General features: G+C 44.4%; 2 protein-coding genes and 1 long non-coding RNA gene across 16 annotated transcripts; 2 read left to right on the top strand and 1 right to left on the bottom strand.

Annotated features, from left to right (window-relative positions):
- Positions 1–463: 463 nt before the first annotated feature.
- On the top strand, positions 464–10,010 carry LOC120384337. 2 transcript variants are annotated; one of them, XR_005588757.1, is made up of 4 exons: positions 464–630; positions 7,788–8,025; positions 9,209–9,293; positions 9,753–10,010. It is a non-coding gene; the product is annotated as an uncharacterized LOC120384337 (long non-coding RNA). The 2 variants fall into 2 exon arrangements; XR_005588756.1 differs by lacking the exon at positions 9,209–9,293 and having other exon boundaries at positions 468–630.
- Positions 6,105–11,985, bottom strand: GINS3 (GINS complex subunit 3). The gene is made up of 3 exons (XM_039502893.1): positions 11,683–11,985; positions 9,841–10,074; positions 6,105–7,970 (listed from the first exon to the last, which is right to left on the bottom strand). Exons 1-3 carry the CDS (start codon positions 11,860–11,862, stop codon positions 7,740–7,742), a joined length of 645 nt encoding a protein of 214 aa, XP_039358827.1. The 5' UTR covers positions 11,863–11,985; the 3' UTR covers positions 6,105–7,739.
- Positions 11,986–12,225: 240 nt separating this feature from the next.
- LOC120384334 (diacylglycerol O-acyltransferase 1-like) lies at positions 12,226–53,925 on the top strand. Of its 13 annotated transcripts, none has more exons than XM_039502881.1 (18): positions 12,226–12,353; positions 16,969–17,089; positions 22,444–22,531; positions 23,620–23,660; positions 25,450–25,535; positions 29,460–29,512; positions 30,021–30,126; positions 32,830–32,955; positions 34,599–34,682; positions 37,139–37,242; positions 38,303–38,341; positions 40,068–40,109; positions 40,207–40,251; positions 43,967–44,079; positions 48,677–48,742; positions 50,747–50,834; positions 52,280–52,342; positions 53,333–53,925. In XM_039502881.1, exons 1-18 carry the CDS (start codon positions 12,272–12,274, stop codon positions 53,498–53,500), a joined length of 1,515 nt encoding a protein of 504 aa, XP_039358815.1. In that variant the 5' UTR covers positions 12,226–12,271; the 3' UTR covers positions 53,501–53,925. The 13 variants fall into 13 exon arrangements, with proteins under 13 accessions (XP_039358815.1, XP_039358813.1, XP_039358814.1 ...); XM_039502879.1 differs by having other exon boundaries at positions 12,233–12,359; XM_039502880.1 differs by having other exon boundaries at positions 12,233–12,359; positions 34,602–34,682.
- The last annotated feature ends 210 nt before the right edge of the window (positions 53,926–54,135 follow it).

The following is a 54,135-nucleotide window of genomic DNA, read 5'->3' on the forward strand; positions in this document are numbered from 1 at the left end:
TCCTGTTACAGTATCTACAAGTTCAAAGAGATAGTCTCAAGTATTTAGGCTCTAACTTTGACCTCAGCTGCTAGAGAATAGCACCTGGATTCATACTAGCCTAGATTTAAAAAAAAAAAAAAAAGTTAAGGTAGGACTCATACAAAAACAGCATCTTCGGCTCAGTGCTCCCTCTGCTGACTCTGACAAGGTGGTTCACAAAGAGCACAAAGAAGGTGAGTGCACAGACAGGGTCACTTCAAACTCCTCTCGGAACTAGTGGGAAAAATTCAGTAATTAACCGATAAATGTGTCTGATTCCGCAAGCAAGAGGTTAATACAAACACTGCCATAAAAAGAAGGGCAACGCAGTGTGTCTCTTACTTTGAATAATGTTGGCAGCAGACGATACAGCTTGAGTTCGTGACACGATTGGTCTAAATGACTGGCTGAGATCACAATGGCTTGATCACAGTAGTCAGACATCACCAAGCCTTCCTCCCTCTTCCACTGAAACTGAATCTGTGGATCAGCAGCAAGGAATCAGAGCATTTCCAGGGTCAGATTTAACTGTGGGGGAAGGTGTTGGGCCAGTAACGTACATGTCAAAATCCAACCCAGCCCCAGCAGGTCTGTCCTCTCCCCAGGCATGTGAGTAGTTGCTGGTGATGGGAATTGGGGGTGGGGGTGCATGGAGAGGTGGTTAAGATGCCTACGGTACGTCTACACTTCAGTGGGGAGCTAACCTCCCAGCCTGGGTAGACAGACTCATGAGAGCTTGGCTCGAGCTAGCACACTACAAAGAGCTGTGTGGACATGGTGGCTCAGGGTACAGCTTGGGCTCTCAAGCACACCCGGGCTCCTAGGCGCGAGAGGCCAAGGTGCAGCCCAAGCTGCAGCACCCACACTGCTATGTTTAGCATGCTAGGTCAAGGCGCTGGCTTCCAGCCTTCAATGCCGACATACCCCTAAGGTCGTGCTGATGCGAGGAAACAGAACGCATCACCTTGGAGCAAAAGTCTGTGGCTTCTTACAGCTTCCCCAAGAGTCAATGGGCTTGGAGTAAGACTCACAGTTCATTCTGCAGGGATCTACACCCAGCTCCATTCCCCAACTGAAAGCTCTGCTGTGAGGTGACTCTTCCCCCAGGAGGTATTTCCACTGGAAGCCTGTGTTAAGATGAACAATAATGACCTGCCCTAGGGAAGAGACCATGCTGTCGTACAGGCTGAATGTGCAGAGTGTAAAAAAGATGAAAATGGCTGAGAACTGGACAAGTAACAGAATGCGAATCCCAGTGATGAGTCAGTCTGGTGATACCCTAAACAAAAAGAGCTCTCAGCCCTGATTGTAGCTCTGTTCCCATCTCTTCTCCCTGATTCAACAGCCGCTCTAGGCATCACACTGACACCGAGAGGGACAATCCTGGAATCTTATTATATAGGTTACTGTAGCATAGGAGCCCCAGTCCCACACCAATACCCCCTCCTGTTATCTTAGAGCCTTTAGAAATGGACTCTGCCCACCACAGGTTTAAATCGTGTTGCCTGTTCACAGGGAAGCATGGAAGCCACGTCAAACCCATCACAGAGATCCCTTTCTAAGGCTAGTCTTGGGAAAAAAAACCCACTGGTCACGCAGAATGCTAGCGTAGGCCAGAATCTCCAAATACTCACCATTCGTTCCATCCCTGAATAGTTCCAGCACTGTGAGCAATTGGTGACATTATTAGCAGCTTCGTACAGAATCTCACTGAAGACGATTTGCAATATTAAGTGCTTGGGACTCCGCTTGCTCCAGTGGAAATACTGCCACTCGGGGAAAACCACCCAAAAGAGAAGAAAATCCAAGCTCAGCCCTGCTTCTATGGCCACTTTGCAGCAGTGCCAAGGTGCTGTTTAGGCAGGATAGAAGGGTGGAGGGTGTAAAAAAGACGGTCCTCATGGTGATCAGGTGGGTCCCGCCCCTAGAAGAGTTCAACAATTCAATTTGAGACGGGGCTGATCAAAGAACCAGAATGATTTCTAAAAAGGGATAACATTTAGATACTCCGTCGAGTCCTCCCTAAGTGAGGAGCTGCAGTTCGGCAGACACAGGGGCCTTTCCCTATTGTAAACTCTGAGGTATGGATTTATTGCAACAAATTAATACTTTGCACTGATGTTTATAAAATACCGCAGGCATTCAAACGTAAGTTAAACCTCACACGACGTCCAACCCCTTTAGGTTGCTATTATCCTCATTTTACTGAGGCACAAAAAGGCCCAGATATTTAAAGGTATTTAGGCACTTAGGAGCCCAAATCCCATTGACAGGCAAAGTGCCTCATCCCTTTTGAAAATGAGACTTGGGCTCCTAAATTGGTTAGGTCTTGCAATGCTGAGTGCAGCAACGCCTAAATACCTTTAAATATCCAGATCTTCATGACTTGTCCATTGTCACAGAAGGAGACTGGTGAGGCTAAGAACAGACCCCAGATCTCCTGACTCCCAGTGCTGTGCTTTAACCACTACACAATGCATCCTCTGAGCACATGGGGCTGGGGGCACTTTATAGCTAGAAAAGGTTTACCCTGCGCCATTCCTGGATTGCCTCAGACCTGAACTGCGCTAGAGCAAGTTGGATTGTGCCACTGGCTCAATTAGAATGTTGAGTACAGCATATCTGACACATCACTGCTTAACAACAAAAACCCAAACCTACAGACAAAGGGAGGTGCTTTCTCGGGTACTTCCAGCCAATGATCCACTGGCCATTCACAGATTTGCTGCTTCCAAAGACGCAATACATGCCAACTTAACAGTTCCACTTCAGATCACTCCTCTGCTTGCCACATGACACTTACACTGAAAACAAGTAAAAGTTTATTGAACAAAGTGTAGAAATTCATGTGATCGCAAGAAGTACTAAAAACATATGGTTACATATAAAATAAAATCATGTTCTAGAACCTAGACACTTTCATGTCTTACAGAGCAATGCTCACCCAAAGTCCTTGCACCATTTTATAGCCAGGTTTGGCTGTGATCTTTCATTCATGAGACAAGTCTCACCATCAGCTTGCCTCCTCAGTGGACGATCTAGGGTGTCTGTTTGCACCCACAGATATATCAGAATTATTGACTGTCCTTATTCATAAGCCAGATGCCCCCCTGCTGGTTGCTTTTTCCTGTATATTCCTTTCTTGTAGATTTCACAATCTCAATCAGCATTTTACTTTGTCTGTAAATCAGCATCCATTGTGAGGCACACAATACACAATAACCATACAAGTGTCCGGCGAGAAGCCCTGCCTTAAAAGAACCTGTCCACAGCATGTCATCTCCTGGTTACCTGTCTTAACTTTAAGATTTTAAGAACACAATTTCCAGTATGGCTAATTAACTCCTTAAATATTATCTGTGAAAACATTTTGAAATGATTTTGGAGACCTGTGGGCTACTGCCTCTCAGTAGAGACCTTTCATGTCACCCTTTGGTGAACTAATATGCCTATATCTGACCCAGGGGATCCCTGTGCAACCCTATGCATCCCTTGTGCTCTCTGTTAGTTGGCACCAAGAAGGCCCTGGGTCACACCTCACTCCGCAAATTGATGCAGTAGGGCTCAGCCACTGGCTAATCTGTAGGTGTTGGCTCAGAACCCCCCTTGCCAGGACAGTGGTGGGATTTTCAAAAGACTTACAAGCAGACACCTCATTGATTTGCAATAGGATTTGTGCTCCAAACTCACTTTGGTACTTTCAAAAATCCCACCCTAAAATGTCTTCCTGTTAAATAGATTCCTTCATGCCAAAGGATGTGCTAAAAGGTCTGGGGCCACTTTTTGCTTTATCTTTTCCTGGTTGCTATTTCTTGACCTAGCTTGACCTCTCTGCTATGGAGATTGGTGTCCAATACTGAAGTCAGAATGCCCCTGCCAGACTGGAAGTAGTAGGTGTAATCAATCAATAGCTTCTCTTTGCCAACCAAAAATAACCCAAGCCCAGAGGACAGACTGAGACACTGATTAGAGCACAAAGCAGCTGGCGAAGAAGCTGCAACAGAAGTAAAAAAGGAGGAAAGAACTGGGATGGTTGGTTTTGCATGTAGGTTGAAAAGCTATTTATATTTAATTGGGCATCATGCCTCAGTTGCTGCCTCTGCTGTAAAGAAAAGTACCTGAGAAGCAATAAATAAAAAGTTTAAAGAGAATCTAGGTGCAAAGGTAGACTCAGGAGGAGTTTTCCAACTCATTACTTCTGTCAGGGATTCGCTGCCAGTATTCTAGAGCGACCTTCCACTTTGCTGGTTTGTTAGCCAAATGACAGGGATTGTTTCTGTTTTACAAGTATGCAAATCCAAACTCTTCTCACTTTAGTTTGCTGCTGTGTGATTACAAAGTACAGTTTGTGTTTATCAGTAGGCTTAGACAGACACCTTACAAGGCTTCTCAATGGCATCTAGTCCCTGGAACAGCCATGAAGTATTTCTGCATAGAATAAGGCATACAAGACAGCAACAAAATCAATGGCACATAAAATCTGCTGTTAGCTGCAATTTCAGAGGACACTGTCATGTTAAATATCATGTTTTCTTTTTAAAAGTACTATCGTGCTTATTAGTAACACCTGAAAGTATCAAAGGAACATTTATCTACGGAAAAAACAACCAACCACTACATTTATGTGAAAATTTTGTACTTTCACAAGTACACCTAAGATTACTGAAAGAGGTTAGAGAAAAAAAATCCTCTATTTTTTAATTTGTTCACTTTGTGTGTGACAGCATTTTGTGCAGAGTCGTTTCAATGTCTTTGCTGCTTGAGAGAAAACATTTTTTTTTAAAAACATGCCATGAAAATTGGTAAAAGAATTTAGGGAGCACGTGTTGTTTGGCAATCAGACTAGATTTCATGTCAATGATGCCCCCTTTAAAACTGGGTTTTTAAAACCTAAATTATTTTTAAATCATATATGCTGATTGGTCTGTTTTCACTTCACTCAGCTTGGACAATGAAAACAGATTGTGTCTGTTTTGCTCTTATTTTGGAGCACCTGCATTCTAGTAGTTAGAGCACTGAATAGGAGTCAGGACACAGATCCTATGTCTGGCTCTGCCATCATGTTGCTGTGTGACCGTTGGTGTGTCATGTATGTCCGTGCCTCAGTTTCCCCCTCTGGGATTGTGAGAATTCATTAGCTAATATTTGGAAAGTGTTTGAATATAAGCACTATATACAGTGAATGCTGTACAGTATTATCATCAGTCAATTTTACTTTCTGGTTTTTGAGTATTACCACAATGCTTCAATGTTTGGGCTGCACATACTGCAAGAGAATGGTTACATCAAAAATATCAATTAAAAACAAAAACTCCAAAATCTAAGCATAAACACTGACACATTTTCTGTCACTTGGGTTTTATACTTGTTTTTTAAAAAACAAGATCAAAGGTTGGAGCCTTGTATCAACCTAGCAGTCATAGGCGCCGACTCCACGGGTGCTCCGGGGCTGGCAAACCCACAGGGAAAAATTAGTGGGTGCTCTGCACCCACTGGCAGCCAAACTCCTCTTTACCCCGCCCCCTCCGAACGCGCCATCCCTGCTCCTCTGCCTACCTCCCAACGCTTCCCGCCCAGCTGCTGCCGAACAGCTGTTTGGCTGCTCTGGGAAGGGGGGAGAGGGGAGTGGGAACGCGGCACACTAAGAGGAGGAAGCAGGGAAGAGGTGGGGTCGGGGATTTGGGGAAGGAGTTGCAATAGGGGCAGGGAGGGGGCGGAGTTGGGGTGGGGACTTTGGGGAAAGGGTTGGAATGGGGGAAGGACCTTGTGGAAGGGGTGGAGCTGGCCACCCACCAGCGGGAGCAGAAGTCGGCGCCTATGCTAACAGGGTCTCTAATGTGACTCGTGGCAAATGCTAGGATTGTCTCAGTGGAGCTGGGAGTCAAACAGAAGATGTTGCTTGCCAGCGGAAGTGTATAAACATAACACTCCTATGTTTGGGAGCGGTGTGAAGAACATGGTGGGTTCTAGCAACAAGACTTCACTAACCCTGTGGCTAAGGTTTCTGAGTGGCCATTCTTCTCCTGGCCATGACTGATTCTCAGCAGCAGGGCAATTACAGAGAGACACTCTGTGTGAAGAACTTATTTCATGTGAAACACTCATTTATTCAGCACAGAAATCCCAAAATAGAAAATATACAAATCCAGGCTAAAATTAGTTTCTTATAAAAAATGCATCATTTTCATAGCATGCTGTCATTTAGCACAGTGGCATTTAATAATGTGCATGCTTGAACTCCCTCTTCATATTCCACTAGCTGCTACTTCGTCTCCTGCAGTGGGATAGTTGCCCTGTGCACTTCAGAGACCATGGCACGCTGAAGATGCTGCCGTATCCAGCAGTCAGTATCCTTTTTGATTAACTGCAGAGGCAGAGCTTTCACTCCTGAGGCCCAAAGAATGGCCACTCACCCATTCTGGGGGATCCCTTAGCCAACAGTTACATTAAGTATTCGTGGACAAGAACAAGTTGCCCATACAAAATTTAGCTCTCCATGGGCCTGATCCCAGGAGATGCTGAAAGTCTGATTAACATCCACAGCTATTAATGAAGTCAACAGGCACTGTGAATGCTCAGCACCTCTCAGGAAAAGGCCCCTCTTGGTAGTTACTTTTTAAAGGGCTTCCTCCCAAGGAAGGCTAAGAAACACTCAGATGGTATTCTTGGGACAGGTCATTAGAAACTAATTCCAATGGTCCCATAAGCAGCTTTCTAGAGAGGGAACCATGTGTTTCTGGGTGTTCTCGTGCCCTCCAACGTGACTCACAAGCAGAGCTACGTTTTGAGGACATCTCCATAGAGCAACTCTTGTGCTGTTTAATGAGCTCTAATTCCATTCGCTCCCAATGGCAAGAATGGCATTTCCAGAGAGGAAACAACAATAGATCAGAAGGAAAGAAACAACTCATTAGCTCTGCCCCTTCACCATTAGCCAAAACTAGCAATTAGAACTTCTTCCTCAGTGTCCACATCAGAAAAACCACCATGCATCTATCCACATCAGAAAAACCACCATGCATCTAGGAGTGAATGGGCATTCCATTCCCACCTGCTGCCTAGAAGTGGGCTTTCTGGGTATGAGGCATAGTAGTGGCAGTGGGAGGTGGAGGCAGGGTGCATAAAGCTTGCAACACCACTTCAACTGCTGTGTGGACAAACAGAAAGCAGTCTCCACTGTTCCAATGACAAGCATTAAAATCACATACGAAACTAAAGCAGCAACAGAATCAGCTAACAGCAGATGCTTACCCCTAACAAAGACACTTCTGGAATCATGAAGCTGGAAACAACTGTTCCCATGTCAACACACTGGGGTATGTGTGGGGAAGGTGGGATTTGAGGTGAGGGTGAAAGAGTTGAAACTACATTTTCATTATATTTACAATTCCAGATCTATTTATATGATAAAAACAGTAAATATTAAAATGATCCTCTTTCAGAAGAGCCTTTTATATCCACTCAGCTATGAAGCCCAAAACTATTACCGTAAATCCATGGGAGAAAGATGTGTGTGCTATAAAATAATTTTGTGATGTATTCTTATTATACTCGTCCTCTAGTCTTTGGTGCTTTGGTCTAATCTGAAGATGCTGCGCAGAAGAACTTCAGTTAAACTGGGAGGAGAGTCTGTCCTTTCCCAAGGTTGGCTGGTCTCTCTTCTCTCTGACACAGAGAACCTCAGTGTCCGCTGTAGCAGTTTTATGTCCTTCATGCTTTCAACCATCCATGTCTGTGAATTTTCTCTTCCTGTAATTCTGCACCAGGCTGGATGCTGTGATCTGAGAAGCCTGCCCCTTCTCCCAGCACTGAAAGTCATTCAGCCCTTTCTGACCAGCTCGAAACAACGCCCGTTCCAGCTCATCCAGCCGTGCCACCAGTGCAGAGGTGTCCTCATTGTAGGCATTCTGGGAGGAGTCCATGATGCGACGGAAACGGCCAATAAATGTCTAAGGGAGAGAAGCAGAATTACCAATGGCTAAGGGAGATTCTTCTTGAACTCAGGTACTAGAGGCCTTTGCTTACGGAGCTGAAAGATCCAGGGTTCTAGTTCCTATGCTGTCTGTATGTACGCAGCCAAGGATTTGTTCTGGGCTAGCACCTGAGTGCTGGTACTGAGCTCGACGTACTCAAGGATAAGCTTTACCTAACTGGGGTGGATGGATGAGTATACAAAATCCTGGCTAGAAAGTATGTGCATCACTGGGTGGAATTAGATTTGGTCAAGTGTGATTGTTGCTTTCTAGTGGCTGGCCAAGAGAGGCTACTAAAACATAATACAACTATAATTCCACCTCCATTCAAGGGGAGAAGTCACTGGTTTTGGAGCAAGGGGCCTTGCTCGACTGCAGGCCATTAATCTGTGGTCATGCATTTGTTACAATGCTGCTTAATGTTCTTCTTCTCAAAATTGAGCCAAATGAGACCCCCCCCCATTAAAGGCAATATAACTACTCCTGATTGCATTTACCAAACACAAACCTCTCTCTGCCTCCGAAGCACTTGGGATGCTGCTCAAACACTTTCACATTCAGTACAATTCAAAAACATACAATAAAACACAATACATTTTAAAAGCTAAACAAAGAGGGGATAATTGAAAAGATTTTTTTTCCCTTACCATGGGGTAAAAAAAAAAAAAAAAAAAGTATGTAATAAGTTAAAAGAAAGGAAAAAGGGTTAAACTCTTGATAATCTCTGGAAATTGGGTTTAAGATTCCTTGGGAAACCATGCTTTTAGAAGCACCAGTCTCAAAATATGACTGGGTTTTATTTATTATTTTTAGTATATGCATTTATTTGGCATCTAAAACTTTGGTATTTGGGTGCTCTACAACCACCAAATAGAGACTTTCAAGCTCTCAGTGAGGTCTCTGAAATGTAGTCACACATTTCATTTATACTTCTTTGAACGTTAGTTTATTTATGCCATGATATACAAGACTCATTAACAGGGAGGAGGGACACTGTGGTGGGGCCGATCCTCACTCCAGTCAGGAAGGGGTTAATCAGCACCCAGCCCAGGACACCAGCGAAGCCTGTGAGGAGCAGGTCCTTACAGGGGAGTATCCCTGCTCAGGGCAATGTGGCACTGAGAGGAAAGCTGAGCCCCTGAGGCTCACAGCGCAGGGGCTGCTTATGAATCTCTGCCAAGGACCATCTTTACGTTGTGTTCTTTCTATTACAGTCCCAGGCATTCAGCCTGAGCCCCTCAGAGACACAGACAGTTAAGACTCTAGACTCCCCCCACTCTCTTCACAGAGAACAATGGGGTAAGCCTGTACTGCAGGATTATTTTGTTTGCCTTTTTTGTTTTGGATGCTGTTATACCAAGTGAGCATGTGGGTGGGGGAGCAGCATCCCTCAGATATACGACGAGAGGACTAAACCCTGCACTCTGAACCAGCAAAATAGTGATGCATACAGCCAGAGAAGGGTATCTGGGACAAAAGAGGCGCATACTCTCACCCCAGTGGGATGCTCCAGAGATACAATCTCTGACAGATACTTTGCATATTCTGTTACTAAGAAGTGATGCATCAAAGTGTTTCTTCTTCTAGGTGACATCATGTTCCTTGTACAAAACTCACAGGACCAAATTCGGCTCCTGGATGAATACATGTGAATCTTACTGAATTTTCTGGGATCTGAATATGCACATTTGAGGCCAGAGGGCCTGATCTTGCAGTCCTTACTCAAGCTAAAATCATGTTTTTACATGTTCTTTACAGCAAAGTTGCAGAAAATATGGAGGAGGCAGCAGCAAAGAAAAAGGAAACCAAATCTACCAAAGGAACTAGACTTGGTTCGAATACTTGCCTGCAGTATAGTCTGAGCTATCTCTGGATTCTCTGGATTGTCAAAATTCAGGAGCTGGGAGCCAAAGCCATAGTAGTATGGCCCCATTTTATGCAGGTCAACCACATTGGCATCAGCACTGAACACTGTCCGCCAGCCTTCCTTGTAAATCTTGGGCAGTTCCACTGAAAGTATCCTCCGTTTGTTGTCATACAACCCTTTTGCTAGCCACAGGGGTATTTCCACCTTTGAACCCTGCATGCACACAACAGAAACCCCACCCCACACACCCCAAAAAATAGGTAAATGAACTCTGATCAGGATAACAAACAAACATGAGACTCAGATGAATACTGAAGTGTCACAAGAGAGTGATTTTATTTCAGTCTACAATAGTGGAAATTAATGTAAATCATAGATTTTTGGTTGTCACTGGCAAAGTCCGTAGGCATGAATTTTTTGTTAGAATGGGTGCCAAAGTATGAGGCACAGAAAGACAGCTGCATGTGTAACATGTATATATAAATAAAAACAATCTTGCAGTGTAAGGAAATTTACAAGCAGAGTCCCTAATCCTGCTGACACTTTCACATATGTGCAACTTTGCTCATGTGATTCCCCCCAATAGAATTACTTCAGGAAGTAATTTTACACATACAATTTACTTGCAGGGCACGGTCCCTAGATCAGGAGTTATCAAACCAGTAGTTGGAACCCCTCAGGGGGGCACGAGGTTATTACATGGGGGGGTCCACGAACTGTCAGCCTCCACCCCAACCCCTGCTTTACCTCCAGCATTTATAATGGTGTTAAATATATAAAAAAGTGTTTTTAATTTATAAGGGGGGGGGTCACACTCAGAGGCCTGCTGTGTGAAAGGGGTCACCAGTAAAAAAAAAAAAAAAAAGTTTGAGAGCCACTACCCTAGACAATAACCAGAATTTAAACTAAACAGCTAACCAACAGTAACTACATTCTCTACCAAGTATCAGAGGGGAGCCGTGTTAGTCTGGATCTGTAAAAGCAGCAAAGAGTCCTGTGGCATCTTATAGACTAACTGACGTATTGGAGCATGAGCTTTCGGGGGTGAATACCCACTTCGCCAGATGCAAGTAGTGGAAATTTCCAGGGGCAGGTATATATATGCAAGCAAGAAGCAAGCTAGAGATAACGAGGTTAGTTCAATCAGGGAGGATGAGGCCCTAGCAGTTGAGGTGTGAAAACCAAGGGAGGAGAATTCTCTACCAAGAATTCTCACCTCACTACAATATTTAGTGGGCATAACACTTACAGGTCCTTAAAAAAAATACCCCAGCCACAGTAATTACATTAGTAAATGGGTTCTACAGGCTGAGGATATGCTACATAAACAAGTATTTTCTGATACTGGTGCGAAGAGCTATTACCCTTTAATTGCACTAAATATCCCACAGATCTCAGATTAGAATGTGGGGGGGGGCACAATGTGCCCACACAGAACAGTTTGCAGCCCCCCCCCCCCCCTTAATACAAAAGCGCATAGCGCCTACTGCGATTGATTGCACCCAAGGCCAAACCTGCCCACCACAGAGGGTGAAATCCCGCCTCAGCAGACAACTCCCCTAGCAACCCCGCACGGCACCACCCTCACGGTGGAGACTGCACTTCCCAGCATGCCCCGCTCCACCCCCGAGCTCAGACCAGGCGGAGCCCTCAGGTCTCCTCAGGCCCTAGCCCCGGCGGGCAGATACAAAGCGCAGCTCCCGCCCGGCCGGCCCACGTCAGCGCCGACCCCAGCCCCCACTCTTGCCCGCCCGCCCACCGGTCTGTCACGTGGCCAGGCCCGGTGGCTGCCGGGAGCTGTAGTCCCCGGCGGCGGGTTACCTCCGGGATGCCGTCGTTCTGGCCGGCCGCCGCGCCCTTGCCCAGCACGGCAGCCAGGCGGGGCAGGGCAGCCTCCACGCACCCCGGGAGCTTCTCCTGGGACATCAGGATGTCTTCCAGCGAGAGGAAATTCTCCTCGGGCCCCAGCCCGGGCCCCACTGGGAAATAGGCTTCGGCCATGGCGGGGCGGCGGCGCGCTCCAACCCCGCTGCTCCCGCTCAGGCGCTGCCAGGCAGAAGCAGCCGCTAGGAACGGACAACGCGCATGCGCCACCCCGGAAGCCGGCAGCAGCGCCAGGCGAGAGCAATCGAGGGAAGACCCGGCGGGGAGTGGGTGTGCGCGTGCGCGCGCGCACGTGCCCTCACTCACACGCTGCAAATAGCCACGCTGGGTGCCCGTGCAGCTGAGCGTTGCAACCTGCGAGGCCAACGGTGTTGCACCCGGGCCCCGCCCGATGGGGGCGGGGTGCTGCTTCCCGACCACGCCCGATGGGGGGGGTCTCCTCCCCCGCGGGGGGTGCACCCCCCGCCCTGCCCGATGGATCGTTGCGGGCGGCGCGAGCAGGGGCTGGCGGGGCGCGAGCTGCCTCATGACTCTAGCGGGGGCGGCCGGTAACCGACAGCGCCGCGGCGTCGAAGCGCGGGGCCGGGGGCCAACGGGAGGCGGAGCATGTGAGGGTGAGGCCCCCTGCTGTCAGGAGGGGGCGCTCCCCTCGGACGGGGGGACCCCCCAGTACTCAGTGCTGCGCCTGGGGGACCCCCCCAGTACTCAGTGCTACGCCTGGGGGATCCCCCAATACAGTACTATGCCTGGGGCACCCCCCCCAGTACTCACTGGTGTGCCTGGGGCACCCCCCCCAGTACTCACTGGTGTGCCTGGGGGACCCCCCCCAGTACTCAGTGCCTTGTCTGGGACCCCCCCAGTACTCAGTGCCTTGTCTGGGGGACCCCCCAGTACTTAGTGCTGCGCCTGGAGGATCACCCCCCCAATACTCAGTGGTGTGCTGCAAAGACACAGCATGTAACAGCTTTGATTCTAAACCAAACGGACCCATTGCTCCCCGATCCCCCCCATCACCAGCTCTGCCCCTCCCATTGCACCCAGCCCGGCCCCTGGGGGCACCAGCCGCCCTCCGGGGATACCAGGCCCCTGGCTCCTCCCAGTGCCCACATCCCTTTCGCCACCGGTGCAGACGGGCAGTTTGCATTCTGCTTGAATCCAGGCTGGGTCTGGGACAGGTTGAGTCGTGATGTCATGAAATGCCCTCATGAGACAACGCCGCTCCCTTGCTGTGGCGTCATAACATTGCACTGGCAGGCTAACCTTCACTCAGGACCACACGGTGAAATCAGGACAGTCACGTAAAAGCCCGGCCTCTTGGGAACCTCTCACCCCACAACAAAGGTGTGAAGAAAGGACCTGGGAATTACATGTTGCATCAAAGAGTTCATCGTGCTGTACAGACACGTAGGAAGACAGTCCCTGCCCCAAAGGAGTTACAGTTTGTTTAGATTTTTAAAATCTAGGGAGAAATTCTGGCAAAATTCTCATTCACTTTAATGAGGCCATTTTTTCATCGCTAGTGAATTTAAATTAAAACTAAAAACATATACAGGTCAGTCTCATCTTACGCTGGGGTTACGTTCCGCAGTCAGTGTGTATAGCGAAAACCACATATAGTCAAAATTACATTGAGTGTAATGGCGGGCGGAATTGCCCGCACTACAGGAACAGTATTTAAATTATTATTTTTCTCTTTTTTTTGTTTTGTTTTTGCCAACCGCGTAAAGCTGAATTCGCGTATGTTAAATGTGCATAAGATGTGACAGACCTGTAATTCAGAAGCTTTAAACTGCTCTGTCTAATTTGATGGCCGGTCTGTTCAGTGGAGCTGGTTGGCACGAGAACATACCTCCATCCCATAAACTGTACTGGCTTCCCTGATGCAAGTTATTTTTAATTTAACTTAAAGCCCTCTAGCCTAGAATGTCAAAGGTATTTAGGTGCCTCACTCCCATGGTAGTGAAGTGTCTCAGTACCTTTGAGGACGTAGGCCTATGTGATTTGGCATTTGTCTGTTTTAGAGTGTGGCCATCTCTTTGTGATGGCTGAAATCAGCTGGAGTGTTTTTGCTGACTGTCTAAGATCTTGATGCAGGCAGTTCTTCGTTGGAAGGTCCCTGTCTGTGGAACTTCCTCATTCTGGCAGGTGTCAGATCTTGAATTTGTTAACCTTCAGCATGTTATGCTAGGCTCATCTTTTCAGCTAAGCCTTTGCCGACGGGATCTAACCAGAAGAACTGGGACAGGTTCACACGGATGCAACCCAGATAGTGGGTCGCTGACAGCAGTAAGTCAGCCTGGAGAAGGGGCATGGTGGTACAAACCATCCTTGCCTCTCTTTCCTTCCCTATCAGAATGCTAGGGGAGAGCATCTGTGATATCACAACTGCCTGCATTTGAGGTTTGAATCTTTTCTTCAGTGCAGCCACTCTGCCAGGCACAGGGGAGCTGCAAATTGCACCCCATTATGCCCAAGGGGTGAATCTGGCCCTATCCACAAACTCTATGAAGACCACAGTGAGTATGAATTGGATCTATGTGGTTAGGCATTCCTTTTTTTTCTTTGGAGTGGGAACATGGGTCATCTTGCTTAATAAGGAACATAGTGAAAATCTGGACAAATTAATTCTGTGCTAAGTAGGTTTAAGTAGATCTTAATGATCTCTGAATGCCAATGATTTAATTATTAAATTGTTTTCATGCGGAGGCAGAATATTGGATTTGAATTCAAATGCCACATTCACTTCAGTGCTATAACTCAATAGACCAGAGATAATGCTGCTAGGTTAAAATCACAGTCTTTGGGCCAGAGTTTGATCTTGGGTAAACAAGTATAACTCCAGAGTAACTGCACTAATTTAACCGGAGTCACTCCAGACTTACACTGGTATAAATGAAAGCAGAATTTGACTTCTTTTGTCCTTGTCTTGCTTGTTTAGAAATTTTAAAATGTTTTACATTTTATTTGGGAATTCATTTTTTTCTCTTTGCTTAATTAAACCTTGTTTGTCCTGCCTTTAATTGTGCACGTTAAGAAATAAAACATCAAAACCCCTGTACTATTACTAAGCACAGTAATCTATACAATAACAGAACTTTTGTATCATTGGTAACGATTTTATTTTTCTTGTATCAGGGTTTATAGCTATGTTTGTCAATCTCTGCTCATACAAAGCTTTGAGTAGGTTTGGAAGAAACATGAGCATCGGTACACCCAGGGGAAATGGCAATTTGGGTTGTTCCCACTGTATTTGATTACTTAAGCAGAATGATATTTTTGAAACTCGTTCTGTTTCCTTCCAACCAAAGATATACTGGCAAACGGACGAGGAATGAATCAAAGGTGTGGGGTGGGATTTTGAAAAATACTAAGCTGCTTTCAGCAGGAGTCAGGGGCCTAATTGTCATCAACATTCTTGAAAATTCCATCCTGGTTTTAGTGTGTTCAGTATTAAAGTTGAAGGGTGGTAATTAATGTAGCCAAAACCAGACTAATCTGAAAAAAAGTCTGAATAGAAGAACAACCTAGGGAATACTGCGATCATGAGACTTTTTTCAATACATGTTAGTGAACAGTGGCTCATGATGATTTATCCATGAATTGCAACATTTCTCCCTAGTGGTTTAAAAATTGACAGCCTCAGATTCAGTGTGAAAGAATGGCAGCTCTCATCCTCTCTTTGAAATGTAGCTTTAAGTTTAGGTCCATATTTAGTCCCCCATTGAATTTGTCAGAGATTGACTTTTCATTGATTTTGAGCCTCTCCAATTGTACCTCTCTTACAATTGAACACAGCCAAAGTTTTAGAGTAAACTTGGTTTGAAGCCATGCAAAATATATGGTCCCAAATAGATTCATATATTTGTGGGATCAGATTAGCAAAATTTGGGGAGGTTTTGAAACATGGGTCCTAGCCTGTCACACCTCCCCCCAACCTCCACCTTTGATTCTGGTTTAATCTGTCACGGCTTGTTGCAAGAGTGAGCGAGGAAGTTGAGTCTGCTCTGTGGAATGGATCATCCAGCTGACCCTTTTTTGTGCAGAGGGTTGGGATTCTGTATGCCACTTTGTTTTACTGGGAAAAATAATAATGGCAATGTATAGACTGAACTGTGATTATAAAAAGAGTGTGTGATTATTAACCATGAACACTTGTTTTTTATCATCTTGTCACTTGTCAACTAAAAATCTACATTTGAATCTTTCAAGATTTTCAATCTGTAGTCCCTTTAAAAATTCATATATATCAAAAAGAGAAAGAATAAAGGAAGAGATTTTGCAGTTCATGACTAACTCACCAGTCAATGTCACTTTTTTCATTACTTCTACATTCTTATGATCACCGTGTTCTCCATGGAGCCTTCTGCTCAAGCTGGTTTCAGGCTGGTTTGATATTGTTTTGACTGTGTTAACTTATACACTTGTATTTTGATCAAAATCAAACCTGCTAAAACAGCCAAATTTGCAACACTTTGTTAAATCTTGTATTATCTATTTTGTTCAAGGAAAATGTCATCAAAAGTTTTTTTTAAAGTACAAAATGTTGGCTAAGAATACATTGCTGAGATACCATGGTAATAGGAGCTATACAAAAACCATAGGTAGATAAAAAGTAACAAGAGTTTTTTGTGAACTCCAGTATGCTGAAGTTGTGAAAATCCAAATGAACCTGATGTGTGTGTTAGCTGAGTAGAAAGGACATACACAGACCAAGGAGCAGAAGGAATATCTGCACGTGTGTATGCAAATATCACACCCATACTTCATCAGTTTTAGACAGTCTCAGGTACATTAAATCTTTGCAACAATGCAATGCACAATTGAAGGGCAAAAACCAACACCAGAAAAAAGATTCACATAAAAATGAAAAGGTCAACATTTTATCTTTCTCCCTAGTAAGATTCCAAGTTTTCATCCACTGTACAGAAAACAGTTGGTATATTTCAGATAGAAGTCTTAAATATTGTCCTTGATTTGTGATGAGAGAGAGAAACTTTGGAATAATATTTCCATCCTTGCACATTTTCCAGAGGGCTGGTATAACAGATGTCAAGAGTCCTTTTTAAAGGACAGTTTTGGATGAAGATTCTAATTTACAAGACTGGACTAAAAAAAAATCCGTGTTTAATTGGGTCATAGGAACAAAGTCTTTGTGCTGAAAATGGACTTTGCAGAAATTGTGAGAAGACAGGATTGTACAAATGGAGTCATCTCTCTTTATAGGGTTTGGAATCAAAATGTCTGGAAAGAGAAGAAAGAAAATTAATATTTCCATCAATCCCGAGATGCCTCAGCCTGAAATGAATGATACTGAAGTGAGACAAGACGACCCAGAGAGACTGAGGTACAGTGCAAACACAAAGATAAAGGAATCACATAATTTCAAAGAACACTCTTATACTTATTACAGGATTACTCTGAGGTTGTGTCTACATTGCAGGTGCTACAAGTGGCACAGGAGCGGTGCTGCAGCTATGCCACTGTAGTGTAGACCTTTCCTACAGCAACGGAAGGTTTTTATTTAGGGCTGTCAAGTGATTAAAACAATTGTGATTAATCGCACGATTAAAAAAATAGTGATTAATTGTGCTGTTAAACAATAGAGTACTATTTATATAAATATTTTGTATGTTTTCCACATTTTCAAATATATTGATTTCCATTACAACACAGAATACAGAGTTTACAGAGTTCACTTTTTTTATTATATTTTCACTGTAAAAATAAAAGAAATAGTATTTTTCAATTCATTTAATACAAGTCCTGTAGTGCAGTTTTTCTATCATGAAAGTTGAACTTTCAAATGTAGAACTATGTACAAAAAATAACTGCATTCAAAAATAAAACCATGTAAAACTAGAATCTACAAGTCTACTCAGTCTTACTTCTTGTTCAGCCAATCTCTCAGAAAAACAAGTTTGTTTACATTTGCAGGAGATAATGCTGCTCGCTTCTTGTTTACAATGGCACCTGAAAGTGAGAACAGACGTTCTTGTGGCACTTTTGTAGCCGGCGTTGCAAGATATTTACATGCCAGATGCGCTAAAGATTCACATGTCCTTTCATGCTTCACCCACCATTCCAGAGGACATGTGTCCATGCTGATGAAGGGTTCTACTCAATAACGATCCAAAGCAGTGCAGCCCAACACATGTTCATTTTCATCATCATGAGTTAGATGCCACCAGCAGAAGGTTGATTTTCTTTTTTGGTGGTTCAGGTTCTGTAGTTTCCGCATCGGAGTGTTGCTCTTTTAAGACTTCTGAAAACATGCCTCGTCCCAAACAGATTTTGGAAGGCACTTCAGATTCTTAAATCCTGAGTCAAGTGCTGTAGCTGTCTGTAGAAATCTCACATTTCTTTGTGTTTTGTCAAATCTGCAGTGAAAGTATTCTTAAAATGAACAACATGCTGGGTCATCATCTGAGACTGCTATAACTTGAAATATGTGGCAGGATGCAGGTAAAACACAGAGCAGGAGACATACAATTCTCCCCCAAGGAGTTCAGGCACAAATTTAATTAGCACATTATTTTTTTAACAAGTGTCATCAATATGGAAGCATGTCCTCTGGAATGGTGGCCAAAGTATGAAGGGGCATATGAATGTTTAGCATATCTGGCACATAAATACCTTGCAATGCCGGCTACAAAAGTGCCATACGAATGCTTGTTCTCACTGTCAGGTGACATTGTAAATAAGAAGCTGGTAACATTATCTCCCATAAATGTAAACAAACTTGTTTCTCTTGGTGATTGGCTGAACAAGAAGTAGGACTGAATGGACTTGTAGGCTCTAAAGTTTTACATTGTTTTGTTTCTGAGTGCGGTTATGTAACCAAAGAAAAATCTACATTTGTAAGTTGCACTGTCATAATAAAGAGATTGCACTGTGGTACTTCTGTGAGGTGAATTGAAAAATATTATTTATTTTGTTTATCAATTTTACAGTGCAAATATTTGTAATAAAATAATATAAAGTGAGCACTGTACACTTTGTATTCTGTGTTGTAATTGAAATCAATTTATTTGAAAATGTAGAAAAACATCCAAAATATTTAATACATTTCAAGTGGGATTCTTTTGTTTAACAGTGCGATTTAAAACTGCTTAATTGCAATTAATTTTTTTTATTGCAATGAATTTTTTTGAGTTCATTGCGTGAGTTAACTGTGATTAATCAACAGCCCTAGTTTTTTTCATTGCTTTAGGTGACCTACCTCTCCCAGTGGCAGTAGCTAGGTCAATGGAAGAATGTTTCCGTCATCCTAGACATGTCTACACTGTGGGTTAGGTTGGCATAGCAATGGCGCTCAGCAATGTGAATTTTTCACACCGCTGAGCACCACAGGTATGTGAACCTAACTGTTAAGTGTAGACCAGGCCTGAGCATTGTGTCTCTGTATGCACTGTAAGAAATGTTGGAATTCAGCTGCCAGGTCATGTCCCTCCTTTTGTATAGTTTGCCCTTCCATGATCAGAGAGATACCATACTGGGATTTATCGCAGAGCTTCTGAGAGGGAGTCTTCAGCAGGTTCCAGCATTCAAAAATGTGTATAATCAGCCTTGAACAGCAAACCAGATTATAATTGATTGGCTTTGTTGAAGGAAAGGGAATGGTCTATTGCATAAGTGATCCTGCTTATGCATTGTGGAATTAATTATAATTCCATAATACGTGAGCGTCAGTATAAATTAGGAGTGATCCTGTTGAAGTCACATGGAGTTACAATGGTATACAGTGGTTTGAGAGAAGGATCAGACCCATTAATGAGATGAACGAAGATAAAAATATAAGAACCTAAGCTAGGTAGAGGGCAAAGAGGAGACCGGGGAAACTAGGGGCAAAGGAAAGGAGATGATGGGAAGATATGAAACAACAATAAGGACAGAGGAGGTGGAATACAAAAAGCAAGGGGAGTGGGGAATCGAGGATAGGACACTGAAAACAGAGAAGGTGAAAGTCCATTTTACCATAAAGGTTATAGGTGAGAAGAGGAGAGTAAAGTGTTGCAGCAGTAAATACTGGCTGTTATGGGGCAAACGAATCACCTGATCTTATGGTAGTGAAACTGGGGGAAAAGCAGGCAGTATCCCATTTCTCTTGGTATTAATCTATATCCCCAAGATCTGGAATCCCAAATCTCCAGGCCAGGATTTCACCCTGTATCATAATGCATGGAATAGGGGTAATTGTGTGCACAGGTAATGCTCATGTCTGTTAGGAGTATGCATGAGGTTGCGAGTTTGTCATGGAGGTCACGGAAGTCACAGATTCCGTGACTTTTCATGACCTCCATGACTTCTGCAGCAGCCCTTGCGGCTGGCTCTGGGGCTGCCCGAGCAGCTCAGGCAGCTCCTGGGCCAGTTGCACCGGCCACTGCTGGGGAAGTTTCAGGCCCCACTGTCTCCCAGCAGCAGCAGGAGGAGTTTGGGAGTTGGAGGGGGCTGGGGCACGGGAGGGGGTGAGGGCTCTGGGTGGCACTTACCTTGCAGGGGGGCTCCTGCAGCAACAGGTACCTCCCTCAGCTCCTAGCTCTGTGCGCTGCCTCCGCCCGCAGGCACTGCCCGTGCAGCACACCCCCCCCAGGCTGCAGCACCCGCAGCGCTCCCCGGGCTACCCCCCATGCACCCATGGCACCCCCGGCACCCTCCCAGCATCCACAATGCCCCCCGAGCAGAGCAGCCCCCCTGAGCACCTGCAGCCCACCCCCTGGGCACCCCTCCTCCGCGAGCACCCGCGGCACTCCCAAGATTTAGTCAGGGGTCATGGACAGGTCACGGGCCATGAATTTTTGTTTACTGTCTGTGACCTGTCCACGACTTTTACTAAAAATACCTGTGACTAAAACGTAGCTTTAGCCATGCACAGTTTTGAAGATCAGGGCCTTAGTGTTTGTCAAGGGTGCTTTGAAGTTATGTTACTGTCATTATCCTTCAACCTGAAACTGTTCCAAATATTGGTTAAACCCATTTCTTTCCTTACTGGAACATTTGTTGATAGGAACAACTTGTGTTTCTTATTCAGCCTGTTAGGCTGATGATGAGGGTAGCATAGTTGTAGCGACCAGCCATATTGTATCCTCTGTGCCAGATTTTGCAACCCATATGTTGAGTAGGACTGACAGTACTTGTGGAAGTAGTTCCATCGGCTTCCGTGGGATTACCTGTGGGAGTGAGTGCTGCTTCGCATGAATAAACATTGCAGAATCTGTCCCTCCTTGAGCAATTTAGCAGCTAATTCATTTCTTGGAGAAAAAGAAGAAAGCAAGGCTAGGAGTCACTGCTGGAGCCTGGGTGAGAATAACAGCCTTTCTGCTGCTTTCTGGACACCTGCAAGGTCCATTAATAATGATTAAGGCTTGTCATCCCCTAGATCCCCAAGCACTTTTCCCTGACAAAAGAGGAACACATTTTACAGCTAGTGAAACAAGCCAGGTCTTCTGAATTCTAGTCTAGGGTGGGGTCTTCTAGGCCACACTACCACCCTATGACATTATTGCCTTCTATGGTTGGCCTATAAGATTAGGACTTGCCTACATAGGAAGGAAGAATCCCAGGCACCGCTACAGGCTGGGGACTGACTGGCTAAGCAGCAGTTCTGCAAAAAAAGACCTGGGGATTACAGTGGATGAGAAGCTGGATATGAGTCAGCAGTGTTCCCTTGTTGCCAAGAAGGCTAACTGCATTTTGGGCTGTATAAGTAGGGGCATTGCCAGCAGATCGAGGGAAGTGATTATTCCCCTCTATTCCGCACTGGTGAGGCCACACCTGGAATATTGCGTCCATTTTTGGTCCCCCAACTACAGAAGGGATGAGGACAAACTGGAGAGAGTCCAGCAGAGGGCAGTGAAAATTATTAGGAGGCTGGGGCACATGACTTACGAGGAGAAGCTGAGGAAACTGGGCTTGTTTAGTCTGCAGAAGAGAAGAGTGAGGTGGGATTTCATAGCAGCCTTCAACTACCGAGTTCCAAAGAGGATGGAGCTCGGCTGTTCTCAGTGGTGGCGGATGACAGAACAAGGAGCAATAGTCTCAAGTTGCAGTGGGGAGAGGTCTAGGTTGGATATTAGGAAACACTATTTCACTAGGAGGGTGGTGAAGCACTGGAATGGGTTCCCTAGGGAGGTGGTGGGATCTCCATCCTTAGAGGTTTTTAAAGCCCAGCTTGACAAAGCCCTGTCTGGGATGATTTAGTTGGTGCTGGTCCTGCTTTGAGCAGGGAGTTGGACTAGATGACCTCCTGATGTCTTTTCCAACCCTGATATTCTATGATTCTATGTAGTTCATGGCAAGCTGCGTATACATCTACCCTGCACTAGCCTGCTGTGCACTAAGAGTCCGTGTGGACCCTGCTACTATGCACTAAAAGTTCCCCAGTACACTTTAATCTACTCCTGTTTCAGCGCAGCATACTGCACAACTGAACTGTTAGCGGACGTCAGTAGGGTCCACATGGACGCTTAGCATGTAGGAGGCTAGAACAGGGTAGATTTACACCCAATCCAGCATGCCACGAATTAACTGTTCATGTAGACAAGCTCTTAATTTCAAAGTTTTCTAAGAAGCCACTGAAGAGGAAAATTAAAGTGAGAATATATTTGTCTTTCAGATACTACAGTTTCTATTGAAAACTAAATTTTCAATAAAAATGAAAATGGAAGCATTACAGTAATTCTTCATTTCTTTTTTTCTTAGCTGTCATGTGTTGTGCGAATCCCTATTATCGTATGGGAGTGGATTCAACAATTTTCAAGGCATTTTTAACTGGTCTGTAGTCCTATTGGTAAGTGGAAAATCACCAAGTAACTTAGATCGATAATAGATGTTTGATTAGTGTTTCTGAGTTTAAACCTTTACAGGGAGGTGCTGAATAGATTAAACCTTTCATTATTTACTTGGTAATACTTACAAAAATGTTTGGTATTTCTTGTCTCGGCTCCTAAATTTAGAGCCAGCAGGTGTCACTTCTTTGTTGTACCAAGTCAGTAACTTTCCATTCTCTTTGTGTTCCTTTATGTATATCACTAACTCTTTGCAAGTACCTGCAGCTTAGAATTGTGGAAAAATGGTGGGTAAATGCATTTTTCCTTCAGGGAGAGGTTGATACAACAGGAAGCCCTGTGGGTCAGCATATTTCTCTAATAGATCCCAGTGAATCGGCGTGATTCCCCATAGTTTCAGACCCCTGAAGTCAATGGAATTTTGTTGGTGTAAATCTGGTGTAATGCCATGGAGAGCCCAATGCAATATATTTGTTTTGTTTGTTTTAGAGAGAGGACTTCTCTTCTTCCTAGAGAGGGAAAGCAAGCCTTGCTCAGCCAGCTGAGCAAAGCAATCAGTCCTTTCCTCCATATTCATCATTAAACAACACTCTCCCTCCCTGAAATTTGTCACCTCCCACAGCAGGCTTCTTGTACTATAATTGAAACTGATTCTCTTCCCACACCAGCTATGCACAGATGTAACTCCATTATGGGGAGTGACTCCTGACTTACACCTTAGGAGAGAAGAATAAGATCTGTTGTCTTCCCTGGGATCTATTGAATAGATTGTGGGTTTTTGTCAAGCAGAATAAAACAAATGTCAAATTTAAGAAATTGGAGTTGGCGAGCAGTTTGGGAAAAAAGAGGCTATTCTCTTACATAAACTTGACTATTCTGAATAGACCCATCAGCTTCTTCTGAGCTACTCTGGCTTATTCTAATCAAAGGAAGCCAAAATAATGCATTTGTTATCAACTTTTTGGTTTATGTAAAGGAAATTAGTTCTTGCAGACTAGAGGCAAGCCGTTTCCAGCTAATCCGAATGCTGATATTTTAAATGTGTTTTTGTGTAGAACTCTGGTGAACTGTGTTTGTTTCTTTACTCTAGGTCCTCACACATGTTCACATGAGCCTGGAGAATTTCATCAGGTAAGTATGTCACCAAAAAAGAAAAGCCGTGTTTCACAGTTCTGGGGAACTTGAATTCTCAGTTGGAGGGGGAGTAGGCGTATATTGACTGGAGTCATTCTGTGATTAATCAGTAAACAACAGGAAAAGAAACAACTGCATCAAATTTTCCCCTGAACACTGTGACGGTGTCCCACAATTGTTTGCTGGACAGGATGGCATAGTGGTCTAAGCTTCAGATTTCAAAATACCTAGATTCTCTAACCATGGTTTCAGATCCCAGCATGATTAACTCAGCCCTTCATCCTTCAGTGGTGAATAAGTTAAGTTCCATGATGTTTACTAAATAATTTAGTCCTCAGAAACCTGTTTGCTCTGCCTGAACATTAACAATCCCATGGTATGTTTCAGCCGAGTACAGGTTTGCCCTGCTGTCCTTCACCAAAATTCCTGGGCATCCCCCAGTCATGCTGTGCATCCTTTGTCCACTTGATTGCTACCTTCCACTGCCAAAGTAGCTGCATTTCTGGGCTGCTGTCTGGTTATAGGACCAGACTGTGTTCCACCCTTTTTCCAGTGTCCAAGAATGAGGAAGGATGCACAGAATTTGCTTTACTGACTCCCTGTGTAGGGGCTGTCCCGAATCATATTGTGTAGCGCATGCAGCATCCTCTCAAAGGATGACACAGAGAGAATTCCTCATGTGTTCATCTGCCATGTAGACCCTATGCTGCCTCCAAGCTGAAGGGTGCCCACCGCAGAATCTTGTCCATAATTTGTGTAATATTTTGGGATCCTTTGGAGAGAAAGATGCTACAGAAGGGTAAGACCATATCTTCAGCTGGGGCTAATTGGTGCAAATCAATTGAAGTCAATGGATCTACACCAATGTACACCCTCTGAGAATTTGGCCCCTTATAATATGATTACTATCAGAACCAGCTCAGCAAGGATATTTTGTATTACTGTAGGACCCTTATTTTATGAACTAATTGGGAACCGAAAATTTAATAAAATTGAAATCTGAAAATTACAGTAAGTACACTGCATACGTGAATGTAGTCATTGTTCAGTGAGTGTCCTTAATGAATGGTAACACATGTATACAGCATGCCTGATTTTTCTTTGAGGGAACTGCCTTTCTTCGCTGCCAGACAACCGCTTGAACATTGGCTGAGGGATTGAAGTCACATTTGGCAGCAAAAAAAAAGGTTCCTATAATTGGCCGTTCATAAAATCAGGGTTCTACTGTATTTGGAAAAACTATTAACCTAGGAAAGGGGGAATGTAAATCAGGGAAACCAACTAACAGATCCATCTGAAGAGAAGTGAAGCAGCACAATCTCCACTTCTTTAGGAGACTCCGAACCTGTCAGTGCATCCTAGCAAATGGGCAAGACTGGCTAGTGAGGGGGCAGGGCCGGAGTGCCAGGGAATGTGTGCTGATTGAATGCATCTTCTGGGCACATGCCACTTGCAAGGCTCCTGCAGAACTCCCGCTAAAATTTTACAACTGCTCCCTCTGGTGGAACCCCTGGGTGGTGATAAATTGTAGTGTCTGCAGGAGCAGAGAGAGAATACAGGGGAATTGGATTTCAGTCCTCAAACCCAAAAGTTGGGGGAATCATGCTCTCCATTTTGAACAACTACAGTTGGGAGAGGTTTGGGGATTCAGGGTCTCGGGGAGCGAGTAGGAGAAATGACACAAGCATCTTTTCTTAGTTTGACAATTAGGTAGAAATGTAGTATCCATGGTTCTAAGTATCAAACCATAGCGTTTCTGCACCACCTCACTGTTTTTCTCTCTCAGATATGGACTGCTATTTGACCCTGTAAAGATAATCTCAGTTTTCCTGAAAGACCCCTATAAGTGGCCAGCAGTATATCTCATTGCTGGTAAGATGACAGTGTGCAAATATCATTTGCTGAATACTTAATGGTGTCACTTTTGAATTTAACGGCATCCCATGAAATATTTCTATAACATGTATTTTCTCTGCACTTTTCTGGATCACAAGCAGTGTCTAGCTTTATCATACAAACTCAGATGTGGATTTTTGGCAGGGTTTAAATCCCTGGTAGGAGAGGCAGTGTAGCTTCTGGTTTTCTCTTTTTTTGCATATTTCCATATTTATGAGCAGTGTTAATTAAATCAAACAAAAGCACATTCAGTGATAATGCCAAACCAAGGATGAACCTAGCTCAATTATTATGAGTGATGCTTTGAGACTTGGATTTTCCTAAAACAAGGCGTTAAAAATCTGTCTCCTAGCAATGAAGTCTCACGGCCAAATAGACCAATGGTATAAGTAGCTGGGAGCTGGGATAGCTCAGTGGTTTGAGCATTAGCCTGCTAAATCCAGGGCTGTGAGGTTAGTCCTTGAGGGGGCCATTTAGGGATCTGGGGTTAAAAAAAACAAAAAACTGGGGATTTGTCCTGCTTTGAGCAGTGGGTTGGACTAGATGATCTCCCGAGGTCCCTTCCAACCCTGAGATCCTATGATCTGTGTAACTCCACTGGAGAAAGCAGAGTTGAATCCATTTACACCTATTATGAATTTTAGCCTCTAGGAGAGAGGCTTCAGAGGAAGAGTTTCTGTTCTATTCTAGTGATTAGCCTGTTGCCCTCATCACCATAGTGTCTGAAGCCAGGTCTACACTAGGAATGCTTTGTTGGTATAGCTGTGCTGAGCATTATACAGGCAAAGTGCTGCTAGGATGGTCGTAGCTTATAACCTGCGCTTTTGACAGTGTGTTTTTTTTCAGGCCCCGGAGCAAAATACAGGTGAGGGTGAGAGTACGAGTCCCCCAAAAGTGCACTTTTGCCGGTATAACTACTTCTGCATTAGCGGCTTTGCCAGGACAGCTATATTGATCAGGGATCACACCTTTTCACATCCCTGGCCTACATAGTTATGCCAGCAAAGCGTTGTGGCCTGAGTGCCTTCCAGTGGTGCATTAAGCAATGTGACTAATATCTATCACATGTGATTTGTTCTCTCTCTCCCCTAGGGGAGATTTGTGTGTGCAATGGAGTGCTTTGTTTTGGTAGGGTTTTGTTTGTGTTTTTAAATGTCTATGCTGTTCTGTGTTAGTGTTAGAGAAGGCAGGTCAGAGGAGTGCACCTTGTACGTGGAGCAGAAGGTGGGGAGGTTTGTGATGGTCTTTGATTCCTGGGGCAGTTTGTTCCACAGTCTGTGACCAGCCCCGTTATGGTACCAAGTTTAATTATCATTCCATCAGAATCAAAGCTCTGATGTCCCCTAATGTGAGTGAGGTCAGTAGTTAGTACAATTGATCTGATTCTGCAGCTACTGTGCATGCACAGTTCCTATTAACTTCAGAATGGCTATATATCTTAAACCTTCCTGATTTACAGAGCAGTTTGCTTCCTTTTTCCCAGCAAGTGCAGATACGCAGAAATAGTGAGCTGTTTTAAAATTGCTAATCATCTAAAAAATCTAAATCAGTTCTGAAAATAAAGATCTGATACAATTACCCCACCCTCCAGCAGGATACTGCTGAAAACAGCATGGAATTCAAGTGGATTTTGGCTGTAAGTGTTGGTGGTGGTTTTCACTGACCAGGACAGGAAAAGAGATACTCAGCTCCTTGTTATTAATGAGAACTGCACATCTCATTCCCCACATATGGCACTAAAAATTTAACCATATGGTGCTTGTTGTTTTACATTTTCCCTTCAGCTTCATTATATTTTTTCATATAACACACACTCAACCTGTGGAACTCCTTGCCAGAGGATGTTGTGAAGGCCAAGACTATAACAGGGTTAAAAAAAAGAACTAGATAAGTTCATGGAGGATAGGTGCATCAATGGCTATTAGCCAGGATGGGCAGGAATGCTGTTCCTAGCCTCTGTTTGCCAGAAGCTGGGAATGGGCGACAGGGGATGGATCACTTGATGATTCCCTGTTCTGTTCATTCCCTCTGAAGCACCTGGAATTGACCATTGTCGGAAGACAGGATACTAGGCTAGATGGACCATTGGTCTGACCCAGTATGGCCGTTCTTATGTTCATATATTTACTCAAGGGTGAGGAAGTGATGATATTCTGCTCAGACTCTGTCCTCAAAACAAGAATCAGTGGATGTTTCTCCTAACATTATTAGCTGTAAAATAGTTAACTGTATTGAATTTAAACTGTTCTTGTCAGGTATCAAAGTTAACATCTCCTTGAGATGAATGAGAACAGCTCACACCCCTCTTGGCACTAACTGTTGAAACACCTCATGCAAAGTCCAGTTTTGGACAAAAGATCTAAGAGGGGTTGTAGAAAAAGACATTTTCCCTTCCCCAATCCAGCTGGTTGATGCTGAGCAGCTGCATAGCCACTTCAGTTGCCCATGTGCTTTAATAACAACTGGGACCCATATGCCTTCCTAAGTGAGCAGTTTAGAACTGTCCATAGAATCTCAGGGTTGGAAGGGACCTCAGGAGGTCATCTAGTCCAACCCCCTGCTCAAATCAGGACCAATCCCCAGACAGATTTTTGTCCCAAATCCCTAAAGGGCCCCTTCAAGGCTTGAGCTCGCAACCCTGGGTTTAGCAGGCCAATGCTCAAACCACTGAACTATCCCTCCCCCCAAAAAATATAACTGGAAGGGACCCTGAAAGATCATTGAGTCCAGCTCTCTGCCTTCACTAGCAGGACTGAAGTACTGTCCCTCACAGATTATTTTGCCCCATATCCCTAAATGGTCCCCTCAAGGCTTGAGCTCACAACCCTGGGTTTAGCAGGCTAATGTTCAAAGCTGTCCCTATAGGAGCTGCTGCTCTATGCCATTCTTCTACATGAGTTCTGTCACACCACATTCCACTGTATGCTGTCCCTATCCTTGCAGGGAACCACAGTTGTTCCACAGTGTGTTTAGGGCCTTCCACTTCTGTGGAGCAGAGTTTAGCATTTAGTCCTGGGAGCTATGATTTCATTCTGTCTGAAGTGTCATCTTGGTATTGGATCACATTCAGAACAGCATATTCACAACCAGAAGGGCTAGAAACATCATTTTAAAAAATGAAAGTGTCCATTCTGCTGCAACTTGTAGATCTCCAGAGAAGTTCTAGTAGAACGTATCACTGCCCACCAGTTAAGTCCTACCCGTGAACTTACTTACCATAGATAAGAACATAAGAAAGGCCGTACCGGGTCAGACCAAAGGTCCATCTAGCCCAGTATCTGTCTACCGACAGTGGCCAATGCCAGGTGCCCCTGAGGGAGTGAACCTAACAGGCAATGATCAAGTGATCTCTCTCCTGCCATCCATCTCCATCCTCTGACGAACAGAGGCTAGGGACACCATTCTTACCTATCCTGGCTAATAGCCATTTATGGACTTAGCCACCATGAATTTATCCAGACCCCTTTTAAACATTGTTATAGTCCTAGCCTTCACAACCTCCTCAGGTAAGGAGTTCCACAAGTTGACTGTGCGCTGCGTGAAGAAAAACTTCCTTTTATTTGTTTTAAACCTGCTGCCTATTAATTTCATTTGGTGACCCCTAGTTCTTGTATTATGGGAATAAGTAAATAACTTTTCCTAATCCACTTTCTCAACATCACTCATGATTTTATATACCTCTATCATGTCCCCCCTTAGTCTTCTCTTTTCCAAACTGAAGAGTCCTAGCCTCTTTAATCTTTCCTCATATGGGACCCTCTCTAAACCCCTAATCATTTTAGTTGCTCTTTTCTGAACCTTTTCTAGTGCTAGAATATCTTTTTTGAGGTGAGGAGACCACATCTGATGTGTTTGATACAGATTTATTTCCTGATGTTTTATTATTTTTCTTCCTTTCAGCCTCTGTTTTGTTTGCACTTCCTGCAGTTTTTATAGAAAGGTATTTAAGAAAGGTAGGTGAACTGGTTGTTTGCTATGCATTGTGCTTGCTCTCTGTAACGATATTTCTGACTGAACACTTCTTGTTATGGATCTACTGGGAGAAGTCAAATACCCATAAGCCATTATTGATTGTAAAGAACATTAGTAGCAAAGTAGTACGGTTTAATGCACTCGTGCATTTCAGCTTTGGAGATCAAGAGTCAAATTTAGATTTGGTCACCAGTAAAATGAATTATGTGTCCTCAGTCTAGCTAGCTTTTTATCAGTCCTAAACTACCACACAGTTGGCACAATTCTCAGTCTTTGAGTCGGAGACTGGAGTTGAAATATATCTTGGAGGCTAAGATGGGTGGTCTTTGGTAGAGGTATATGGAGGAAGCTTGTAACATTCCTAGTTTTCCTTTCTGTCCAGCACTTTCATGAGCAGTAAAGTCACCAAAAACATCCTGATTTAAAAAACGCTTTAGTGATAAGACTAAAGAATCACTGGTTATGCTATAACATTATTATCCTTTGTAGGTTCGTGGCTCTGAAAGCATTGGTTTGGTGTTGCAGTCAGCTAACCTCTTTTTACTGGTAACATTCCCAGCTGTGATGGTTTATAGAATGCAAGCCATAACTCCAGGTGAGAGACGCTTGCTTTATGGTAGAGGTACTTATGGCCAGCGCTATAATGTAATGTGCAGTTTGTCACACAACAGATGTGTTTGTCTTCAGGTGGGAGGAGAAGGGAAGGGCTGCTGGCCACAATAGATTGTTTATAAGATTCAATATGACAAAGTATTTAAAAGTGTATAGGGCAGACTTGGTAAGTCAGTATCATGTGGTCTCTGAACAGTGCCACAGAACAACAGGCATTCAAATTCTGACTTTGACATCTCGAAGTTCTTAGTAATGTGCATGCATACTCATCTGACTTGTTTGGCATGCAGAATATAAAAAGACAATTCTTCAAGATATTCTATCCTTCTGTTCCAAGTGTTCTGTTCCCTGGTCCCTTTGTACATGTGTCTAGCTTCTGTCAGGGATGATGGTAATAAGTCTGCGTACTAAGAGGAGTCGGAAGTCCCAGTTCTCCTCTCTCAAAGTTTATGATGTTAACAGAAACCTTTGTTGGTCTATAGCCTCGTATAATACATAGATGCTTGTACAATAGATTATTAGGCCACCTATCCCAAATTCTAATTTAAAGCACTGCTCCCACAAGGAGATATATTTTTAAAATATATTTTAGGAAATGTATATTCAATTTTTGAGTACTTGTTTATATTCCTTTTCCCAATACACCTGTGCATAAATATGTCTTCTTTATAAAAACTTGCTCATTCTGGCAAATGTATCCTTCAGTGTCCCAGTCTGGCACCAGGTCACTTCCATTGTAGTGACCTGTGATGTTTTAAAACACTGGATTGTGACTTCAGTGCGGTAATCTGTCTGAAGGAGATGGCTGATTATCAAGGTGAAAGCTGCTGTTTACAGACACACCGGAAGGAATTACATAAAGGCCTAAGTTTGGGACCCAGAGGCCTGCAAATGGACATACAAAAATGTGAACCTAATTTGTGGTGCAAATGACCAGTTCAATGCACAGCTAGTCATTTGAGTGTGCAGTCACCCAGTTTGCATATGCACTTATGTGATCATTACAAAATGCTACCTGTGTGCGCACTAGTGAACCTAGAGTTCTGAAACTTGGGCACTGAATGTACATAGCAGGTTAACCAATTTGCTAAACTCTCATATTGTTTATAATTTGCCTGGATGTAGTTGGCAATTCTTTCAACAAATAACGAAGCAGAAAAAGTACTTTTTTCTTTGAACACATTGGGTATGTATAGTAATGCAATAGCAATAGCTCCATCTGCTGAAACAAATAGTAAATCATTGGAAACTCCAGATGTCACAGCCAAGTGAACTCCTACCCATAACTCCCAACACTATTAGTATGCCATGACACTTTCATGTCTTGCATGCTCTGTTTAATAATACACCAAACAAACAAAAAATCTGTATTCAGATTTTTGAGGGTAAATGTGTGAGGTGAGTGATAGTGTTAATTCAATCCAGTGAACTGATGAGTGACAATAAATAAAGAAGGTCTCTCAAAATGGTACTTCTTTCATTTGGAGTGTCACTTAGGCCTGGTGTACACTAGGGTGGGGGGTCGAACTAAGGTACGCGACTTCAGCTATGCGAATAGCGTAGCTGAAGTCGAACTACCTTAGTTCGAAGTACTCACCCGTCCAGACACCGCGGGATCGAAGTCCGCGGCTCCCCCGTCGACTCCGCCACCGCCGTTCATGGTGGTGGAGTTCCAGAGTCGACGGGAGCGCGTTCGGAGTTCGAACTATCGCGTCTAGATTAGACGCGATAGTTCGAACTCCGAGAAGTCGAACGCTACGCGTCGACCCGGCAGGTAAGTATAGACCTGCCCTTAGTTTTGTGGTATGCGGATTAGCGATGTAACACCATCATCTAATGTAACTAATATGATATGGCTACATCGCTAGGGAGAAGGAAACCATATTAAACCATATGTAAAGAGGCTTTCTCTGCCATGCTTTATGATTTTAACTACTTACATTGTTTGCCATTAAAAAGTCACAGGTACAGCAGTTATTTCCTATACTAAATCTAGAGAGAGCTGTGTGGTAACACGCTGACATATGCTTTCTTTTCAATGGTCACTTCTGTTACCAACCTCCTGGTTCACAGCTTTGCCTGGTTTAAGGATTGATCCACCCTCCCAGGGCAGTGCGGATTACACTGTGTTTCTCTATAGGAGCAAGGCCCCTTTTGCTATAGCGGGGCTTGCCAGTGGGGGAGAGCTGGCAGTGTGGCCACTGGTGCCGTCCAGCAGTTTTAATCTCTAGGGGTCTCTTGGAGCCTCTCTGGCAGAGGCTTTAGTGGCGATGTACTGAGCCAGGACATCTCTTGGCTGACTTGCCATGCCCTCTCCCTGGCCAAGGGCTGCCCACCTTTGGGGCTGCGTTGGCTCTTGTGGGCTTTGTGACAACCTCTCTAGGCAGAATATCTGCTGCCAGGGCTCTCTGCCAAAGTCGGCGCCAGCAGAAAATTGGTCCCTAGGTGTGTATAGATTTAAAGGACACTCAAGCAGTCAAGTGTCATTGGGCACCTCGTTGTCATGAGAAGGAATTGGTTTGCAAATCTATTTTATGGAGGCATTAGGCAGGCTGCATAGATAGACTGATATCCTTTATCTAATTAGCAAAGACAACATCGCTGTACTAAGTCTGTGTGTTTGAGAAGAAAAGATCAACTGAACCTGGAACTACCACAACAGGTTATTTTCTCTCTTGTTTCTTAGCTGGAGGGTTGCTGACCATGTTTGTGTATATCATCATTGCCCTGAAACTGTTCTCCTACTATCAGGTGAATCGCTGGTATAGGGAGGGAACCCCCAGACCGGTCAGAGGAACTTCCAGAATGCAAGGTCAGCAAATTCTGAACCCTCCTGTCGCTATCAGTAGGCAACGAAAAGAACGTACAATTTCCTGGTCTCAGCTTCCGGATCTATTGATGGAAAATCTCTCTGTCCAAAATATTTGTCAATGTGCTTTCGTTGAGGCATCTGTTATCTCACACGGTTATTGTAAGGATTCACTCATTAATATTTGATAAAGGATATAAAGTGCTCTATACGGGCTAGATCTGGCAGCACTGAATTCGGTGGGAACAGGAACAGGGCCTCGGTGTTTATGAACAGGCAGAGTCTCACCCTGCTCTCAGAACAGTGTGCACTCAGTAGGTTAATGTCTACATTCACCCCTCCCTAGGGTTTGCCTTTATTGCTAACTTAAGTAACAACCATGCTTACTCCTCAGCCTACACTTTCTCGTGACCTTCGCTTGTTCCTAGCATTCTCCCCTAGCCCTAGTTCTCCTCTGCCTCCGAAAGACATTCTGACCCCTTTGATGCTCTTGGTTGGGAGCAAATTGGATTCTCCTGGTCTGGTGAACCAGCAGTAATAACTCAGCCTCTCTCCTGTGCACTGAATGAGGCGGCGGTCCTATGGAAAAGATAGAATGTGATCATGTCATTAATGCAGACGCACAAGGATGATGAATTAAGGTTGCACTGGCAACCTGAATTCTGACGTTTCCTAACTTTTGAGCGCTTGGCTTTGCAAACCGTAATGATCATTTAACAGAGGTTTTTTTAGTGTAATTTCCTAGGTTTTAAAAAACAATAGAAAAAGTAGAAATTTCATCCTGTGGACCCATATTGACTCCCACATGAGTCACCAGCAGGGTTGGGGTCTTTATCTGGAGCTAGCTGTCTTGGTGTAAAAACACACCTTTTTGGCAGTGAAGACATAGCTGTAACTGGGAGTAGATTGATAACAATGGTTTAAATTCCTCTCTACCATTGACTTCAATGGGCTAAGAGTTCGGGCAACGCCGAGCTCATGTGAAAATCCCACCATAAGCTCCTACCTGCTTAGAGTCTTACCTACTCTAGCCTCTTGCTTGTCTCTTCTAGGCTCCTCTTTTGGGGGGGGGGGGGGAAGGCCCCAACCAATAGCAGATGATGCACATAATCCCAGAGGGGAAGGGCAGTGGTCCGTGTGATCACAAAAGGAAGTGGAAGTAGCTCACGCAGTCGTGAACCACAGGAGACGTGTTCATGAGATGGTTTCTTTTTCATAAAGATGTGGTTCTCTTTGTAAAAAAGAGGAAGAACGGTCCAATGGTTAAGGTGCTAGTCTGATACTCAGGAGACCAAGGTTCAAATCTCTGCTTTGCCATAGACTTCCTGTGTGACACAGGGGATGGCCTCTCAGTGCCCCAGCTGTACAATGGGGATAATAGGTGTTCAGATATTATGGGGATGGGGGCTACTGAAGTGCTTAGAAAGAGAGAAGAAAAGTTAACCCTTGACCCAAAGTGTTGGAAACTATGCACCCAGTGATTAGCATGAAGTCAAAACTAGACAGAAAGTTGGTGTTGGTGTCACCTCCTTGAACTATGTAAAAGTTGAGCTCTGTGGCTTCAGTCCCAGCTTGTTATATAAAGTCATTCGTGACCTTTGATTCACTTGAAACCATATGATAGATCTTACACCTTTTGTTAACAGCAGATCCTTCAGCCCATCAGTCCAGACGGAATGAAAGAGGACAGTCAAAGCAGATCATGTACCCAATGAACCTGAAAGTAAAAGGTAACATTTCCACTACTGCAGCAGTTACCTCTTCATCGTCATCAGTCTTCACTGTATTTGCAGCAGCTGAAATCGTTTAGCTGGTGGAAACCTAGCAGCTTTACCTTGATAACCAGATGAACAAAAATTGCATTTATAATAGCTCTTCTTAAAAGAACATTGTACCTTAAAAATCACACTTCTGGCTGAAAATACTTTGCCTGCCACTGTTACAAATCCACTTAAGACAACTGTAAGTGGAGGAGAACAGAGTAAACAACATCTGGGTTTTTGTTTTAGTTTACTTTGTATATTTGGCAGCACTTTAGGTATAGTCAATTTCACAGTTCCCCTTGTACAGTCTGTTGTTTGTGAGTCTTTCACAGGGCAACAGTGTTTGTGTGATGGGGAGAATGTTTTAAATGGAAACTATATTTGTAAAGCCACAAAAATGGCTAGTTGCATTCAGGGCAGATGTAGTACCTGGAACTACTTTTTAAATCATGTTTGTGATTTTTTTATTAGCTGCCTAACTGGCACTGGTGCCTTCAAAAGATATCCCCACCTTGTCTTAGTGGGAGCTGTTGGGGGTTCAGCACTTTTGAAAATCAGGCCTTTTATTTAGGGGCTTCAGTATGATTTTAGGAGCTTAATATTAGCCACTCATTTTATAAAATCTTGGCCTTTAGTTTGAAAGTATGGGGCACATCTTACAGCACCGCCATTTAGCCTGCGTTCTAGTCATTGCTTCTATGAAAAATTAACTGTCTTTAAGTGTGCATGAACATTGCACAGCTCTGTCAGAACTGGAATAGGCTTCCCGAGGAGCTTGTGGAATCCTTGTCACTGGAGGCTTTTAAGAACAGGTTAGATTAACACCTGTCAGGGAGGTTCTAGGTTTACTTCAGCAGAGGGGGGTGGACCAGATGACCTCTCAAGGTCCCTTCCAGCCCTACATTGCTAGGATTCTATTATTCTAATGCTATTTTACCTACTGTTCAAGAGATAATGTCCTCATAAGAGAACGTCTTTAGTTCAAGGAGTTCTCTTTGCTGTGTTGCCAGTTCTGCCATGTCTCTGCATGATTTGTGTTTTGTAGCTGTTGAATTCTGATTGAGCTCCATGCAAGCTTCCAAATGTGAGATGTTATATGAGCACAGCAGCCTCACCCATCCCAAAGCGTTTTGTGATGAGCAGTGATAGCTTAATACAGTCACAGTCAAATTGGTTGACAAATGTAGCAAAATTTAGCTATTATGGAGCACACTGTGCAGCAATCTCGCTCTTCCAGCTTAGCCCTACTATGACTGTGTGGTATAGTCACACAAGATAAAGGGTGACATCCTGACCCTATTGAAGTCAGTAGGAAACTCCCACTGGTTTCAATGGGCCAGGGTTTCACCCAAAATGAATACATTCATAAATGCTAAAAGCAAACATCATCAAATGAGAATTTTTTAATGAACCTTTCAGTCCCTTTTAGGGCAAGATTGTTCTGTCCCCTGCACACGTGTAAGGGTGGAGGGAATGCAAGGAACTTCTCCCTTCACAGAGCCCCCATGCAGAGGCCGGCCACAGTTGCAGTCCTCATGCTTCGCTGAGCATAAGGACTGTTTGGGTTGTTTGGGCTGCCAAATCTGTCTCTGGGGGTGGAGAGGAGGCATGGCCATTGCCCTCTAAGAGCAGTGAGTCTCCAGAAGGCACTGTATCACCCGGGAATTCCTGCACTGCATGTTGTGGGATGGAGTGACTCAGCACCACCCGCATCTCAGGCTGCTGCTTCATGTCACAGTTTAGCTGTCAGGGGGTGTGTCTACACCTGTGGCTGGCCTGTGTCAGCAGACTCAGGCTTGCAGGGCTTGAGCTAAGGGGCTGTTTAATTGCAGTGTAGCGGTTTGGGCTTGGGCTGCAGCCTGAGCTCTGGGACCCTCCAACCTCACAGGATCCTAGAGCCTGTTTTCCATCCCAAGCCTGCATGTCTACACTCTAATTAAAAGTCCCTTACCCAAGCCCCGCGAGCCCATGTCAGCTGGCATGGGCCAGCTGTGGGTATGTCTACACCTACTGTGAGCTAAGTCATCCACCCACTTCTTCTTTAGTGACTTTTATTTACATTGAAGTTATGCATGTAGCATAGGTCAGGATCTAGCCGTAGATTATCTGTCATTGGAATTACACATGTTCATTTGTGCATTCCTACGGTTTATTGGGTACCCAAAGTGATGGCATCAAGATACTCCCTGGTTCTGGTTATGATTGGAATATCATGTCTCCAACAATGTGGCAACCTCCATCTCTTTCCCAGTTCCATCTAGCAACATTAGCTTTCAGACAAAGCCTGTATTGGTTGAAATCACAGTACCTCACAATAAAAATAAATATGGTCCAAATTGTGTAGATATTCTGAATTCTAAAGTCGATTTGCCATGAAAGGTGATTTTTTTTTAAAAAACCTGTTATTTTTCTTCTTCCCCAAGATCTGTATTACTTCCTGCTAGCCCCCACGCTTTGCTACCAGCTGAATTTCCCAAGACAAAAGAATTGCCGGCAAGGCTATATCATTAGGAGATTCATTGAAATGGTGAGAACAAGGCATTGCATTTAAACCTGTCTGCTTCTCTGCTCCCACTATCACAGTGAATGTATCAGACCTTGAGGTTGCACATTGCATGTTACCCTGGAGGCTGAATGTGACAGTTCTGAGCCAGGCATGATTTTCCCATTATATTTTACAAACACAGGTAAGCCATTTCTGCTGTGTTAAAAAGATTTTCTTAGGCCCTTCAGTCCCTGGAAGGCTAGAAGAATGTCCTAGGACATCCTTCCAGCTCTTGGTCTGCCATCCCGAATGCATCCTAAAAACGCAACAGCCAGCAGTGCTACCTGAAGCCTCTTTTAGCTTCATTGAGGCACGTTGTGCTGTACTTGTGGTGTGAAATGTCATCAAATTAACACAAATTTCAGATTTTTTTATTGACATTTTTGCAAAAATGTCCATTTTTCACAAATCCATTTTGAATTGCCATCCCCGTCTTTAGAACACTCAAATGAGAAATGGGGTTTGGCTTTCATAGATTGTCTCTAGAGGGGAGCCCTCTTGATGCCCCATGTTGCCACTTAGAGCCCTGTGCCGTAGCAAGTCTTATGCTAAAGGTTCCTTTTACAGCCTGTAAAGTGTTGGCCATTGGGGTCACTGAAACTGGTGAGAGGTCTCTGGAACTCTCCTGTCTCCAACCAACACAAAGAGCAAAGGATCAAACGTAGCATCCAAACATGGACCCTCCATGTATAACTCATTGCATTGCCACTAGTCCATCAGATCAGCTGATCTTTGGTCAGTTAATGCAGGAAATACATGAAAATGCAGATGACGAGATGAATCCTTGTATTTTGAAGATGTGGATGTTTGACATCTTGTATTAGATTGAATAATATGCTGGGAAGCATGCCATTCACTAGATCTTCACTAGAAGGCTGCAGCACGAGATATTTTAGTGTCAGTTGTACTTGAAGATGCTGGGGCGGTTATGGTATTTGAATACAAGATAGACTGGAGATTTTGCAGTGATGACCCAGGATACGGTCAACTCAGCCTAAGGGAATTAAGGTTCCAACATCTTCTTTTGTTGTTTTCTTTGCAGATTTTTCTCTTTCATCTCATGCTGGGGCTAATACAGCAGGTATGTTTTTTGTCTGAGGTTAAACCCCAGGGATTCAGCTACCATGGATAATGAGGACTCTGTGAACCACATATTCCCCCTTAATGCTATAAGCTATTTAGGTCTGACCTTTACCACTTCATTTTCTTTACTGTCAAAATAAGCCCCTGCATCTACCTTAATGCCACAGGATTCTTTGCTGCATCTACCTTAATACTCACACAATTTGGAAATAGCTCAATCATTTAGATTCCTATCTTTATCTGCTTAGACTGAGGCTATGTCTACGCTACAGCACCTCTGCCAGCATAGCATGGATGCAGTGTCCACAGACAGAAGGAGTTTTGCTGCTGCTGTAGGTACACCACGTCCCTGGCCGATGTTAGCTGTGCCGATGTTAGCACTCTTCTGTTGGCATAGCTGTGTCTCCGTCACCCCTGACTGACATAGCTGTGCCAGGACAAGTTTTAAGTATGACCCAAGCCACAGTTACTGCTCAGTGAGCTACCACGAGATCACAGTGCAGATCTAATATAACAAAGTAAAGATGATGAAGTGTCGGGGAGTGGGGTGGGGCGGGAGGGGGGGAGTTCTCCACTCCTGTTAGTTGTGTTGCATGCCCCCCACACCTGCTACCTTGCTCCTCTACAGCTGTCCAGCCTCAAGTTAAGCACTGGGAATCCACCGATGCTTGTGACTGAGCGAGTGTAGGGAAGGCACCCACTGCGTTCCTCCTCACAAGAGGATTGTTAAACTTGTTCTGCCGCTTCCGCGGGCTTCTCCCCATCTCAGCTGCTCCTCTCACAGCGAGCTGGAAAACATTTAATAGCAAAGATCTAAACTGGGGGGCTGGGGTTAAATGGCAAAGGAATTTCCACTGGGACCTGAAGACCAGTCAGGATTCAATGAGGAGACTAAATCCTCCACCAAGTGCACAAATATCCATGCCCCATATTGGCCTGTTTCTAAATTTGTTCCCAATTCCTACCCTAACACCCAGTTCATCAGCTCATCCCATTCACTCTCTGTCCTCAGCAGTTGTCATCTGCCTTGTTGTCCAGTATTTTCCCTTCCATGATTTGCTCCAAAATCCTTTTGCCTGCAGCGGTGGCAACTGAGTGCCGTGAAGGAGGAGGATTCACTTAGATGAGGATTTTTTTCAGTAATCAAGCATAATTTGAAGTGGATTAGTACAGTTCAATAATCCATCTAGTAAACTACTAACTTTACTAATGCACATAGAGCTCTTATTACTGCATGTTCATCTAAGATGCCACCCTTTTGCACCATGCTAGCAAGGGCTGAGGATTCTTTACCATGCTGACATACCCCCAGACATTTGATTGCATACCGTTTGCTCACAGCTAGAGAGAGTACAAGTGCTTTGTACCCCCAAGCTTCAGAGAGACCTGCACACACTAATGCAGGGGGATACAGATTCCAGCCCCATGTCCAAACTGATGCTGAAAGCATTCTAGAACTTCATGGTCTTTTCATCCGAAAGGAAGTGCTACCCACGAGGACAACAATAGTCAGCTGGCAGTTTGGGATGCAGCTGTTTAGCAGGGTGTCAGATGTCCTCCCAGCTATTCAGTTGGTGTGACAGCCTCAGGAAGGGTTTGTATGCTACACAGGCTGCAGTTGTGCTTTTTCATGATAGCAGAGACATAAAAGAATGAGTCACTTTACAATGCCTTCCAGAAAGAACTGTTTATACCCTCAATTCTGTGTTTATTTTTTGTTCCAGTGGATTGTACCAAATATTCATAAATCAATGAAGCCCATAAATGTAAGCAAATCACACCTGGTTATTTTCTTGAACTAAATTCTGACTCATTCAGACCAGTGCCAAGGATAACATTCATCTATTTTGTTTATTTTTGCAGGAAATAGAGTCTACCCTGCTCACAGAATACATCTTAAAACTAGCGGTGAGGTCAATCTGCATGCGTTTGGATTCAGGGGTTAACCTGATGTGCAGCTATGAAAAATTTCCCTTTGGAATAGAAAACAAAGGAGATTTGGGAATGCTAGGAGTCCAGTAACCATGCTAAATATAGTCCCTTCTAGCCCTTTAATCTCTCTTAGGGTTTTATATTGCTGCCCATCACCAAAGCATCTGATTGCCTTCCATGTAAAATCAGTAGCAATAGTGAAGTCCCTAGTGGACTTCATGGAATCCCTGGCACGTCTCACTTTTTGGAGTCAAAACTTTATTTGAGGTATGGTATTTTCTTTTTTTATTGTTGTTCTGGGTAAGGGTCATTGGGCAGAAGAGGGTATTAGTGTTGAAGATTATTGGGTACAAGGGGGTGCCAGTGTTGTGTCATTCTTACGGTGGAAATACTTTTTTGAAGAAGAAGGTTTTGCAGCATTTCTGGAATACCCTCACATTCTGGATTGGCCAGTCTCCTCTACGAGTTTATTCCATAGGCAGATCCCCTCAGTTGAGAATGGTCTGTCCCTACTTCTCATGTGCTTCGTTCTGGGCTCTGTGATCTGCATTGTCCCAGAGGAGCACAGCTGTTGCCATGGTTCAAAGATCTAAATTCGATCTTCAATGTAACTAGGCTTTGATCCATTAATTGCTTTGAAAATAAGGACCAGGGCCTTAAATTGGCAGCAGAAGCTAACTGGGAGCCATTGGAGGGGCTTGAGCACTAGGCTGATATGCTCACAGCAGCCTAAGCCATGGAGACGGTGGGCAGCTGTATTCTATACCATCTAGCGCTTGTGCATGGTTTTCACATTCTGCTTCAGATACCATGAATAACAGTAATTCAGCCTGTAGGTGACATGGGCATGGATCGGTATTGGCAGGTCCTCATCTGGGAGGAGGGGACAAAATATCCTATGGAGCTGGAGTGAAAACCCTTGTGTTAAGTTAGCAGTTATTTCTTTTCCCCAAACACTTACCTCCCTCACTGATATGTGGGAAAGACCGCCACATCCCTGGTGGAGCCCTAAACCGTCCTCCACTTTCCCGTTTTACGCTACGTCCGTTCATAGCTGGGTAGCGTCCCCTTCCAAGGCCTGTCAGCAGTCCCCGTGCTTCTGGCCAAGGAGGCCTAAGCAGCATTCCCTTTGGATCCATTAACACCATGAGAGGTTGCTTGTCACGTGTGTGTGCTCTGCCTCCATAGCACTAAGCCCCGTTGGTCGTTATGGCAATGGGTTGATATCAACATCTTTTTTTATTTGCTTTAAATGGATTTAGTACTTGTGGAAGAGGCCAGCCTGTCAGTCCTGGAGATTGACATACTTTGTGTATCCAGTTGAACTGATGTTGCACAGGAAGGAACAGAGTCCAGTTCACTCTTAGCTGGGTTGCTTCTGCAGAGCTATGTCCCTGAAGTCAGCAGTTATGACTTAATTCATAAGTCCATAAGTCCTTAAAAGGGCTTAATTCACCTCTCCCCTTCCTTGGTTTTCCACCAGGAAGCTCCACTGTTTTTGGTACAGTTACTCCTTATTTACACCCATGAAAGTAAGCAAAAAATCAGGATCAGGAAACAGATCTGTTTGAGTAAATCCAGCTTGAGATGATCACTTTTCAGAATAGCACTGCGTTTTGTCGGGATCTTAAACTGCCATCATGTTCCATTTGATCATATCTCATCCTGAACTAAACTGAGAGCAGAAAAAGGTATTATGTGGTGTCCTATGCTTGTTAGTGTATCAATGGGAAAATGTAACCATTTTAGAAAAAAAATACAAGGGGTGGTATTCCCTTGATGTTCCCCTGGGAGTTACACATATTCAGTGATTACATTACTAATTGCATTAGTTTTACTGAAGTTGTTATGGGGTTGTACTAAACAGCAAAGCAAAGCCCATTAAAAAGTGCTGCTGTTACACTCCCATTGTGGCAGATGTCTGGAAATCTGAAGTGAAATCCAAGCCCAGCTGAAGTCAGTGGCAAAACTCTCACTGTTTTCAGTGAAGCCAGGATTTCGCTCTGTTTTGTTTACTGCAGTTTTCTAGGAACAGAAAATTGCAAAGCTCCTCTGTGAATTCCTGGGAGACAAACGGGGGCTGGAAAACATGCAAAGAGGCAGACAAAATCAACTCCAGTCTAGATGTGTGTCAGAGAGGATGGCTTTGTGACCTAAGCATCGAGTTTGACTTAGCTAGATTCCCTGAAATCTTGAGGATTGACGCCCAAAAGGGCCACTGCCACCCTTTACTCTTCCAATGTACTGTGGATAAATTGAGTTTTATGCAATTTCCCATGTGCAGATCTTTCAGATAAAACCTCAGAAGCCAAGGTCCTGTCTCTCCAAAATAGAGATTAAAGATCTCAGGTCACTTTTAGAAAGTCTAGCGATTTGTCCTGTGTCCTTGGCCAAAATATCCTCTTCCACCACTGTTACGCAGACTGCTGGGTCCCCCTCATCTGCCGTGCTACCTGAGAGCTAGCAGTCGTTCAGTGGAAATGGCGGTCTATACCATTCTCTAGCTTGTTAAGCACTTTGGGATCCCTCAGGATGAAAAGTGCTATGCAAATATAAGGCCTGGTCTACACACAGATTTTGTCCCAATATAATTATTTTTGGTTAGGGGTGTGCTTTTTTTTTTTTTAAACTGAAATAGTTATTCTGGTTGAATCCTTAGTATAGTTTCAGGTATAGCTGTAGAAAGGTGCTTTGTACTGGCATAGCTTATTTCCCTTCCTGTCTATAGTAAAATGTATACTGGCATAGCCCCTTAGCGTGAATACACTGACAGAAGGAATTTTTATGCTGGTGTAGAAACACCGTCTCCCCAGACGACGTTAGCTATGTCAGCAGAAGCACTCTTCTGTCGGCACAGCAGCATCTACACTGGGGATTTTGTCGGCATAGCTAAATTGCTAGGGGTTGTGGCTTTTTCACTGACATAGCTATGCTGGGATTAGTGAGTAGACCAACCCTAACCAATACTGATAAAAGCACCTTTATTCCAGTCTAACTGCATCCACCCATGGGGGGTAGTACTGCTACATGGTGTAGTTGAAGCGGTATGTCTTGTGTGATGGACAAGGCCAAAAATGATATTATCTCTTACAAGAAAACAGAGAAAACAAAGCATTGAAGGTGGAACCATGGTTAATGGATGAGTATTTCCCTGGAGGGTACAAGAGGAATGTAGTTGATTCATTCTAGTTCATATTACATTTTTATCCACATTGAAGATAAAAAATCTACCCTGCCCTCCCACATTGAGCCATCTCCTCAGGGCACGACTCAGTCCAGATCTATGAGGAGCATTGGCACAACTGCCTGGAAAAGTTTGTCTGTCCTCTGCCTGACTCCAGCCAGTTACTCACTCTCTCAATATTCGCTAGGTTCAATTCCAAAATTACCTCATTACACACCATAGGCCCATATAGTTTCTCAGTTTCCTATGGAAACCCTGCCCTGCCTTAGTCTACGAGCTTTATTTATATTTGAATAATTTCCATGTGTTTCTTTATATTAATCATATTTAAAAGCCTGTCTCCATTGCATCGCTTGCAACTGGACACTTTAAATCCAGAAGGTAGGTCTCTTTATGAGAGCAGTTGCTGTGGCAAGGGCCAGTTTATATCCGATTCTGTTCAAGCAGTGCTGGAGGAGTTGCAGTGTACGGCAGGGAAAGATTGTTTTTATTATGTTCCCCACACAGGTGCCAAATCATTTCATCTGGCTGATCTTTTTTTATTGGTACTTTCACTCCTGCCTCAACTGCCTTGCAGAACTGCTCCGATTTGGAGACCGGCAATTTTATCTAGACTGGTGGTAAGGTTTCTTTTACCTCTTCTCAAAACAGATCACTGTTGCTTAATCGAATCAGCCTGCTCTGCGTCATGCTTAATGTCAGTGGGGAGACTGTAAAATTAACATTCCAAAAAAAGAGGAATCTGATTGGCTGGCAAAGGTTTTACCTGTACAAGTATCTAGCATGACGGACTGGATTTCTGTAACCGTTAGTCAGCATTGTTAGGTAACAATCAGGGCCAGCTCCAGGCACCAGCTTATCAAGCAGGTGCTTGGGGCGGCAACTCTGGAGCGGGGCAGCCCTTTCAGGTGTTCGGCAGCAATTTGGCGGAGGGTCCCTCACTCCCGCTCGGAGTGAAGGACCTCCCGCTGAATTGCCGCAGATCGCGATCGCAGCTCTTTTTTTTTGGATGCTTGGGGCAGCAAAACCCCTGGAGCCGGCCCTGGTAACAATGGGGTTGGGGAAAGCAAAGTAAGGAATTTAAAATACGGATGTAGATGCTCTGTTGCTTTGCACCTTGTGCAGTCATTTACACAATGGAAAGAGGATGTTAAAAGGTTACCTAATGAGACAGACAGTGATTTACACCACACTTCGCACACGTGTAAGTGACATCCCTAGAATCTGCCTCATAAACTTTTACAAATAGACTTTAACTTTTACCACTATCTCTGCAGAACTAGACATTGAATCTGTTCAAATAAGATTCAGATAAGGTCCACAAATCTAGGCTTCACCTTACTTTGGCTAATTCCCTGTGGAAGCAGGAAACAGAAGCCAGCAGCTGAAAGTAACAAGTGTTTTGGCATCTGTTTCTTGTTTCCACTGCCATTTGCACAGGAGGTGGGCTTGTGAAAACAAGATACAGGAGAGTTCTAAAACAAAGTCTACACTTTAAACCATTGCCTGATTTTCACTGATCTGACCTCTATTTGCAGAAAAGCTAGTAATGTTAGTATCACTAGCAACTGATAGGGATTCCAGGGCTGGCTTTTCCTGGCAAGATCTAGTTTGCATAAGTAGCTCAAAAGCCTGCAGTACTTCAGTTTGGAAAGGGATAGTTTTCATTTAAAAAAACAACTTTGGGTTCTTTTAAAAAAATCAAATTGTTTATTTAATTTTCAAACAGTTGTACCCGGACATGCCTACTTTGCAGGTTCTGTAGTTGAATTCTCTGTGCTTTTGGCTTTCAACCTGGTAAAATGACACACCTTCCTGTATATTATTTATATATATGGTACGTGCATCATAGAATATAGAGTAATTATTCTGTTGATACTCACTTCCTAAGCATTGGTACAGAAAATACTTTAAAGTTGTTGGCACACAGAGATGTTAGTTACAGCCTAACTCTGCTGCTGCTGAGAACAGGTGCATGCATGTATACAGTTAAGCAATGAGTCATGGCCTGCAGGGGTGGAAGGGATGTTCTGCATACTGTGGATGGATCAGGAGACATGAAACGAGCACGAACGATTTCAGCCTCCCAAGAAATGGCATAATCCACCTGTAGTGTCTGAGTGGATTTACGAGATGCAGGTTATGAAAGGGATGTAAAGAACCGTGATACTTTGGTCTTTGTTGGGCATTAAGGAGATGAATTCTTTTACCAACAATCAGAAAGGTGCATGTGTAGAAAGTGCTCCAAATCCATTCCATAGATCTACTGGTCTAATCCCTGCAGTATGGGGGAAAATTAGGGCAGTGATTTCAGTACAGTACATAGGCTTGTTGCAGGACCCCTAGCAGACTGGGTCTGCCTCTGAGTCACATTGAGTCCAGGGTTCCCCAATTTCAGCTGGAGGCAGGAGAAGGAGCAGTTGGCAGGGCTTGACATGATGCTGTCTGCAGGACCCAGTTATGCAGGTTTAAGGCATAGGCAAACTAATCATGTGCCATGGGCCCAAATTCATGGGGTAGGGCAAAGGGACCCCCGAGCATGGGGTCACAATGCCACTCGCTCAAATTTGGCCTGGCCGTCCCCTCTCCTTCCCCACCCATCCTGATATAGCGGCAGCAGGCCAAACCTGAGTGGCGCTGCGACCCCGCAGGCCAGGTGCCTAGGGCTCATTGGTGGGTTGTCTGCTTTGTCAGTCAGGATGCCCCATGTCATTCCTGCTCTGTCCTACTCCGATGCTCCCCTAGGAGCCTTGCATCCTTGTCCCATCCCCTCGTGTCAGGAAGGGTGATCAGTGATTACATTTCCTGCTCTCCAAGCACAGAGACTACACTCCCCAATTGGCTTCCACTGATGCCTACTTGTTACCTAATAACAGAAACAAACTCCATTAACCCAATGGCAAGTCACTACCCCCAGGGACAAATACTTCTGAAGTGTAAATATTAAGCTACAGCATTGCCAACCCCAAGTGTTCAAAAACCATGAATCAGGCCTTAAAAAACATTAGATTGCTCAAAAATTAGATTTAAAAAAAATCAAAACTTTTGGCTCTTTTTATTTGCTTTCTGGTAGTTGAGTCTTTAGAGTCCACCTTTTCCATTTTTGCTCTGCAGATATCAGGGCTAGAAACTTATTTTTTTACAAAAAGCTGAGATTCTCCCATATTCATATGACTCTAGGAGCTGGAGTTTTAAGACACACACCAGATATCATGAGACTCAGACACTGTCATCTCATTGTAAGCTCCATGTGTAAATTCTTTGTAACTACAGTATAACTTAAATGTAAGCTAGCTCCATAGATACAGCATTCAAGAGAACCACAATAGAGTGTCATCAGGGTATAAATAGTCACTAGAATGTCATCAGGGTAAGTTCCGTTTGGATGCATAATCTTCTGTTGCTGGTATAAGCATTGTCAGGAAAACCAGCATGTTATACTCCAGAAGAGTGGGTGAGAGGCAGGAAGTGCAGTAGGTGGTGGATACCTCTTCATCATTTTGATTGACTATCCACCTATCTCAGGTTGCCAAAGCTGTAAAAAGGAAAGTAGGAATGGCTGCCAGTAAAATTAGGTAACACTGAAAAGTTTGAAGTGATATTATGCCCTGCGGCATCTGCACAAAATGTATAAAGGATTCATGCTGATCAGGTCTAGAAAATACGAGGTGTGAGATCTGCAGGAAGGAGGGGCTATTTTCTTTCATTTTTTAAAATTGGGTTGCCATTCTCAGTCATCCTTTAAAATATCTGGAGGAGGCACGCTAACCTCTGCAGCTCTTTTAGATACTGAATTTAGCTGAAATAAAAAACGACTGGCTTTCAGGGCTCTCTCTTCCCTGTATGTTTCCATACCCAATACCTTGCCTTTCCTTTCTACAATTTGGTCTGATAACTGATTCATTGACAATGAGAGACCTAAAGGATTAAACTCATTGTCACAGTTCAAGGCAACTGCACCTGTATTTCCCCTCCATGGTCCACCAAGGGCATCCAGTTCAGACTTCCAGCTCCCAGTGTCACCTCTCTCTTACATCTCACTCCCTTCCGACTAGGGATTTTAAGGCTGCACAGCTCTCTGGCTTACACTGAGATATCCCCAGCAAGCCAGATTGCCTAAAAGGCCAGCGCCTGTGCTGTCACACACAGCACTTAGTGGTTTCATAGCCTAGCAGAATACATCATGTGTAGGGCTCCGTGTTTGTCACGGAGGTCGCAGAAATCACAGATTCTGTGGCTTTTTGCGACCTCCGTGACTTCTGCAGCGGCTGGTGTGGTTGACCCCAAGGCTGCCCAAGCACCTTACCCCGGCGTCAGCTGCTCAGGTGGCCCCAGGGCCGGCTACACTGAACACTGCTGGAGCGGCTCTGCAGCCAGCCGCTCGGACAGCCCGTCAGCCAGCTGCTGCTGGAGCAGCCCTGGCCCTGGAGCCAGCCGCACTGGCCGGTGCCCTGGTGGCCCCAGGCAGCTGGCACTGGGGACTGCCTGAGCAGTGGCCGATGCAGCTGGCCCCGGTGATGGCCTGAGCAGCAGTCCTGGGAGCAACGGGAGCAGCCACAGCTTGGTGGCTGCCAGCAGCGGTCCCAGGTGGCTGGAGCAGCGGCTGGCCCTGGGGCTCCCCTCCCCCGCGGCGGCTGGAGCAGCACCCTCCCCCCCAACATTCAATCATGGGTATTTATGGTATAAGCCACAGACAGGTCAAGGGCTGTGATTTTTTGTTTCTTGCCTGTGACCTGTCCATGACTTTTACTAAAAATACCTGTGATTAAATCACAGCCTTAATCATGTGCCATCGTTAAGTGTGAAATAATTGGCTCCCAAGTTCTAGATCTGGTACAAATGATGAGCTTACCACTGGAGGGATATATGCATGCAAATCAACTGCAGAGTAGTTACATGTGTGAGTCAGTGGATTTAACTGTACAGTACTCCAGGGTGCACTCGATTTTTTTAAAACCCTTCTACTGTAAATAGCAAGCACTGCATTTATTTCTGACTCCAGGGGTTGCAGTACAGAGAATACCAAAGCCCTTATCAGGAGGTTATTTCAGTAGTGCCATGGAAAATGCAGTTGTAATCAGCAGATTGACTGAGCTGCATTTTGATTTTTGGTGAACCAAAATTGGTGCTGAAAAATGTGTGTCTGGTAGAATGGGGGGTATGCTCTTCCTTCTGTGCTATACAAAGACATCCCTTCTGCTTGTTCTGTTCTTGTAGGAATGCAGACTCCCTCTTACAGTTCTGGTCCAGGTGGAATATCCCCGCCCACAAGTGGCTAGACAGGTACAAAAATGAGTTCTGCATTTTTCAGTTAAGATTCAGTTTCATTTAGGAGATGAAATATTGCTGCTGGGAATCAATAATAATAAATAACTGATTTTCTTTGTGAAGGATTAAATCACCATGAATGGGTCTATTCGCCGGCTGTTTCACACCAGTAGTTCTGCTGGCTTGAAATTTAACTCTGAGGTGTTGCATTAAAGCCTTGACATTTAGGCATAATTAATGGGTGCGCTTTAAATTTCAGGTGGTCGTGGAAGAATAGCAGGGTAGTGGAGGAAATGGAATAGTTTTGTTAAGTTCAATGCTTTAAAATAACTGTAAGAATCTAGCGTGTGCTGCTGAGAAAGGGATCTTCAGGAATAATACAGCAACCCTATAGACAAACTCTGTCCCCTCTGCAATTTGCAGGGGGTTCTGGTCTGGGCAATTCCAGTTGTGGGGGATGCAATTTGGGAACCTCCTCCTCATCAGGGAGTGTGGAACCCTTTTGCATCACAGACCTGTGCACCATGAGGGTTTCCTTGAGGCTTCACGCCAGTGTGTAGCTGGTCAGGGATGGGCCAGGGAACGTGCAGAATGGTGGGTCTGCCATTCCCAGTCACTTTGCCTGTGCAGATGGGGTATGTTGGCGGCAGGGGCTATTGCGGGTGCAGTAGCAGGTTGGGAGAAAGGATTCCTTAGCACTGAGATTCCCCAGCATGCAGCCCAACTATCCCAGCTGTACACTGGCTCTTATCTGGTTCTACATCTCAAACAAATAGATTCTGTGGCTAGTCAATGTCCATTGAAACTGGTAGCTCGTATAGTACCTTCCGGTACAGGTTCAAAAGGCTGAACAGGCGATTATGTGTTCCAGCCTAAAAGCCACATTCACTTTGGAAGGATAAATAGTGACCTGTTAGTCCATTAGGAACCCGTAATATTTGGGGCCTGTGCTAAAGTGACTCCTGCTCCCAACGAAGCCAGTGCTACTCCATTCGCACGTTACCTGGGCATGACCTGACCGAGTTCCTTGTTATGATGGTCCTGTGCTGCCTAAGCCACAGTAGCAGGGTAACCAGTCTGAAGAGCTGTGTTATCTTTCTAACCCCGACAGTGCCGAGAATCATACACCCTGACCTCCTTAACACTGCCCACCACCAATGTACTGTGCAAGAAGCAGGGCCACTCTTGTAGGTAAAAGCTATTGCCAAGATTTTCAAAAGGGGGTTCTAAGCTCATATTTAGGTAGCAAAATAAGTGGCCTGATTTTGATTCAGCTGACTTCAGTAGCAATACTGGTGCTCAGCACTTTTGAAAATCAAACCAGGCCACTCATTTTCAGTACCTTAAATATGAACTTGGAAGCAACATGAATAGCCCATTTTTTAAAATCTCGGCCTATTTGTGTAATTATATTTTTGATGCATGTTCATTAAAACATATGGAGGAACCAGTAAGCTACTAAGATCCATGTGGAAGCTCACAGAACCCAGGAGAGTCTATGGAGGTTGCAACTTCCCTTCCTAGCAACATACCAGCAACAGCCAGTTCCCCTTCTCCCTAGCTCCTTCTGTCACTGCGTAGGGCTAAAGGGCAGGAAGCTAATGAATACTGCGTTTGTAAATCAGAATAGTTTTCCTGTGGGCCAAACGCTGCACTTATCCTGGCGGGAGGGATAACCCAGTGGTTTGAACATTGGCCTGCTAAACCCAGGGTTGTGAGTTCAATCCTTGAGGAGGTCACTTAGGGATCTGGGGCAAAAATTGGTCCTGCTAGTGAAGGCAGGGGGCTGGACTTGATGACCTTTCAAGGTCCCTTCCAGTTCTAGGAGATTGGTATATCTCCAATTATTACCTTATTACCACTTATTTACTGATGTAAATCTGGAGTATCTCAAATGACTTCAGTGGAGTTACCCTGGTATAAGATACATCTCTAGCTCTGCCAGACTAATACAGATATTAATGGCTGACTGACCAGGAAACAATGTAAGTAACTTTTTCCTTTGGCTCGTGTACATAGACATGTCTACAGGCCCTTGCTGCATCACGGCTACGACAAATGGCAGGCCCGGCTGACAGTATTCCTACTCTCCGCATGTTTCTATGAGGTAGGTCACAACAGCGCTGATCTGCCAGTTCTAAGCACTAGCAAGGGGGCACTGTCCTGAGACCACAAATGACTGCCATTGACTTTTAACAGATCTGTCACTCAAACTGAGAAATCGACGAAGATTCTACTGGTCTCTCTTCAATAAGAGTCTCTTCTACAGACCCCAGCCTGGGCTGTGTGGCCTGGGTATGCAAGCTGAGAAGCATTTAGCTTATGGGAGTAAATGTACTGGCAATGTCAGTGGCAGTGTAAGTTAGACAGAAAATGTGTTTAAGTGCCAATGTAGGCTAAGCTTCAGCGGTCTGGTATCCATCAGGTGTGCAGAAGGAGTCTCATTCCACTTCGTCAGACAGCGACCCAGGGCCTCGTAAGGGATGTGGCTATAAAATGGGGTGTGGTCCGTTAAAAAGAGGGCATGGCCAGAGGTAAGTGCTACTGAGGCAGGTTAGCAGGTGTAGATATGCCAACTTCCCAGCCTAATTTTTTTCCGGAATAATTAACTCCTTGAATGTGGGACTCTTTCCCACTGAAAAATACGTCACTGGTAACTGATGATCCACCCAGTGCTGACGGTGCACAGGTTTTTTTAAGGTCTGTGCTGCTTTCCTCATTCCCAGTTTTCTCAAGCTCATTTCACAGCTTAACACTAGCACTGGGCCCCTGGGAAATTCCACTGTTTTAACATTTCGTAACACAGGCTCTGAGTCACTCTATAGCCTGCACTGGCACCGTGAGCCCAGTTCTGAAGAGCCTGCTGAGGTGTCTGCTCCTGTGGACTCATGCAGCCTTGGGGATAGTAGAACAACCCTATTCCTGCAGACGGTGGGTGGCTGCATGACCTGTTAACCTGCCACAGCCTCTTTTGCCTCCATGGCCAGGGGCAGCATAGGTGCAGTTACTGCTGCCCTAGACACCAGAAACACCTGCTTTGTGACCGTCAGAGATTGTCATGGGGGAACTAGGCACAAGGCTGACAGGGCCCTTGCCAGAGGCAGCCCAGCACCTGTGCAAGCCGTACTGCTGCTGCTGCATGCAGGGACGGGGCCAGAGGGCTAAGGAGACTTCCCTGTGTATACTCTTGGTGCTTGGCATTTAGCTGTCCGAATGACTGTGTTTTAGAACTAGACAGAGCACGTGAGCTCAGGCTGATGCCAGCAATGCTGGCTGTCCTCTGCCCCACCCTGGTCCCTATGGTCAGGGTACTAGGCTGGTAGTTCTTTACGAGCTATGCATCTCAGGAGGCTTTCTTTCCCCTTCTTCACTCCTTTGAATATGAAGGGAATTTATCAACATCATTCCTTCCTCAGGAAAAAGCCTTATTGAAGTCATGTCAGGATCGGGCCCATCATACTCACATATCCACTGCTTATTATAGTAAAGAGCAGAGTCTCGTAGTCTCCTTCAGGGCAGTGCGCCTCAGATCCCTGCTTTTGTCTTTTTCAGTATCTAATTGCCATCCCACTGAAGATGTTCCGGTTTTGGATGTTTTTTGCTATGGCAGCTCAGGTATGCAAAGATGGAGACTCTGCCAGTGAATGTAAATCTAACAGGGGAGTGGTTACCAAGCTCTTTGTACTGTTGCTGCTAACTAGCCATGATCTCTGTAATTAAGGCATGAAGCTTTTTAGTTTAAACCACGAGTAAAAGCGTTGCCAAGTCCAGGGTTTCTGGTGTTCACGCTGAGGAGCTACACGACAAAATGTTTTTGAGCTGTCGCTTTCTGACATGCAGTAAAGATGTTAAAAAAACCTGTCCCCCAGTTTTATTTTTATGGCAAAAAATGCCAAACATCAGATGTCTTGGCTTCTAAACCCCTCGCAGAGAAAATTTTCCTTGTTCTTTGGTTTCTTTGGTATAATGTTTAGAGCCATTGGCAATCTGAGAAGAAATGTGCCAAATTCTGCAGTAATTTAACCCTGAACAGTTTATAAAATCTTTTTAAGCCAACAAGAAGAAACCTTATTGTGGTCTTGTAACCAGCTCAGTAAAAGTCGCTCAGGCCACCTGTTCTACACTATAGCTCCACCTGGGTTTAAAACCTGTTACATTTTGAGGGTTAATTTCCTCAGTCTAACAATTGCTCTTTTGCTATGATGGTTTGTGTGGTGCAGAATTTGTTCCCCCCTGAAATCTTCTGATTTAATCTCTCCCTACCTTTAAAAACCATCTTCAAGGCCTTCTGTTCCAACAGTGACTTTTAGTTTGACATCTGTTGGCTTTCTGTATAGGACCTTTCCTTCTCCTTGTGACTGTTTAGTTGCTAAGCTATTAGCAGGTGGGCTCTAATGATTTTTTGAATTGTTTTATTATTCTGTGCACATGCCCAGGACACTTTGGCAAAGGGACGTGTTAGAAATAAAACGAGTCACTGTTGTTATATAAAAGCAAATTCATTTTGTCCCTGTTCTCTAGTTAAGGGCACTTGCACCATTTAGAAAACGGTAGGAACTACTGGGAAGACTATTGTTAGTGACTGGTGTTTGCTTCTCCCTACAGGTCCCACTGGCTTGTCTAATGAAAAGGCTTTTTGGTGGTAATTTTGGCAACATCTTCATGTGGATCAGTCTGGTCTTGGGTCCTCCCCTCATGATGCTCTTGTATTTTCATGACTATTACATCCAGCACCATCGGAAGGATTCAAGCTGGAGACTGTTTTTTTTCTAATCGACCCCAGTCCTAGTTCCCTTGTGCTCTCTGTCTGTCTGTCTTTATGTACGACAGAGGCACCCAGACTTAGCTCAAATTCGAACCACAGATTGAAGCCACCCTTTTCTTTAATATGGGCAGGGTGGCCCGGGCCTGCAATGCTCCATCCGGCCACTAGGCTGGAGATAGAGACTTGCATGCTGGTCTCCCCTGCATATTGAAGAGGAGTGAGCGCAGAGCTGGGTGGGCCACATGTATTTGTTTACTTTGGCCACCTCTGATCCCTTTGTCTCTTCAATAGAAAGTTGATCTGTGGCTCCCGCAGGGCTGACTTTAAAGAAACCTGCACAAGGTCCCTGAAAGGTCTGGTAACAGCTCTGGAGATAAATATACATTGTAGTAGATGCTCTTTATTCATATTAAAGTCCTGCTGTTTATGAGAACATCTTGCCTGGGAAATGCATTTAAGAATCAGGTAAAACCTAATACTGTTTCCTCACTTTTTTCATCCAATGATTGAAATGGGAGAGTTGAATTAATGAGGAGATAATGTCAATTGAACAGAAGGTTGTCACCGGAGAATGGGCTCCCACAGCTAGATAAATGCAAAGGTGAAGCCAAGACATTTCTGTTCGCAGCAGGAGACATTGAAG

Source organism: Mauremys reevesii, linkage group 16, assembly GCF_016161935.1.
Source record: "Mauremys reevesii isolate NIE-2019 linkage group 16, ASM1616193v1, whole genome shotgun sequence".
In the NCBI taxonomy this organism is placed as follows: domain Eukaryota; kingdom Metazoa; phylum Chordata; order Testudines; family Geoemydidae; genus Mauremys; species Mauremys reevesii.

Excerpts from the sequence above, each read along its gene's own strand:
- GINS3 (XM_039502893.1), bottom strand. The coding sequence starts at position 11,862 with ATGGCCGAAGCCTATTTCCCAGTGGGGCCCGGGCTGGGGCCCGAGGAG. Across the intron at positions 10,075-11,682 it reads AGAACGACGGCATCCCGGAG|GGTTCAAAGGTGGAAATACC; the intron begins GTAACCCGCCGC and ends GTGTGCATGCAG. Across the intron at positions 7,971-9,840 it reads TAGCTCAGACTATACTGCAG|ACATTTATTGGCCGTTTCCG; the intron begins GCAAGTATTCGA and ends TCTCTCCCTTAG.
- LOC120384334 (XM_039502879.1), top strand. The coding sequence starts at position 12,272 with ATGACTCTAGCGGGGGCGGCCGGTAACCGACAGCGCCGCGGCGTCGAA. Across the intron at positions 34,683-37,138 it reads AATGAACCTGAAAGTAAAAG|ATCTGTATTACTTCCTGCTA; the intron begins GTAACATTTCCA and ends TTCTTCCCCAAG. Across the intron at positions 50,835-52,279 it reads TCTCCGCATGTTTCTATGAG|TATCTAATTGCCATCCCACT; the intron begins GTAGGTCACAAC and ends TGTCTTTTTCAG.